This window comes from Enoplosus armatus, chromosome 17 (genome assembly GCF_043641665.1).
Source record: "Enoplosus armatus isolate fEnoArm2 chromosome 17, fEnoArm2.hap1, whole genome shotgun sequence".
Classification (NCBI taxonomy): domain Eukaryota; kingdom Metazoa; phylum Chordata; class Actinopteri; order Centrarchiformes; family Enoplosidae; genus Enoplosus; species Enoplosus armatus.
The window spans coordinates 10,759,825-10,829,050 of record NC_092196.1 but is presented as its reverse complement, the minus strand read 5'-3'; the positions used below and the strand labels follow the sequence as shown (position 1 = coordinate 10,829,050).

The 69,226-nt window shown below is 43.2% G+C and overlaps 7 protein-coding genes across 7 annotated transcripts in view; 4 read left to right on the top strand and 3 right to left on the bottom strand.

The window, feature by feature from the left end:
• Nucleotides 1-4,207: 4,207 nt before the first annotated feature.
• cbx4 (chromobox homolog 4 (Pc class homolog, Drosophila)) lies at nt 4,208-11,726 on the top strand. The gene is made up of 5 exons (XM_070923337.1): nt 4,208-4,429; nt 4,538-4,581; nt 5,218-5,283; nt 7,387-7,453; nt 8,781-11,726. Exons 1-5 carry the CDS (start codon nt 4,361-4,363, stop codon nt 10,182-10,184), a joined length of 1,650 nt encoding a protein of 549 aa, XP_070779438.1. The 5' UTR covers nt 4,208-4,360; the 3' UTR covers nt 10,185-11,726.
• A 5,650-nt stretch (nt 11,727-17,376) lies between these two features.
• On the top strand, nt 17,377-20,425 carry cbx8a (chromobox homolog 8a (Pc class homolog, Drosophila)). Its single transcript, XM_070923339.1, has 5 exons — nt 17,377-17,503; nt 17,632-17,675; nt 18,090-18,155; nt 18,583-18,649; nt 19,039-20,425. Exons 1-5 carry the CDS (start codon nt 17,435-17,437, stop codon nt 19,882-19,884), a joined length of 1,092 nt encoding a protein of 363 aa, XP_070779440.1. The 5' UTR covers nt 17,377-17,434; the 3' UTR covers nt 19,885-20,425.
• Nucleotides 20,426-22,759: 2,334 nt separating this feature from the next.
• LOC139300660 (meteorin-like protein) lies at nt 22,760-25,885 on the top strand. The gene is made up of 4 exons (XM_070923817.1): nt 22,760-22,845; nt 23,185-23,591; nt 24,862-24,921; nt 25,539-25,885. The coding sequence occupies exons 1-4, from the start codon at nt 22,760-22,762 to the stop codon at nt 25,853-25,855; spliced, it is 870 nt and encodes a 289-aa protein (XP_070779918.1). The 3' UTR covers nt 25,856-25,885.
• Nucleotides 25,886-29,311: 3,426 nt separating this feature from the next.
• Nucleotides 29,312-30,999, bottom strand: aqp8b (aquaporin 8b). Its single transcript, XM_070923186.1, has 5 exons — nt 30,725-30,999; nt 30,206-30,332; nt 29,897-30,111; nt 29,424-29,558; nt 29,312-29,354 (listed from the first exon to the last, which is right to left on the bottom strand). The coding sequence occupies exons 1-5, from the start codon at nt 30,982-30,984 to the stop codon at nt 29,312-29,314; spliced, it is 780 nt and encodes a 259-aa protein (XP_070779287.1). The 5' UTR covers nt 30,985-30,999.
• Nucleotides 31,000-33,739: 2,740 nt separating this feature from the next.
• arhgap17b (Rho GTPase activating protein 17b) lies at nt 33,740-55,803 on the top strand. The gene is made up of 20 exons (XM_070923262.1): nt 33,740-34,071; nt 39,749-39,788; nt 44,779-44,883; nt 45,333-45,409; nt 45,693-45,804; nt 46,057-46,133; nt 46,359-46,461; nt 46,767-46,835; nt 47,004-47,085; nt 48,078-48,205; nt 48,737-48,848; nt 48,930-49,011; nt 49,165-49,245; nt 49,657-49,770; nt 49,876-49,967; nt 50,402-50,540; nt 51,345-51,632; nt 52,278-52,399; nt 52,485-52,898; nt 54,441-55,803. Exons 1-20 carry the CDS (start codon nt 34,019-34,021, stop codon nt 54,590-54,592), a joined length of 2,442 nt encoding a protein of 813 aa, XP_070779363.1. The 5' UTR covers nt 33,740-34,018; the 3' UTR covers nt 54,593-55,803.
• Nucleotides 55,804-56,220: 417 nt separating this feature from the next.
• slc5a11 (solute carrier family 5 member 11) lies at nt 56,221-62,160 on the bottom strand. The gene is made up of 15 exons (XM_070923968.1): nt 62,020-62,160; nt 61,026-61,097; nt 60,729-60,833; nt 60,566-60,625; nt 60,367-60,471; nt 60,073-60,178; nt 59,906-59,986; nt 59,615-59,820; nt 58,771-58,906; nt 58,567-58,674; nt 58,327-58,477; nt 57,618-57,786; nt 57,150-57,365; nt 56,566-56,740; nt 56,221-56,453 (listed from the first exon to the last, which is right to left on the bottom strand). The coding sequence occupies exons 1-15, from the start codon at nt 62,158-62,160 to the stop codon at nt 56,221-56,223; spliced, it is 2,064 nt and encodes a 687-aa protein (XP_070780069.1).
• Nucleotides 62,161-65,095: 2,935 nt separating this feature from the next.
• Nucleotides 65,096-69,226, bottom strand: part of grid2ipa (glutamate receptor, ionotropic, delta 2 (Grid2) interacting protein, a) — a 23,896-nt gene continuing 19,765 nt past the window's right edge. Inside the window, exons 16-25 of the mRNA XM_070922901.1 lie at nt 68,695-69,226; nt 68,483-68,570; nt 67,938-68,027; nt 67,582-67,778; nt 67,275-67,430; nt 66,835-66,921; nt 66,598-66,727; nt 66,343-66,461; nt 66,051-66,215; nt 65,096-65,176 (exon numbers count right to left, since the gene is read on the bottom strand). The exon at nt 68,695-69,226 is cut by the window's right edge and continues 371 nt beyond it. Of these exons, the coding sequence (XP_070779002.1) occupies nt 65,096-65,176; nt 66,051-66,215; nt 66,343-66,461; nt 66,598-66,727; nt 66,835-66,921; nt 67,275-67,430; nt 67,582-67,778; nt 67,938-68,027; nt 68,483-68,570; nt 68,695-69,226 (1,645 nt within the window). The remainder of the gene's footprint in view (nt 65,177-66,050; nt 66,216-66,342; nt 66,462-66,597; nt 66,728-66,834; nt 66,922-67,274; nt 67,431-67,581; nt 67,779-67,937; nt 68,028-68,482; nt 68,571-68,694) is intronic.

The following is a 69,226-nucleotide window of genomic DNA, read 5'->3' as shown; positions in this document are numbered from 1 at the left end:
AAGATGAATGGCTTCCTAATAGCTTTCATTTGTTACAATTATCATAATTAAACATATGTCAGGGGCAGACAAAGGGAACGGGAGATTTCTGTGTTAGCACCTGAAGCAGAGGGGGAGGCAGGCGCTGGAGAGAGAGAGATAGCTTTTTGTTACAGCATAATTAGCCTGAATAGACTTGTATATTGGAATCATACAGCATATTTACAGTAGCTAATTAAAGAGCTTCCATTTCAGGAAATCAGTGAGTTTTTTTGTTTTGTTTTCAGCAACAGCGTGAACCTCGTTCTTGTGTCTTCTGGCCATTTGTGTACATGTTTCATCTGGATGTCCTTGCTGTTTGATAGTGGAGCTTAATGACCGCCTGCTGAGCGCCGTGAGAATGGCTGTAGGGCCCTCTTAACATTTTTGTAAACCCCCCCTCCTTCTCCTTCTCCTCTTCTAAACCCTGTCCTTGCATTCTGTCCCTTAAACCAATCAGCTCTTTTCTTCCTCGTCGCTGTGGAGGACTGAATCGGACGCTTGGCTATGGCCCACGCAGTTCTTTCTTTCTGTCTCCTTTTTGTGCATCTCATCCCTCTTTCCACCACACCTTTTTTTCTTTTCCCCTTGCCCTCTGCATCAATCACACTTTCCCAGCTCCCCCTCGTTCCCTCCTCCTTTCCCCTCATCTCTCCATTCCCTCAGTTGGCACTCCTGGCACCGTGGGTGGCGGGTGCCAAGGAGGGGAGGCCTCCTGGCTTCCCCATGAGCCACCATTTTGTGGATCGCTTCTCGGGCGAGCCAGCTGTGTGCATGCAGAGTGTGTGTGAAGGGCAGAAAGAGGGAGAGTGAAGAAAGAAATTGGTGTTGCAATGAGAGAAAAAAAAAGGTCACAAGGCTGAGCTGCCTGTGCTTCCTGCTGAGACCGGACCAGAGATCAGGACTTAACCTGACCCTGGCCCTCCTACATTTACACCCACATAAATATCCTCCACAAACATTCTTTCATGCACTCTCAATAATCCTGTTTCCACACCTTGACTGTGTAGAAATCTCTCTCAAGTCTGTCAGGCAGCCTCCTTTAAACTCACAGAAAAAGTTGCAGTAGTTAAAGTAACTATATTTCCTGCTTTCACGCCTCAAAGAAATATATTTTCTCTCTCCGGTGTGTAATCATATAAAGCACTGGCACACAGGAGAACCGCCTTGTTGTTGTTGAAATGAAATGACGCCATAGGTTGTTTGAGAAGAGTCCCTTCAAACAGGAGATAAAAAACAGACCGGCTGACCCTGAGTTTATCCTCCATGTTTTAGATAACAGCTCATTTGACCTTGACGGGGCGGCAGCAAGGACAAAATAAACGTTGAAAGGTTTCTGCAAAAGCACTCAGCGTTTGAAAAAATAAAGAAGGTCTACAAATTTGAATTCCAGAAAGTGTGAGACAAGGACGGTTCTGAAAGGTTACAGAACTTTTACAAAGTAGGCTGCATGTCAGGCTTTGGTGTTCATTCAGGGGCATTTTCACATCGCAGACAAGTGCATGAAAATGGGAAGAAATGCACCAGGAGCGTCTCTGCGCTGTTAAATGTGGGATCGAGCAGTTTTCACAGCTCTTTCACAACCAAATGACTTGATCTGCACGGCTCCGTTTTGATTAAATACGCGTTAATTTCATTTTTTAATGCGTCTTTTTATTTGCCTGCAGAGTTTCCTTATAGCTGTCGGCAATCGAAACTCTCCGGAGAAAAACCGGCTGATTTGAACCAGCGACTTTTATCAGCATCTTGAATGTAAAAAGTCGCAGGTGTGGGGGGGGGGGGGGGGGGGCATGAACTCACCTGAGCGCATTCCTGAGAGGGCGCGCAGACCACGAGACCAAATGTTCACATTTATAAAGACGAAGATAAGATTGTATAGTGGAGACACATCTCAGCGCCTCAAATGATGTGATAACTTCCAGTGATTGCCGAGGGGCTCCGGCCAGTAATTATCTCACACACCAATTTCAGAGAGACGAAAAATTATATTTTAAAAGAGCGAACGAATGATTTCTAATTCCTCAAACCTTCATACTTGATGTGCAACCTGTTTAATTAAGAAAACTCCCCCCGTCGTTGGTGACGCTGTTTGACTTCAGAGGATCACCACATGATTGAAGCCCACTCTGATGAAGGATGTTGATTTTTTTTGTTTTTGGGAAGTATTACCAAATATATTTGTATCATATCGAGCTGTGATCAGACCACAGGCAGACTGAGTCAGAGCGTTTTTTTCTAAATGGTGATCTCTCGCCTTGACGCAGACTCCAGGCGTCACCCCCGTCACTATACAAACACAAGATGATACATAATTAGTATTTTGGGTACCTGGTGAGTAAACAGAGCTGACAGTGAACACCTCCAACTCTTAAATATGCTCTATGAAGCTCTCACACCTCTGCGCTTTTGAATATGCATTTCGATTCGATAAGATCTATTCAAAGACAAAATAATGTTTGAGGAAACGACAGCTCCTTGGTGCCATTTTTTTTTTATCAAGAGCCCGCTTGTTTGTCACAAACTTAAATTCTCTCTCTCTGTGTGTGTCTCTCCCTCTCTCTCCCTCTCTCTCCCCCTCTCTCTCTCCTTTCATGCTGTTGCTAGGGAAGCAGGGCGTATGCGCTCCCTGGCCGCGGCTGAAGGGCACAGGAAAAAAACAGGAATAGGGCGAAAATAGCAGTTTTAATCGAGCGTGTTGGCGGCAGGCAGAGGCTTGACCCCCTCCTGCACACGGTTCAAGACGAAAACTCGGGAATGAAAGAGTGTAAAATGCGATATTTCGGCGCTTTTTGTCCATTGCCTTATATGGCAGGGCAGAGATATATCGTGCCTGTATTTAATAGGCTGGCCGCTGCCGCTCTGCTTACAGGCTTCATTTTAACCCTTGTGGTGCTGAATTTTTTTTAGAGCACGAAAGGAATCGGGTTTTTAGCTTGTTTAATTCCCCTTTGGCGCTATAAATGCGTCACACTTAAACGAATTGCAGCACTTTGGTGACAATCATGAGCACAAATCCCAACTTACGCACAACAAACAGGTATTTGACGCACCGGAGGCGCGTTTCTCTCATGTTTCCAATTAAGACCCCCATAAATCCGGCGACTTAATGCGGATGACATTTACAGCACAGAGTACATGCTCACTGGTGATGTGGTTTATGCTTTTGGATTTAAATTGTCAGGATGCAGGTAGACAGATAGATGGACTACTACAGCCAATAAACAGGCGGCGATGCTGACTTTAAGGGGAAAACAAGCTGAGCGCTCCGGCAGTGAAGGAGTTCACCATTAGAAAGTTGCCACAGGTAGGCTGAAGGCTGCACAGCAACCCTCTGCTGTGTGTCAAATTAATGGCAGTTCAGCCCAGAGGACATGGCACTGGTTTGACGACCAGAGTGTGTGTGTGTGTGTGTGTGTGTGTGTGTGTGTGTGAGTGACCTATATTTGCAGCGCTGTTAGCAGATCGAACTGCAAGCCTCCGTCTGCACATCCACAACTGTGCTGCTTTAAGGGGCAATGGGAAATAAAAGGGGAACTTGCCTTTCATCAGCGCCTCAGCCTCAGTTTTAGAGTGATGACCGAGCTTTTGGTGACTGTCAAGGCTGGAAGACTTTCCTTGTTGGTGTGTTGTTATACAAGTCTCCTGATAAACCTGATTGATGTGGAGGTATTTGAAGATAGTTGGTCGCTGACAAAACTGGTAGTTTGAGTTCCCTGAGGTTTTGCACTAAGCATTAAAAGCATATTGTTATATTTCTATGTTCAGTTCATTGTATTAGCAGTGTATGCATCTATTGTAAATGCATCTATTAATTAACACCCACACATGATATGTACTTGAATAAAAGTAGTTTCCCCCTCATGAATAGCACATCCGCTGCTGGAGGAGGAGTTCCCACCAGTCTCGCTATCGAAATAAACAATATAACTGCACGAGTGGGTTTTATGCGTATTTGCTGTGACAGTAACGTAGATTTGAATTTCCAGACATCCCTCCCGCAGTCCAGCACTCACGGGACAAACCCCAACCTCTGTGAACGGTCTCCACCCCCCCACCCCCCCTTCCCCTCCTGACGTCATGCACCGAGCAGGAGCTATTGCACGAAAAGAGCTGCTCGCAGCCGCACCGCTGTGTATGCCTCTATGCTCATAGCGAGGGCTGTGCAAAGGAGGGAGAGAGAGAGCGAGAGAGGAGGAGAGGTGGAGGGAATACAGTTTGGATTTGGATACAACTGGAAAACTACCAAGCGCGCACAGCACGCACCGAGCGGAAGACACATCGACGGGTGCGTAGCCAACATTTCACCGACTCCCCCGTCCTCCGCGATCGGATTCAGGCGAGAATGGAGCTCCCTGCCGCCGGAGAGCACGTCTTTGCGGTGGAGGGCATCGAAAAGAAGCGCATCCGCAAGGTAACAGAGAGGGAGCATGTTTGCAAAAGCGCTCCGGACCGTTGAAATATTGCGTTTGACATGAGCCTCACCAAAAAAAAAATGTTTTCTCCTTCTCCACCTTCACAGGGCAAGATAGAGTACCTGGTCAAGTGGCGAGGCTGGTCTCCCAAGTAAGTCTCCATGCAACATTTTCTTAAATGCCTCCAGTCATTTACCACCGCAATGAAAATGTCCACATTTGCAACAGAATCAAGTGTTGTTACTTAAACGTGCATACATCAAGGGCGAGCGCGCACTGTGTGTGTGTGTGTGTGTGTGTGTGAGCTGGGAGAGCGCGCTCGGTATGTGTTTCAGTGTGGTGTTCCGCGGATGCCTTCACTAATTTATGCGAGGGAAGGGGGTAGGCACAGCCATGTAATCCCGTTTTAATTATTTCTGCTCTGCCAGCGAATTTACGAGACAGTGGTGCTAAAATGGCCGACTGTATGTTGGTGCTGGAGGACCGTTTGGAGAGCACATACACACTGTTTATGTTGGACGTGTATACGCTCTGCAGTTGCACGTCTTCATGCTTGATTTGCTGCAGCGGAAATGTGACTAATATATTCTTTTATTCAAAATGTATCTTGAAGTAAAAACAAAATACACAAAAACACATCTCGACATTAAACTGGAGGCCCGCCGTACCTGTCCACTCTACACTGACTGCACTGTACTACTGAAGATGTGGGAATGTGTGTGTGTCAGTTAGAAAAAGGAAGTTTGCACGTGATCGCTCCCTGACAGTTGTCCGCTCCTCTCCGCAGATACAACACATGGGAACCAGAGGAAAACATCCTGGACCCGCGGCTCCTCGTCGCGTTTCAACACAGGTGAGAGAAAGATGTGGACTTCGGACGAGGCCGCGCGCAGCCTCCAGTGCAGCCATGACCATATATGGGCATGGGAGGAGGGGCGCTCCAGTAAACTCACTGATCCCCCCCCCCCCTCCCCCTACAGGACTGTCCCTGGGGGAAAAGGCTGGGGATGTGGTAGTGAGAATTCCTAAATCATGCTAATGGAAACATGCATGGATGTATGTTTTAAGACCTAAACTGTAACAAATCATCTTATTACGTGATTTTGCGTCTGGAATCAGAGGGCTCAACAGCATGCCATGACCCAGTTTCACAAAGAAAACTGAGGCAGCTGCCTTTTTTGTTTTGCCAGAAGGTGCGCGAGGGACCAATGAAAATGGAAAAGCAATGCCCCCCCACATGGATCAAACTACAAATACTTGTTTATAATCATATTGCTTAGCAGTTACAACTGTAAAGCCTTAGCAGGACAGGTGCTGAGTTAGCAGCTGAGCCCCCCAGAGCCTGACTGTTTTTGTTTGGGGCGCAGGACATAAGCACAGCAGCTTGTTGTGGCCTCATGTGAGGAGGCCGAGCTGCTGCCTGATGGGATTCTCAGGCTGAGCTGTGCTTCACTTTTGCAGGCCGGTTTCATGTCGTGAGAGAAAACAACAGCAGCACATGCAGCTGCCGCCTTTATTTTGCTATTATAGTTGTGGAGGGAGAACATCTCACCTTGGATAAATTGACAACCTGATTTCAATCTTGGGTCAAAAGCAGGCTTAATGGAGGCCTGTAAAACCATCAGAAACACATAAATGTCAATCTCAGAGGTTGAGATGTTAATGAATACAAATGCTGCTGTCATTTCAGCCCTGTGGCGCGTGCACAACCACATCTTGTCTGGGTTGATGGACCCATGAGGCCTGAGAGGTATACTCTCTCTGTGGGCCATCAGGCTGCTCATGGGACTGGGTAAAGACGCAATGGCTGGGAAAGGAATTCGCATTTCTGAAAAGGCTAATTGACACGCACTGCTCTCCAGCATTTCCAGTGTACCGCTCTCATATTCCCCCACAGCCTGCCTGCCTGCCTGCCTGCCTGCCTGTGAGTGTGTGTGTGTGTGTGTGTGTGTGCGCGCCTGGCTCTGTGCTGATGGTCATGGAGTGCTGCCTCTACGCTGTGTGTGTGGATTCCTCTCTGCTCCCAGAGGATGGGGGAGGGGATCCGACAAGGGAGGCTGTAATTGCCAAATCTTCTGTGAATAGGGGTCACCCCGTTGGACGCAGTTTGAAATCGCACACATTATAGCATTAAAATGTAGACTGTTTATTGTGGCGATCTTCTGGCAGCTCTGGTAGTTTGAACATCTGTAGCGAGAGGGCCAACAATAGCCTGGGTTTACACATGCCTGGTGAAGCCTGTGTGCAGCCGGCCTTCACCCACCGCTGGTTATTTATGAGCCAATGATGAGTCAAGGTTTATATCAGGGAGCAATATTTCACAGACAGCCCGGTGCTTACTCTAGTCAGTACAACTACAATAACACGTTTGGCTCTCTCCTCCCTCAATAAAAACCAAGAGATGTTTGTTATTAGTCGGATATTTATCGCCCTACATTGTCAGCGTGTAGGCGTTGCATTCCACAATTCATGGTTGTTTTCAACAGCGGCATGTATCCCAGAAGTACTCCACAATGCCGTGTTTATCCCATTTCATCCCTACCTCATGACCCTAATTAGAGATTAAATGTAAGGAGAGGAAGGGCGTGCTGAAGGAGGGAGGATGTTTGAAAGACAAGGAGAGATTCTCCCTGCTGTAGCTTTAATTGAATTTCTCCAGGATAATGAGAATAAGGAATGTGCCGATTACCATGGAGAGCTATGCAAATAAGGACCGTAATGCTTTGCAGGAGGTCACATGTGGGCATTCATTAGTCCTCCAAATCAAAATTCCACTTTTGACCTTGAATAGGTAGAAGAAAATGAACGAATACTCCAAATGTCAAACCTGTAATTTCCTATGTGATATAATTGGATTTTTAATGTGGAAAGGTGAAACACTGTCTGTCAAATGAGATGTTGTGTATAGAAGGTAAATGTGGGCGCAAGAAAATGTAATTATCTTTTGTTTTCACAGAGAGAGGCAGGAGCAGCTGATGGGATATCGCAAACGGGGGCCGAAACCAAAACATCTTCTACTCCAGGTAATCATCATCTTCATCATCGGCGACTCGTCACAGACTTAATAGTTTCTGTGTCGCTCTGTGAGAGGCCAAAAGGGGGGAAAGGGCCTGTCAGGTGTTTTAGAGCTGCCGTCATTATGGTCGTGGTTATTTATAGAGAGATGGAGTGAAAGGCAAAGAGAAGATGAGGGTCCTACAGCTGGATTTCTCTCCACACTCATCATGAAACCGCATTTGTTGCCCGAGGTTACGTAAGCGTCGCTTGAGTGCACTCGTTTTATCTGCATGTTCATTATTACTTTATGCTAAATAGCTTTAAATGCAAAACACAGTTTCCTGCTTTTTCTCTTTTTTTGCTTGTTATTGCCAGGTCTTTTTGCACCAAGTGAATCTGTATCAGGAGAATGTTTTCTTTTATTCATTGCAAATGTTTCCCCAAGACAAGAATAGATGGCTGAAAGTAGCACTCTGTCTATCTTTGCTCAGGCCTTTACTGGACCGTATTCGGAGCCAAATGTGACTATATATTTTGAGAGACTCGGAGCTGATTGCTATGCAGTGTCACTCCTTAAGAGGCATACCACTCTGCCAGAGTCACACGTGGCCAGCAATCAGGGAAAAAGCGTGACATGTCTGGTGGCACTTCTCTGACCCGAGGTCACAGCCAAAGCGTCTTGAGCGTTCCGCTGCAGTGCCCCTCTGACGGCCCGAGGGGTCAGCCTGTACAGGGGGAGGGGGGCAGGATGGTGGGAGGGAGGTCATAAACTGAGCTCTGATTGGATAGTTTATGTCAATTTTTGTAGCTCTGGCATGCTTTTTTAGCGTACAGGTTTGCATGTTTTAGCTGTAGCCCAACTTTACTCATAACAGTCAGTGTACCTGCTCAGCCTGTAAAAACAGTTGCATAATGGTTCCTGCGGCTCTGGAGGAGCTTCGTCAAGTCTGAAAAAATAACCCTGATGAAATGGGGCAAAATGGGGGTATGGCGTTTGAAAGACATTGGCATTTGCCAAGCATGGAGGTTAAAACACATTAATGCAAGTGGTTGCATTGTGGGAAATGAAGGATCTGGTCTTTATAGAGCTTGATATATATACTCGGGAGTCTAAGTCAGGATATCTCAGCCTATGTTGCTTTGATTTTTAACTATTCTTTTCTCTTTATGGATGTGCAATACTAAATCGCCCGAATACCCCTTTAAGACACTCTAGTATGTTGGCCTCATTGTTATTTATATCAAAGGGTTACTTAAAGAGACGTTCTCTTTATTTGGCTTATTATTTTCTTTAGTTGACAGTAAGATTTTAAAACGAAATGTTAAATTTGGTGTCTCGTCTCGTTCTTCTAGGTACCCTCTTTTGCCAGAAGATCCAGTATTCCCGCTGGCTTCGAGGAATTATCTCAGGATGCAGAAGGTAGCCTCAAGTCCGATCCCGTCCAGGTCCAGCGCACCCAGCCTCAACAGTACCAGCTGAACAGCAAGAAGCACCATCAGTACCAGCCCAGCAGCCAGGAGGTCCCTGCAGACCTGCTAACCAACGGCAAAAAGAAGTTCATCTACCAGCTCAACAGCAAGAAGCACCACCACTATGAGCCTGATCCGAATATGTACGACGCACAGGCTTCTAGGCTCAAAGAGGTGGTCAAAGTTCAGGAACCGGCCAGTAAACCAGCAAATCCTGGCTGGAACTTACCACTGGCCCTGCAGCAGAAATGGGTTCGTGACAAAGACACAGGCTGCTTGAGCAAAGTCAAAGAGTTGGCGGTGGAGGTGAGGAAACCGGCTGTTAAAGAGGCTGAGAGTGAACATGCCCTTAAACCCAATCCTAAAGATGCAACCCTGCCGAGCGCTATTAGCAGCAAAATGAAGATAATCAAGAACAAAAACAAGAATGGACGTATTGTTATTGTCATGAGCAAATACATGGACAGCAACAAGGTTCATGGAGCAAAGGGTAAACACGGGGAATCATCAACCGAAGGGAAACCCCAAAACACCAAACCATCAGAGAACAATCCAGCACGCACAACCAAAATGGTGGAGTACCTGGAGAACGGTATCCCCAAAGAGATCTGTAACAGCAGCTCCCTGCCTGCGGCGGAGCATCCCATAAAGTGCTCCCCAAAGGACAGACATTTCTCCAAACCTTCGCCGAGCACAGCAGAGGAATACAACACCGAAGTGGCTCGTGGTCAGGCTGATTTACCGGATGATCTACCCCTCCAGCTGACCGCTAGCTCACCGCTGACGTCCTGGGCTGTTGACACCAACGTCCCGACCCCGACAGCCGTCGACCAGATCCGGATCCCTTCCTTTCCCAACGACCGCAAGCGAAAGCTATCGGATCCCGTGGAGGACAGGAGCATGTCCAAAACCTACCTGACTTCCAGAAGCTTCAGTGTCCCCAACACTGTGGTCACGCCGCCTCAGGACAAACCTATGGACCTCCACTGTAGCGGCCCACGCCACAGCAGCATATGTACATACGAGGTTATGGACTCTGGCAGCCAAGAAGAGCCGATGGACCTCAGCTGCCCAAAGACTAAGAAGCAGGTGGAGCCGGAAATACAGCCGGAGCCAGAGCCTGCTGTCAATAACACAGCTCCTGTGGTAGAAGACACACAGAAGTCCACAGAGAAATCAAAGGAAGCACCTGTTAAAAAACCCTCCCCTTTTATGGGAAATATCATAATCACTGATATCACAACAAACAGTCTCACCGTCACCTTCAAGGAATATGTTTCCTTCTAAGAAACTGCTTCTAAAAGTGACTGATTGGATGATCCTGTTAATATGTGCATATGTAAAAACATCAGAATTTTGTATATGTGGAAATTTATAATTTATCATTCAAATTCAATATGTTTCTTATAATGTTTTATACTGTAACTCCTCTGTGATGTTGTAGCCAAGAAAGTGCCCTCGAGGATTTGAGCGAATGCATTCAGGTGGATGTATTCCACTGCAAAAAAATCTGTTTATTTGTCATATGGAGCTTAATGGGATACTTTTGCTGTTGTTTCATACCTGTACCAAACTTATAACCTGAGATGTATGAAGGTTTATACATATTTTGTATGAATAATATCACTTATTTTGGTCCTGATAGACGGTAGAGAGGAAGCTGTTGAGTATATGGTGATCAAAGATCAAATTGAAAGCACTTAATTACATTTTCATGCGTTGGTTTGTGTCATTATGAGTGGAGAACCAGCTGTCCCCTTTCAATCTTATTTCACTCCAGACAGGTAGCCTCAGACTGAATTGGCATGTTTTGTTACATGTTTTGTTTGTGGCCTGTGTCAGAAAATATGATGACGCACACATTTAAAAAGCAGGTGTGTCTGAAGGTGTGTGTAAACACAGTGGGAACTGTGGAACGTGCTCAGCTGTGTCAACAACCTTTAAGAAATGTCTTTTCTTTTGTCAGCTTTTTGTCTTGCTGTTGAGATGCAACAAAGCCGTCAGTGAATATGCCGTTCTCGATCTGCTACTTTATTGCACATCTCACCTTTAGCAAACAATTATAGAATAACATGCGAAACATACTTTCCATTAACAAAATGATGTCATTCATCAAACGTTTGACTTCCCGTTAAGACGCCTTGATTCTTACCATAATTTGGTTGTGATTTATTACCTTGTTGTTGACCTGACATATTGCTGGAGTTACTTCAAAAATACCTACGCTAGTCTTGTTAGGAGTCTCCTAATGACCCATAGATTAACGATATTCATCTCATTTTGCTATTGAAGCTCATTATATGATCTATGTGCTTTAGAAAAAGCTACCAGGGTCTTTAAAGATGTATGTTACACAGATTAAATGTGAGTTGCGAGGCTGGTTTTGTGTACTGTTACATGCGGTCCAATGAGTGCAAGCTGTTCTGATTATGCTGCTGAAAATTCAAATGTCAAAGCTGTTGGATGTAACCTACATTTGAGTCTAAATTGCCTTCCATGCACATTTAATGCAAAACCAGTAAGAATGCTATAATAATACAAATGAAGAGTGCATATTTATTGACGTTTAATTTGTCGTTCAAAAACAATTGCGAGATGTGAAGCTGCAAGTGATTCCACTGAGCAGCTCGTCCTTTTTAAAATATGTTTTCGGTCCTTTTGCTCGATTTTGTTCTCGGTGTGTCGCTTTGTTTTTGTTCATCCTTTCTTGCACTTGGTTCAAAGTCGAAACGATGGTTATAAAGTATGTTCTACCACAAGTTGGTTGACTTATTGCTGTTGGCACAGCTTGTTGGATGGTATGTTTCACAATAAAGAAAGAGAAGTGAACCTCTGACATGTTTTTGCATTGATATACGGTGGCTGCAAACTGGGCATGTTGAGTGTTGATATACTGACCGTACTTTTTCTTGATTTTATGGGCAAACTTTTCATAGTTTTTAGCTCTCCAGCTCAAGATTTATGTATCATTGTTCATGTCCTGCGGTCGCTCTGAAGCCTTTCTGCTCACAGAGAGAACGAATGGAACATTAAACACTAGAAACACTAACTTGGTTGTGAACCATGAATAGAAAAACAGATCATGTTGCATAATCACAAACGATCCTGCACAAAGGGCCCTCTGTATCGCATAACTGCACCGGCCACTCGTGTTATTAAAACTTTACCCATGCATTATTTTTCTATTGTAGCTCGACCCCAAGCAGGAATGTAAACACACAACACAACTGGAGGAGGGCAGGGACGGCTATTATGTAATTCTCAGATTCTATCAAGAAGAAAGGCTTCATAGAGGCTAAGTATTTAACCACCACATGGCTTCTAAGTGTGTGTGTGTGCAGTCCAGCACAATGTGGCAGGGAAGGGCGTCAATTATATGACATTTAAATATAATGTGTGCAACAGGCTTCATGGCATTTCCAAAACATTGTAAAGTGTTTTCTCCTAAAAGCCGTGTGTCACTGTGACACAGCAATACTCCCAACATTGTTATCATGCAGTAACATTTAGATAGGCAAGTTCAGACCTACAAAGACACAGATACACATGCAAAGCTTCAGATACACATTTCGTGCGTTGGCTTTTATGAATGAACTTGATGCTTGACCTTTCGTGACATTGCCAAACGTTTGTGGGCCTCCTTCGGTCTCCAGGAGGATCATTAAAAAGGCCTGTAGCCGCAGGGCTCTTATCTGAAAATGCAGGCAAGAAATTGATGTGTTGCTGCACTGGAATCTCAAGCTGGTGGAAAGATTAACTCTTGAAATGTTTTGAATGATAGAAAGGCCCTGGAATGTGTGTGTGTGTGTGTGTGTGTGTGTGTGGGGCGTCTTCTTTGGTTTAGTCATGGGAGTTGCCTATCAAAGAATGCTGCAGCAGAAACAGGGGAGCCTTTAAGAGGAAAGAAACAGGACATCTGTGTGTACAAAAGCGTTATATAAATGTTTAAATTATAGAAATTACCAATACCCTTCATATGTCCATTCCAGTTCAATCAGATGGATTGTAGTGAAACGAAGGATGCCATACTTTCCCAGCATTTCCACCTATCTTTTTTAAAAGAATTAACCTTCTCTCTGTTGTTGATTTTGTTGCCAGTTAAGAGACATTTCTCTGTGGTTTCCTGGCTTTAAAGTGCATAAAATCAACATTCAGACCAAAGAAAAATTATTTTCAAATCTTTGAAGGCCAACAACTGGTGGACACACTAAAGGTAACACCACCTGATACCTTTACGAATCTGTCTGGATCTCATGGATCAGGCAATTTGTCTGAATTGGGCTACAATTTCCCCCAACTTGATATTTGGCTCATTCTCGACCTATCGACGCATTTTCACCCATAAAAACAGACATTTTCTCTCCTCTCCTTCTCTGGGATCTTGTGGTGGAAAAGGTCGATTAGAAAAACCCGCTGAAGTGGGAGAATTAAGAGTTAATTAGCTTAAAATTCAAATATCGCTGACAGTGGCCCCTTTATAATCGAAATGAATCTATTAATGAACAAATAAAGAACGTATTTTCGTTGTTGTCTGAGCTGTGAGAGCTACTGATGTCTAATAGGGGCAGAAATATGTAAACTAATCGATTGATCCAAGCAGGCCCATAGGAGACTAACTGCCACCCAAAGACACGCATGACTAAGCACATTTTCTCAATTGCGAAACTAAGTTGATATCAGGTGATCTGAGCGGAATTACACACAGCCATGAACACACACACACACACACACACACACACAGCCCCGCGTGTCTCTCTGTCTGCATGAAGGCTATCTCTATAGGCCCTTCGTGGCTTTGCACCAACTATGTAACTATGTGAGTCAGTAGGAAACTGAAACATCGTAGAGCGGTTTGGGGGGGGGGGCATATTTATAGACCAAGTGTGATGTTTCACATTCCCCCTTTATCATCTTGCTCACCGGCAGCCTGCACAGTGTCGGTTTCATCTCCACGCACAGTGCAGCCTCGCAGGATCGTGTCAGCAGCAGGATCCTGTGGCCCACTTTAAGCCCTGAGTGTGACCCGGTGGAGGCCTGTTGCTCAGGAAACTGAAATTAATATTTAAAAATAAAAAAATGATAGGGGCTTCTATTAATTGTGGAATTGCTTCATTGCTTTCCTGCCCCCCCCCCCCCCCCCCCCCCCCACCCAATACATAAAACAGTGGAAATAACCTCAGTAGAGCTTTCATTTCTTAGAATCCATTTGTTATGTAGAAAGAGTTGTTAATCACAAATAGATTTAACCTAAAACCCCAGAATAGTTAGGCTGTAGCATGAGAGATGGGAGTGGAGCTGCGGTGGGGTATATAAAGGATGCTTTCTAATTCAAAGCATGCGCTGAAATGTGGCACAGCTGCAGGTCAGAGCCGCGCGGCTTCACAGCTTCTCGCTTGAGGTTTTTTCTTTCCGTCTGAGCCACCTTCAGCACAAATATGTCGCCCGGTAAGTAGGACAGCGAGCTGTGTGCAGCAGTTGCCCAGAAACCAGAGAGCCAATAATGTTCTCACAGAGCCAGCACTGTTTATTCATGTGCGCCTGTCGCCATTGCGGCTCCTGCAGACTCACTTTTCATCGACTCGCAGCCAAATATGGAGACCCGCAGCAGCCTGCGTGAAGGGCTGCCTCCCCTCAACACGCACCAGGCGCGCCTCTCTCTGAGCACACACCCGTGCAGGCTAGAGCCATTATAGCACCGACAGGAAATGTCGGTCTACAGGCTATGACTATCAAAATGGTGGTTCATATTTCGACGGCAGCCACAACGCATCTTTTGTCCGCGGCGCGCCCGCCTTTGTCTGCTCCACAGCGGGGAGAATTTAAACAGACAGACAGCAGCAAACACATCAGCACCGAGGACACACTGCCTCCCTGCTCATGTTGCGATGTCATTCTGCACATCTGCAGCGAGCGACCCACACGTCTAATTCACCTCACAAATAATTAAGATTCATTAAAAATCCTGTTTGTCATTTAAAATAAATATCAAGCCAAGACTTCACGGTTTCTACAACACGGTGAAGAGCGCAGATCAAGAGAAATGCATGTGTAGGCGATATTTTTTCAATGATACTGAGAGTTGGTGTTGAATTCATTTCAAATAGGCGAACTGAGGGTGATCACTAAGATGTCTCCTTCCAGCTACAACGTCTTTTAAAATTGCCACAGTGGACACATTTTTGTTTGCTGTCGGTCAACGGAAATGTTCTGTCCCGCAGACAGTTCAGACACAGCATCAACAAAAACACTTTGGTGTAGAACTGATGCGGGGACAGTCGACCTCATTCATTTAACATTAACTCTTACAGGCCTGAACAGGCTGCAACTGTGTGTTTGTGTTCTCATTTTAAATGAGACACTCTGGAAAAGACGAATCGTTAACATCTGAAAATGAAAATAATCTATTTCCAGTATTGTGCCCATGCTCTGCTGTGTTTCGAGCATTTACAAAAAATAATAATTTAATTAATTTTCCAAACTGACATCTGTTTGACCTTCCGGCTCCGCTCAGCTCGGTTAGGAAGGATGCTGTTTGACGGCAGGTGAAGAGACTGCAAGACGAAGATACACAGATGTTTCTCCTGGCAAAATGTAAGATTTGGCCCATATTAATTATCATTTTATTTTATTATAATTTATCATTTAAAATGAAGAGCTGAGGAATGTGGAAAATGGCACCTGAGGCCTGCGGACGTTTTCCTGCGTGTTTATTAATTTGTGTGATCAATATCTTGAATGAATGTTGTCATCAGCACCATAATAGTCGTTCAATATATTCCAGAAAGGACTGACTTCTGGACATAAATAATAATAATAATATTAATAATAATAATGATAATAATAATTTGACGCTGACTGCAAAAATACAAACATTTAATGTTCAATTAAATTATAAATTCTTCGTTTTATTTAAGGTAAAAAAAAAAAAACAGCCATAAACAATAAATAAAAAAACACAATAATAATAATATTAATATTAATGTTTCCAAACTCGATTAATAATATCCCAACAGTTGTAGGTTAAAAATGTATCTCACCACTGCTGACATCTTAGAAACAACAGGCCCTCGTGGTTAAATTTATACAAGAAAGAATGAAGACGAAGTTTGAATTAAATCAAATCTTTATTTTCTTTAGATGCACAACACATTCTTGGAGTGATTACAGAAAGAGAGTTCTCAGTATTTTGTAGATTGTTTCACATAAACCAGAGACAGTTCAGCAGGTTTAAACATGTCATTTAAATTCAGCCAAACTTCAGCTTTGTAGGGTGAAGTTCAGGGCACTAAATGAAGTTCTGCTTTGGCTCAAATCAAAGCTCCTCCTGGACTTAAATGATGTATTTTATCTCCTCAGAATAGAAACTGCTCAGAATAATCTGCTGGTTTCTGAGTGAAGAAGTGTTGTTAAAGCGGTCGTTTTGGACCATATTTGCTTTGCATGTCATTTGGTTCGTCTTATAAAAATCTTTCGCATAACAGTTATCATTAATAATGTCTAAATAAACGGACTTCCCTTTACTGTTTAAGTGTAACAGATTGAGCTCGTGCGGCAATAAATACACATATATATATATATAGACTCTTTAATGATCATTAAAAACAGACCGACTTAAAACATTTTGTTTCGCACTCTGTTATGAACGCCATGTTTGTGCGCCACACGCTGACTTATGTGCGCAGACAGTGAGAGAGCTTGTGCTGACACCGCGTGCGTGAAATATTAATGCGCAAAAGTCCAATTACGCGTGGTGAGACATTACACCGGCCCCTGTTTTCTTTTGATATTCAGCACCCTGAACATGAAACGGCTGATATCGTAAATGAAACTTTGTCGTCGCAGATTATATTAAACTAATTATTTAAAATAATCAATCAGGTAGACTGTGTACTAATCAAACTCAAAGTGTGTCTTCACCTCATGCATCCTCAGTAGGAGATCTGACCATATATGTAACCATTTGATACATTTTTTTTATGCAGCGATTTCTATTTATGATGTTACTTATTTTATTTTACTGTTGAATCATTGGTGATTTTACATTAATAGATAATATTTACAGGTGTTTTGTGTGTAAATGAGCTGTGTGTGAGGATGAAACCTTTTATTAAACCAGTTATTCTCCTCTCTCATTTGGTTGATTTCAGATTATTATTTTTTATTCTAATAAAATGAAACTATTTTTCTTTTGGTTTGGACTCTATGGACCCCCCTCGGGGATCTCAGGGGGTCCGTGGATCCGCTCCGGGAGCCTCTGACTCTGCTTGTCCCTCTGTGCCAGACATTCCTGTACAGCAGCCAGAGCAGCGGGGCTCCTCCCCTCCACTCAGCAATCCGGAGCACGTAGCAACAACTGAGCCAATGTGCTCCGCCGCGATCCGTCCTACCGACTGCGGTGCCTGGCAACAGAAAAAGACGTGATGACGTCCTCCCCAGATTGCGTATTATGGGATGTGCGGAATTAAACAACCCGAAGAGGACACGGGGACGCCAAAAATAATAAAAGAGACAGAAATAAACGAGGTGCATGGTGAATCATGGAGCTCTCGGCTGTTGGTGAGAGCGTCTTCGCAGCCGAGTCCATCATTAAACGGCGGATCAGACGGGTACTCGCTGCCTTTTCACCCACAGGCTGCGCCTCCACACCTATTACGCAACCTATTTGTTTGTGCCGAGCCGACAGGCGAAACCTCTGATAACCTGAATCTATCACGGATCTTGTTTTGCTTTGCAGGGTCGCTGGGAATATCTCGTGAAATGGAAGGGCTGGTCTCAGAAGTGAGTATAATAGCCGAGGCAGTGAAAGACAGCGCTCCATCCTGGCCGCTCGTACAACTGCAGCACCTCAGACTCCTGTCGTTACTCAGCTTGTGGATGTGTTTTGTTTTTGTTGATCATATCATGTTGCTCTGTGTGCTGTGGTGCAGTTTGCCGTGTGTCTGCCTGGTGCTTTGTGTGCACCAGGCAGGGGGTGTACATGCCGGAGCTCCAGCTAGTGGGATGAACACTGTAGCTTTAGCAATGGCTGGGTTCACCATGCGTCACTGCCCGCTACGTAGTCTGTAATTGCAGCTCACGCAGCGAAATTGCCTTGATAAAAGTATAACACCGCGTGTGTGCGCGCGTGTTGGCGTGTGATCCGCTCAGTGTGTGCTAACACCCCCCCCCCCCCCCCCCGCTGTGGTGACACAGGTACAGCACTTGGGAGCCGGAGGAAAACATTCTGGACGCACGTCTCTTCGCTGCCTTCGAGGAGAGGTGAGGCTTTGACGGCGCAGCATGTAGGCCTCTCCGCGCCGCCGGAGACGGCACCGCAACACACGTCCCCGCAAACAAGACGTTTAGTGAACATTTGAATCTTTAAACCTCATTTTGTTTTCGTAAAGGAAGTGCCAACAAGCGCCAGTGGAGCGAGGTGATTCCGTTTCCAGTTCATTTAGTTGCCAGGTGTGATGGCATTTATTCCGATCACAAACACTTAACCTGCTTTGTTCTGGCGCATTTTACATTTTTAGTCAACTTGTTTCAAATAAAAACTGCCCGAAAAACTGTCGGAAATCTCACTCAACTGGCAGAGTTTGGTCCTTACTTTGAAGAGTATATTTTCCGATTTAAATATAGACTAAATAAATAAAATAAATGTAAAAGCATTGTTAAGAATCTTTGGATGATTTTCCTTCATCAGGGAGCGCGAAAGGGAGCTGTTTGGGCCGAAAAAGAGGGGACCCAAACCCGAGACATTTCTCTTGAAGGTGGGTGAATTTCATTTCACCTTCTCGCCTTTCTGATGAGATACAGATGATGAATCATTTCCATGATCCAGCTACGGCCTTATTCATCCTGAAACTGTGTAATGATTCAGACTTACATGCAAACTAGCTGAATGCTGATCGCAACACGAACGAAACTCTTTCATTTACATTGTACATTTTAAGCATCTTTAATATATGATATGTTTTATATATCTGACATGCATTCCTTTAAAAAAAAACAAAGCGGCTTCAGGACGAGGCCTTGAAGGTTCAGTGTAACCAAACAGACCTCCAGCTGCTTCTCTTCAACCTTTACATTCACTCAGGAGACTTCACGTTTCCCTCTCTGGGAAACCTCCACTCGTAAATCTTATTTGCTCTGTCCTCAGGCCAAAGCCAAAGAAAGGACGTGTGACTTTAGACGAGAGGCTCCCAGAGGGATCCAGGTTTCCTATCCCACCCCGGAGCCTGTCATAACACCGAGGGCCCGGGAGGGTCTGCGCGCAGTGGTTCCCACAATCTTCCCGCCGAGCGCGGTCAACAGAGGGGAAAGTGTCCACGTCCGACTACCGGAGCCAGAGAGGAGGCCCAGGCCGACTCCTCCACCTGCTCTGACACTCCAGGAATCCGCCCGGGTCCCCAAAAAGAGAGGGCGCAAACCGAAGCTGCATTTACATTATGATGAAGAATACGGGGGCGGCCCAGCAGAGCCGGACTCCAAACGGAGCAGGCTACTGGAGGAGCCGGTGTCACACGGTTTGTCCAAGATGTCCCGACGCTTGCATCATCACGGAGAGACGTCCGATCACAGCCTCGTCCAGCTCACCAAGAGGTTTCAGGAGAAGACCACGATAACACCCAAATCCAGCAGCGAGCACAGACACGCAGGGATGTCTTACAGCTGCGCGTTCAGTCCAGATGTGCGCGATCAGGGGGGGCACAGGACTAGTTGTGTGGCCGGGATGCCTTTGCCTCAGCACGGCAAGCTGAAGCTCTCCGCGGAACACCGGAGACACCAGGTGAAGGAGTGCTGTCTGCCCCGGGAGCAACCTGCTCTCACCTCCGCACAGTCCGAGTCCATCCACGACTCGCCCACGACGCGACCGGCCTCGTCCTGGACCCCCTGTTTCACCAACGTGGACTCTGTGACCGTGACAGATGTCACCATGAACTTCTTGACAGTCACCGTGCGAGAAAGCAGCACAGACAAAGGCTTTTTCACAGAGAAGAGATGAGTATGCGCTCAGAGGAGGCTGATATATGTTTAACAAGCTACCAACTAACACGCCTGCTGTAATACTATATTTTATATACATACAGATATTTAATACGCTGCGCAGGAAATTAAACATCAACGTGACATTGGGAGTTTGAGGGGTGTTTTGTTGCGGCTTTTCAATATCTCTGCTCTCGTGTTGTTAAGATTATCCATGAAGATTATTTTTGTCTTTTCTTTTCACTAGAAACTGTCTAGAAACATCATGAAGCAGCTCATCGCAGCCTTTGTGGAATAACTCCACGATATTAACTTGCTGAAAATGCATCCAGCTATTGTTTGTGACAGCCAATAAAACAAGATCATGAAGTTACAAACTGACATTTATGCAAGTTTCATGCGAGCTTCATTCACAGTGATTTTGAAGATAATTTCCAGTCATGTCTTTCATATTTTTTAAAAATGTCAAAAAGCAACGTGAGTCTATTAAGGTTCTGAATTGAAGGTTGTTATTTTTTGTTTGTTAAATAATCGAAATAATCAATTACAGTTACTGATATTTGATTACAGAAAAAATAAACTCGAACTTCAACATATTTAGAAAACCTGAAAAAAGTGTTTGTCCTGATTTAAAAATGCCTGATTCGACTATTAGGTTGATTATAATATTAATATTATTAATATGTAAGACTTTACTGTTGTTCTGTGCAGGGCTCGTGAGCTGAAATTAGTTGATAATTCCTGCTGAGAAAGTTTTTGTTTGTATAAATTATTCTAACAACGAACAGAAGTGAAGACCTGCAAGAGACAAAATGTGCTCATTTGGATTCATTTAAAAACATGAATAGGCTGTTGTTCTGCTGCACGTTTGTATAAGAAGCTTTCCTGAGACTGTACTGAACTACACACGAGCTCCTTCAAACAGCGACGTCACGCTGAAGGAATCCTGCCATTCATTTGCTTTTACGTTTATTTGAATTTCTGTCGTTTTGTTTGTAAGTAGCAGTTAAAAAAAAACTATGAGCCACATCTCATGAGAATGGAAATATATCTTAGACCTAAATACCAATTAAAATGTGCACTTGTATTCTTCTTGTTCGGAGAGGCTTCAAACGGCGAGTTAGGCCTTAAAGCAGACGGCGAGTCCACAGGAGCGAGTTTTAATTTAAAGACAGCGTAAATGATTTGAACAGGATTACTGGATGTCTTCAGGATGTCTTCAGGATGTCTTCAGCATGTCTTCAATCTGACGGCTGCGTGGACAGAGCAGAGGCTGCAGGAGGAACCACAGACTGTGACCCCGTGTCCAGTTGAGTCAACGGAGGTGTCACATTTTCTTTTCTTTTTTCCTTTTCAATGCGTTAAACTGACATTTTTAAAGGGCGACTTTTGGTTACGACCTCGCAGAGGCCGTGATTCTTCGCATCAAAGACGGCGTTTGCTGACAGCATCACCTCGGTCCATCAGAGGCCTCCAGTATATGAGGGATCCAGGCTGCACATGCGCCACTAAGAGGCCACTTCTTTCAGGCACAAAGCCTCCATTCATTTGACTTTGCTTTGTCTCTCCGGGACACATGACCCAATCTGACCATCCGGTACTCCTGTGAAGAAACTCCGTCTGCTTTCTGGCTCATCATTTTAAATATGAGACGACTCAAAGCCCCGTGATGTACAGCCTGATGTCTGAATTTGGTGTTTTAGCTTAATGGAAAATATGGATGAAGCACAATTTTATAAAACTGTATTTTGAAGCAAAAACACACCGCAACATGTCTCACATACTCTGTCATATTCTGCACCCATATGAAATGTGGAAGTCGTGGTGACAGATGTGATTAGATCCCAAACTTCAAGATGTAGTGACTCGAGCAGCAAAGGCTTTTTGCTGCAGCTGAGCCAACATCTGGCCAAATCCTCCACATGAGTGTAATTTACTCAACGACAAACCCATCAAACCCCTTTGATGTGATGCAGCCTGAGGGCCCGCGCAAGCTAAACCTTGAGAGGAGCTGCAGCCCTCAGCGGCCCGCCTGCTTCACGCTCCACAGAGTTTTACCTCCACAAGATGTCGCCACCAGCGAGACTTTGAAACGGTGCCAAATTATTATTAAGAGCCTGCGGGTTAAGAAACGAAGTGGAACTGCTCATCCTTGGTGGATTAATCATTGGTGAAAGCTGGTTCCAGTTTGAACTCATCTACAATATTAGCGGCTGTTGAGCTGCAGCCTCCCTCTGCTGTCGGTGTCTCTGGGCCTTGAAAACCTGCAGCAGACTGCAGCTTGTCCTCCAGATGTGAGGGGTTTGTGCGTTGCATCATCCCGCCACTAGATGAAGCTCAAGCACAGAAACACAGACAACATTTTGTCCCCTTTATTTAAAAAAAAAAAAATTCAGTTGGCCTACTTTTGAAATAATCTTGTCATAAAGACGAACTGCTCTCATAACAGTCAGTGAGATGAAGTTGGACTCATGATTTATTCACTTTTAGAGGAGACTGAATTCTATTATTTTTACTCACTTGTTGTTCTTCACTTTTGCTGTCAAGTGTAGGCTATAACTAGTGTAGCTTCACTGAGAAGTTGAGTAAAGTAAAATAACAAACCGCGGACAGCCTCTCGGCGCACTGGTGTTAACAGATGGCTGAAGGCCTTTCAAACCGATGGTCTGTTTAGAGCGCAAAGACAAAGACCTGCAGAGGCCGGCAGCCCCCAACAACTGGATCAGTCCTAATGAGAGAGAGAGAGAGAGAGAGAGAGAGAGAGAGAGAGAGAGAGAGAGACTGGATCGTCTCGGTGCAGCAGAGAGTTTGCACTCTCGGCAACTCACAGACAAACTCTCCAGCCATGCGCCGCCGTCCACTTCTCTCTGGATCTTCATCTTTTTGTGGGTGAGATGTTTCCATATGTGATCATTTTGATGCTGATGGTGGGTCTTCAGTGGCGGCACTGTGCAGCTGATCTCTGCAACTGGACTGGAAGGTGAGGAACTTCTGATTTCTGCAAGATTATTACATTTTAAAGAGGGAAAAAAGAGGGAAATTTAAAATAACAAACTGGCCATTTAAAAGTCAACTCTTCTAATGGCTTTACTAATGTTAATAAATAATGTACTAATGCTTTAACATTTTAACATTTCGCCCACAACTACAGACTTGGTCATTGAAAGCCTTTATTAATGAATTATTAACTGTATTATTACCAAATAGAAAGGACAAACTCAGGCCAGTGCATATATACAATACATTAGTAACCATGTAATCCATGCCTACATAGCAGTAAATTGAATAATTAATTCCTCTGTTTACTCGCTGCATCCAGCGGTTTTGCAGCTGGTGTGGACTCCAGGATTGTGCTCCAGGTGCGGCTGCGCTGTACCGAGGGCTCGGTGAGGTGGATATACCCGGGCCAGGCTCTCCGGGTGGTCCTGGAGCCCAACCTGTCCTCCGCCCGGCGCACCACCGTCTGCATCAAACCGTCTCCCTCCTTTCGCGGAGCCAGCGTGTTCATTGAACGGGCCGGGGAGCTGGAGCTGCTGGTGACGGACGGCGGGAAGCCCGAGCAGGAGGTCTTCTGTTTCCGGGCAGACGGTCCGCACAGGCCCGCCATCTACCTCCAGTCCAGCCCGCAGAGTGAGGGACCCTGGAGCAGACGCACCATGGGCTTCAGATACGAGCTGCTGGGCAACAGGAGTGCTGCACCCAACCAGGGCCACAGCGGGCTTCAGAGTGAGCAGACCCTCTTTCATTCTAATTAATAAGTCCTAAATAGACACATTAATACACTTGGTATCACACCGATAAGGCATCTTAGTATGCGTTGTAACAAATGGCATTATTAATGGTAAATAAAGAATCAACTAAAGCGTTATAGATCAGTTATAAGCCATTAATGAGACCAATGTTTGGGTTAGTATGACCACTTACCTGCTGGAGAAGGGAAACCCATTTATTAATAACTTATTAAGCATTTATTAATGGATTACCAACACGTATAAGAGCCTTATTACCAAACAGAAAGGATAAACATCAACCAAAGGGATTTTTCACAACCTGGAAACCCAAAATGTGCTCTTATGAATGGTTTATAACTGATTCAGAAAGCATTAGTGCACGCTAATAAGCCATTAGTTACAACTTATAAACGCTGCCTTATTATAAAGTGGCACCAACAATTCTAATACAACTTTAAAGCCATAGGAGAGGGACTGACCAGTCCTAACTCCTACAAAGACTACTGGTTGTTTAATTACAGGCCAATCACGGTGGCTGGAGCGTGCAGCTGCTGGTCAGTCCTGTGTTTTGTCTGGCTGTCTGGTTTCCATCGGGGGACAAAGCAGCAGGACAGAGCAGACCACAGGGCGGCTGAAGGGCACCGGGCCAAGGGGCCTGAATCAAGACTGCAAATACTTTGCAGATTCCACAAATGCCTGTTCATTGTGCATGTCTGTTTATTAGCATTTATCCATGTGTGCGGGCCTGTCCCAATGTGGTGATGTCATCCTGTGTCCATAATAGACAGCTGCTGGTTTTATGTTCTCTGCGTTGCCAGTCTGGGAGAAGTGTTTGACTCCTGCAGTCTCCTGCGTTGGCACGGGGGTCATTCAATTAGGCAGACACAATCGGAGTCAAACACCGGGTCAAGACTAGTGAGGGTTTTTTGATCTGGAGGACGGCGTGGTGGGCAGAGCAGCATTCCTTCATCTAACCCCTGGCTTCTTCACTCTAAGATGTGAGGAGGGAGATGAATGGAGCCGGTATGTGTGTCAGATTTTAGGTCAGTGTAGTGTTAGGGAGGAGAGGTGGCACCCATCTATCAGTCAGTGTCAGTCACAGAGGGTGGGGTCATGCATGGTTTGGGAGAGGGGGATCATGATTGTCAGAGAAAAGTGGGAAAATGAGACAATTATACCTGATGCAGGTTTTCATCGTCTAAAATGTCACTACAGCAAAAAAGCTACTTCTTCATTTTCTGTCCTGATTTTCTTCCTACCTACAGCTTCATGCCGACCCTGCAATGATACCGAACTCCTCATGGCCATCTGCAACAGTGACTTTGGTGGGTACATTTAATCCAACTCTACAGACCCGAGATCTGTTTAAACACTTTGACAGAGCACCATTACATTACTACAAAGATATATCGGAGCTATAAGCTATGTAATGTAAGGTAGAAGCCAAAATAAAATGTGAAAACCTGGAGAATATGAATGAGATTTGGCACCCACTGAGATAAATGGTGGGTGTAAAAGGGGTAAAAGGACTTCAATGTTTCCAAATGAGAGTGAAGCAATAATTGCATATAAAAAAAATCAATAAATCTTAGTTGTTTAAAGTATTTTAGTACATTAATTCAAGTATTATAGGTACTATAAAAATCCATGCAATCCGTATTTTACTGTTTTACTGCAGAATGAGTGAGACCTGTGCTTTAGAGCAGAAGCAATAGGTCCACTGGGCTTAATTTCTGCCATGTTTATTAAAAGATAGGAAAAAGCAGTTGAGCAGCTAAGGTGTTGATGATGACTAAAGGAGAAAAACAAGTCAGAAAAGAGAGAACAGAAAATTTGGAGGGAATTTCTAAAGGCGATTAATCATAATCTGGTTTTTCACCAACTTTCAGATTCTCTTAATGCATGCAGTGTATTGACATGGTTCTGCTCTTTGTTCTTTCAGTGGTCCGAGGCTCCATCAAGAAGGTCTCCCACGACTCCGAGCGTCAGACGTCGTTGGTGGAGGTGTCAGCAGCGAGGGTGTACTGGCAGCGCAGTGGAGTGTTTGAGCAACAAGCCTCTGGGTCGCCTCGACACGGACGCATCCACACACTCCTGCAGTGCCACGTGAAGCCTGGGGACGGAGAGTTTCTCTTCACAGGGTCAGAACACTTCGGGGAAGCTTGGTTAGGGTGTGCCCCGCGATACAAAGACTTCCTGTCCGTCTACCAGGCCGCCTGGGCGGCACGTCGGAATTCCTGCGACTTCCCTTTAGACTGAGGAAGTGTGTTGTTTTAGCACCACTGAGCCCCACCAGTCTTTATCCACAGGCGTCCTCACCCCTGCACTGGCACTGTGGGATCCCTGTAATGTCGTCATGTGCCAGCAAAGTGGCATCCAGCATCACCAGCGGGGATGAAGCTGTTGAAGTGCTGGTAAAAAGACACATTTGGGGGAGCAGAGCAGGGGCAAACAGCAGGGCCTCCTGCACTGAGGCAGGAGAGGGCCGGCCTTTGTCTCTCTCCCATCACTGCCCTCGGTCCTGGGAGACTGAGAAGGGGTTGGGTTGCTGCTCTCTCTTTGTGCTTCTCTCCACATCAACCGTCGCTCACTTTGCTGGCTCTGTCTGACAATCGCCCTCTGAACTGAGGTGTGGGGGGGGGGGGTTGGAGCACGGCCATTTGTAATAGACAGTTTGTCCCAGTGAATAGGCTTGTCCATACATTATTGACTCATCTGTGCTAAAGTTTCAAATCCTCTTTGTCTATTTATATGTGTTGTACTCTACACATGACCTTTGAATTAAATGTTTTTGCATCAGGATTGTTGTGTTTACAATGCAAAATAAATCCTCTAAAGACTCCCACTGCACTAGTGATCACATCTTTTGGCATTTATTCAAAGGATGATTTGCTACATCGTTCAATTCAGGTAAGAAATGCACATTTCTTTGGTTTTAAAATGAGGAAAATTATTTTCCCTTACGTCTGTTTTCATTTAACATTTTCCAATTTCCATGAAATCTTCTAGTGATTGAGACTAAAAGCTTATCTTTTGTCAGTAAGACTGTATATTTATTTTAACATAAAATGTTAACATCAAATCAAACAGATCCCCATTTTGATTTACCCATTTATCTTGACCGTTGGCTGTTTGAATGTGTTTTTAATCATAATAAACTATACAATATACTATACTATATAATATATACTATACTAATAAACATTTGATATGCGTCTTACAACATGGTGATCACTAGAATTTGGTTTTATTAATAGATACAAATCTACTGAATAAATGCCAAAAATGTCATTGTAATTTGCAAATTTCTTTTTTTAACAGAGTGGTCAGTTCATACAGCTGTGGGTCTGATGAAGTGAACAGAGCTCATAAAAATCTAAATTTCATGAGGTCCTCCAGTTCGCAAGGATTCTCTGGCCCCTTAAGACTCTGTGCTGTTTTTGATAGGTGGCTCGGTAAAGCCTTCAATGAACTTGCACCCTCATTTCCCATCATATGCTGCATAATCTCTGGTTTTTGAGGAGAATGGGATTTAATGCTGAAGTGTCCTACAAGCTTATTTCGGGCCTTTTCCTTCTGCATCCCATCTTTTCCCCTGTAACCAGATTCTTATGATAATAGCACGGCCCTACCATAAAATGAAATACAAAATCTCCTTCGATGGCCAAAGCTCTGGGCAGACTGAATTGCACGTTTCTTTTGAGTTGTGTGGCCCCTGCATCACGGCCAGAGAAGACAAATGGACAGATGTGAGGCCCCAAAGCCTGGGGATCCTCCCCCTCGGCCCCTCCCAGGAGAAGGGAACAATTAATTGACTTTTAAAGCAACTGCTTTCTTAGCCTATTCCACACTTCTCCTTGGCTGAGCAAGGCTCACAAATTGGTGTGTTGAACTTTTTATGAGGACTAAATAGCTGCCAATGAAAGTGTAAATGACTGTGTAGTGAATGGGGCCCACACAATGGCCCTGCAGCGACAAGGCCTCTGGCAGACATAATGACCATTGTCACGGCTGCTGTCATCTAGAAACCATCAGGGCTCATGAATCCAAGAAGCTGGAGGAGGAGGAGGAGGAAGAGGAGGGGGGGGGGGGGTATATTCTTGTTATCTTTCATATTTCTCTCTTTTGCTCCTCTTTGCGTTCATGTCTTTTGTTTTAGTTTCAGTTAAAACTTGATTTTACACATTAAAGATATCTGAACTACTAAACACTACTTTTGGACTTTTTAATGTTGTTTTTGAGCATTTTAAGCCTAATTTACATAACAATAAACTTTATCTATATAACTCTCTTCTTAACAAGGTTACAAAGTGTTTTACAGAAACAAATAAAACAGCAGATAAAAGCAAAAACAAATAAAAACAACACAGGGATCATAAGAGTGGGGTGATAAAACCCAGCAACATAATACATATTCCCAAACGCTTTCCTTTCAAAGAAAGTTTTAATAAGGGATTTAAAAGACGCTAATCTGATCTCAATAGGCAGAGATAGATGAATTATAGATACATTATAAATTAGACAAATTATATTTCCGGCACAAAAAGCTTTGGATCAATTCTAAAAATCACTGGTAATATGAAAAATCATTTTGTGTGTGTACCCGGAGGTGTCTATGTAAGACATAGTTTAAGGTAGCCAAAAGAGCTTCTTTTGATAAATGTTGCCCAGAAATCAAGCTTTCCACAAGCTTTTTTCTTCCTACAGAAGCCCAGTTTGAAGTCTCCTCCCTCAGTATTGTCCCAGGGGGCCACCATGTCAAATTTCCAAGCAAAATATAGCCTCTCTGCAGGCTTTTGAGACCACACAATTCTCATCTCTGGGAATTCCAGCAGGCTCTCATGGGGAACGAGCCCAGGAGGGCTCGGCCCGGAGCTGCTGCATGGTGTGCCGGCAGGAGTCCGCCCAGACTGGGGGGTAATTGGTTTATCCCGCCGCCTGGCCTGCTTTCCCATGTGGGCCACTGCTGTGGGGAGGCCCAGGGGTACAATATGGAAACAGCACGACACCCTCCAGTGCCGAACAGGCTTTCACTGCTCCGGCTATAGAGAGCAGGGACAGGGCAGCCGAAACACAAAGCTGAGGCAGAGATGTCTCTCGGCTTTGAAAAGGTTGCCATTTGGTCTCCTTTTAACAGTGGGCAGCATTTGCGGTTGAAAATCTGAAGTAATTGAATTTTGGCTGAAGCTTTTTTTTACATCAATGTTCTTCTCACTTCAAAAGTAAATGAGTTAGAGAGTTTTTCTAAAGCTCTACATATAATTGTTGTCACTCATGCACCTGGCTGATTTTCCTAATGTCCTTGTTGCCTTAAATAACACACAGAGGCATTACATTACAAAACCTGAATTTATTTCTCTGAAGTAGAGACACGTTTACTAATCATCTACAACTCTGTTTAACTTTACCAGTAGTAGTGTAGCAGGACCAGTATAATATTAAATCAACCAGTTAGATGAGCATAATTTTACATCCTGTACAAGCTTGTTTTATAATCATGAAACTGCAACTCTTTGAGAAACATTTAACGTGGCCATAAAAAACAAACACAAGTACCTTTCATTATGTAAAAAAAGTCACATTTTATTGTATAGCAAAGAAAGTATAATCATACACCAACATCTCAGTGGAACAAAAGAAGGGGGTTATAATGTAACTGTAGATGATAAAGCAATCTCATGATTTATCCCACGTGAACTTCATGTACACAGGACCTCATTTCAGAATGAGCCGAATCTTCCTGTCTCCAAGCAGGAGTCTGCAAAGACAGGAAAACATTAGGATCCTTTAAAATATAAAGTGTATATGACGTCCTATATGCACCTACCGAACCAGTGCAGCTGCCACTAGGCCTCCTGCGATGGGTCCCACCCAGTAGACCCAGTGATAGAGCCAGTAGTTGCTCACTATGGCTGGACCGAAGGCTCTGGCTGGGTTCAGACAGGTGCCAGATACGTCTCCACTGATAAAACAAACAGGCACAAGATAATCACATGAGTTTCCCATCATTTGTGAAGGCAAAGATATTTATTGTATATTTCTGTCCTGTTTGCATCACTGCTACAGTATAAACATGAGGTCCTACAGTCCTATGTGAGATATAGCTTTAAAAATGCAAATTTGATGTGATATTTTAAAATCTTTTACTTGGACAAACCTAACCGTGACAATAACATGAAGGCATCTCTACATTATATTAAGTCGTACACATAAAGATTTTTACTGCAAAATGTCCCTCATTGTCTTCCAAAACAGACTTTACTGTAGAAATGAACTCGTCGTAATTTAATTTTTACTCACCCGGCCAAGACATTGATAATAACAGTGCAGCCCACCATGAATGGCGCCAGGGGGCTCCTGGTCTTGGTGTTGACAGCCCCCAGCAGCACCACCATGGTGACCAGGCAGGTCATGGCGACCTCTCCAAACACAGCGCCTCCTATTTCACTGTCTGAATGCAGCAGAGCAAACGCAGCCCCGTGGGCTTTGGCGTAGTTCTCTCTCGAGGTCATCACCTGTTGGCATCAATTAGGCACAATTTCATAATTATGTACATAAGAGATAGTCTGAGATGGATATTTTAATGACACAAAAATGAGACAGGTTCACCTTTGCCATAGCAGCTCCAAGCACCCCTCCAACCAGCTGACATGCAAGGTATGGGGCCACCATACTCAGCTCCATCCCTCCACAGAGATAGATGGCCAGGGTGAATGGAGGGTTGAAGTGGGAACCACTGCAGAGGCAAAAATAGAGAGAACGTCTGAGTTTTAGTCTTATATAAGATGAAATAGTTTAACACAGATTACATGAAAAAGGGGGTTGCGAAGACTGATTTATTGAGATTGCTCTTTTCTAAATATGACTCCCTAACCATCAAAAAATGTTATGTGATGTACATAAGCACCTGAAAGAATAATGAATTTTCAGTAGTACAGATGAGTGAAGTCACTCATTGGACTTATTTTTAAACAATTAAATATTAAGATACATTTGCACTCAAAGCCACCATAAATGGAGAAAGTGTGAAAATCCTGTTTCTGGAAATACGAAATGCAGATGCTATTAATTGTTGTCCATCCATCACACAGGAGACACAATAAACTACGCATTGAAGCTGATCCTTACCTGATGTTATCCATGCAGGCCACCATGACGGCCACAGCCAGACCGTGCACCAGAGCTGGCTGAAGCCTCCCGGCAGACTCCACATTCTCTATGACCGACACACACCCGATGAACACAAAGAACGTAGTTCCCACCAGCTCGCCCAGACAGGGCTGAAATAAGCTCTCAAATTTGTTAGGACGTCTGGCTGGTGGCGGCTTTGACTCCGAAGACACAAGGGACGCCCCAACTTCACCCATCTCCATCTTCTCGTCGGCCATGAGTCTTCAGTGAGGTCTGGACACTGAATGCGCTGCCCCGAGGTGTGCATACAAATATCTCTCTGCCTGCTAATCACACGGACTTTGGTGTGTGAGGTTAGAGTCTGGTGGAGTTGCTCCACTGCCCTGCCGTGAACTCACTGACTCTTTTTCTTATTAATCCAGGATAGTTTGTTCATCTCATGCCCTCTCATTACAAGAGTAAATATGTCATGCATTTGCTGACAAGCTTGTGAACCCTGCTGTTTAAAAATCAGCTAGCTGTTTGTCAATGATTGGATGATAATAATTTACTCAACGGGTCAACGCAGGACAAGGAAGAGTCTATGGAAACAAAGACTTCTTATTAATTATGCAGTAAACTGAGTAAAATATATTGTCTGAGAATGGAAAGTTAAGATTTCTTATTTCTGCTCGGTCGATAAGTTCCCTCGTATTTTGATGTAGATACAGTAGGACTTTGGGACTGTTAAAGTCATGTCTTAAATCCTAATAATGATAAAACTGTGACAAAAACATTAAGGTTGCAGGTCAGAGCGCTTGCAAAATGTTTACCCGAGAGCGAAGTCTGGGACTTGTTTTTAATTGACTTAAGTTAAAGTTGTGTAATTTCATGATACAGCAGATTCCACTTACTAATTAATCATTTCCCACAACATGATCACACATTAAACAAAGCTAAAAACACATTACAGAGCACACACAGCGCACACGGCCAGCCAGACATCTTTCTTTGGTAGCTGTCTTCGAAACACAAAAGCAAACTGATTTTGATGGTTTGTTTATATCTATGCAGGATAACAGAAAGAACTGCTTATGGGCTCACAAGGATAATTTTCCACAGTGGTTGTGTGAAGTTGAGATCCTCCAGTAGGTGGAGTTATCAAACAAAATATATTCATGATCACTGAATCTTTAGGTTGGCCTGATATTTCCCAGTTTATAGTGAGGATGTGATTTTATGGAATCAGCTGGACAACATCCAGATGTTACAGAGCCATCGCAGCAAAATCAAACAGTCACGTTGAATTATCAGAGCTTTTGATTGCAGCAGATACACAGCAGGCCCTGACAAGTACTGGGTTATATACGATACCTAGTAAAAACTGACAGGAGCTGGTGAGAATACAAACTTGTGTATGTTTCATAGATAAATTGCACACTGACAGAAAAAGTACAAGATGCAAAAAGAATTAATTCATTCTAAGTGCAATTTTAATATGAAATGGGACTGTTGAGTTAGGAAACATGCACCTGACGCTATTTTTTGAAAGAGTACAAACATGAAGCTGCTTTTAGTGTCGAGTCTATTATACTTAGTACACGTCTTTGCAGGGCTGCTTTCAAAGTGACAGAAAAGTTTGATAGTTAAACGCAGAGTAAATATGCAGGAAAACAGGGACAAATTCAGCCTAATTTTACTGCTACAGAAGAGAGTTTGATCTCTCTCAAAGCTGTTTTATGCGGCTGTGAGTTCTCACCTGACATCATTTGCAGCTTGTAAATCACAGACGAGAAACTATGCCACTAGTTGTTCTTTAACGTCAACAAACTGGGGTTAAAGTACCTTGAGTTTCAAGAGTTCTCCTCTCGATGCACATAGGAATGAACTGACGGCGAATGTTTCCCTCCATTTATTGGGATCATATATCAGCATCAGTCCCATGACAAACAGGGTGCATAGGTCCCTTGGCATTGCTGCTGCTCAGATAGCAATGCCTTTGCAATCTATACATTATTGACCCTCATAAGGAAGGCCACATACGGCAGATAAGGCAGAGGAGTGCCCTTTGTCTGAAAAGACATGGTGGATTATTATGAGCCTGAATATCATGAACTCTAACACAACAACAACTCTTTTACTGCAATGATGGAAAGCTGATTTGAGCTCGATGAGAACAAATTAACTCTCCTCCGCTGTATTTGGATGGCAGCACAAAATCTCAGAGGTGGATTATGACGAAACCTCAGCAGACAAAACCAAAATGATCCGTTTGTTCAGATACTACTGGGGCTAATTGATGGATAAGTTATTATTTTGTGTGTTTTATTCTGATTTATTATAGTGTCATTCTGGTCAAATAAGACAGAAATGATCCACAGACTGATTTTCAGAGGGGGCCATGTAATGACGCGGCAGCAGCCAGAAGATGGCAGCAGATCACTCTGAACAGCAGAGTGCTGCTCCAGCGTTTAAAACACATTAACTGGAGGCTTTCAGCTAACCCTGAAGTGGCCAAGACTGACCCTGGATCAGTAGAGTAAATGCAATTAAAAGCCTCTCAGCTTTTTGCAGCTGTTGATGGGTGCTTATTGGTTCAGGTAATCATTATAACAATATTTTTTTCTTTTTTTTTTGGTAAAGTGTATAACAATCTGTATAATTTTAGTTTTTGTCATGTTTCTCCAATTGGCCCAATTAGTTCAGCAATTTATTGACTTTTGCAGTTTTTGTTTTCCCTTAGTATGTTATTTGTGACTGTTAAGCACCAAAATACCAAAGCAAATTATTTCTATGTGAAAACCTGTTTCTGCCTCTGATAATTTAACACTATAATCTGATTTTCTATATTCTACTAAAACGTATGTGACTTTGCCATGACCATGGCAGGCCAATAGCTGAGTCAATGCTTTTTTCTTCCTTTCTTTTTTCTTTTTTTCTTGCTAAGGTATCACATGTCACCAGTGGGCCGTGCAGCATACAGTAGGGAAGTAAAGGCACTTCCTTCTTCCTACCACACTGGTTGCACAGAAACCAGTCAGTTTAATCGGAAGTCTGATATTCGTGGCGATGAGGACCCAGAAGCTCGTCAGAGGCTGTTTCAACTGACTTTTTTCTTTCTGGCGTTTAGCAGCGACGGCCAATGTCACCGAGTTTGATCAGGGGAAAAACCAGTGAGTTGTAGTGTGTTGTAGCGCTTTCTGTCTGCCACAATGGCTGCGACGTAGCGCAACTTGTTGGATCCGCAGTGGATGAACGACGCTCCGAGGTGCCACTAAAACTTTTACAGAGTCGCAGAGGAGGAAAAACAACATGAAGAAACAGTTCAACCGTATGAGGCAACTGGCCAACCAGACTGTCGGGAGGTGAGTGTTTATTTGAACAACATGCAGCGCTGCAAGTGGATGTCATATATGTATATTCTGGCAGGCCGACGCTGCTGTTGCTCTGTTGCTTTTCGTGATATGACAATATTCAGTGTTGTCCTCTCCCACTGTCATCTGTCGGAAGGGCTGGGCTGCGTTTCTGCCTAATAAATACCTGACTAGTTGAGGAAGTTTTAGGAAAGTAAAGCATCCGTTTGCAGTCACGTGTACTTTGATTTTTAATGATTTTTACAACAATACAGGAAGTTTTGGATAACGCAAATGGGTTTCCAGATGTTGTATAATCAACAATGAGGCTTTCTTTGTGAAAAAGCACTTTAATGTTTTCCTACTATCTATGTATGTATGTAATAAGCCAGTGACTTCATTGGGTTTAGGGCTGCAGCTAACAACTATTTTTATCACTGATTAATCTGTAAATTATATTTTGATTCACCAATTAATCTTTACCTCTATGAAAAAAGTTTCAAAATGCCGGTGACAAGTTCTGCAACATCTTCAAATGTCTCATTTTGTCTGACCAAAAGTCTAAAACCCAAATATATTCATTTTAAAATGATATAAAACTGAGAAAACAGCAAATTCTCTCAATTTTAGCTGCTAGAACCAGCGGATATTTGGCATTGTTGCTTAATGGAATAACTAAAACGATTATTTGATTATGAAAATAGTCATTTTCCACCAGTTGACTGATTAAACAATCAACTAATTGTTACCCAAGCTCTAATTCTCTCTGTGTACTTGAAGGCAGCACTCCTGGGCTTGCAGAACCCCCTTTACTGTTACTGTTATTTCTGCAGTTGTAGGCTAGGATGTGCACACAAAAACATATGTCCTGATGTGTGGTGATATGGGCGGTCAGTTTACACACACACACACACACACACACACACACAATCTATACCATCTCCTCCCTTCATCTCTGTCCCCACAGGGGTTTCCAGCCCTGTTCTCTGTCAGCAGCCACCGCTGAGATGATGTCTCCAGCTATTACTGTGTTAATGGTGTCTCTCATAATGTTTCTTCAATATGACTTAATAGACTTCAGCCTGTAGTCTCTGCATTCCTCACATACATTCCTCCCATATGTTATGTAAGAGCAATAAAACTCAATTGAGCAGAGTGACAGCTCGCTTAGGGGCAGAAGTGTTTGCAAGCACACGCCCACTGTGGATTACTGCTGGATGGGCTTTAACATGCCAGGAAATCCTTTGGTGCCATTCATAGCACTGCATGACCAAAGCAAAGTGGGAGTTGTGATGTTATATGAATAAATGGTTGAGATTGGCAGCTTCGTGTTTAATGAAAAGGTGGCCTAAATGAAACTATGCAGTCAGTGAAAACTACAAGGTCAAGTCAGTGTGTCAAATGTCGAGTTTTACGTTTTCACCAAACTTAAGTCAAAACATCAGTTTAGGGCTGCTACTAATGATTATTTTCATTATCAATTAATCTGCCGATAATTTTTCCGACAAATCGATTAATTCCAGAGTCCCAGAGGACGTCTTCAAACGTCTTGTTTTGTCTGACCAAAAGTCCAAAACCCCTAGTTTACTCTTTAAAGTGAGGCAGCAAATCCTCACATGAGAAACTGGAGCGTTTTTTTCCACTGTTTTTGCTTGATAAACGACTGAATCGATTATCCAAATAGTTGCTGATAAAAGGTATAAAGTTACATCGTCATACAGCTGAAATTGATTAATTGCCTAAACTGGGTTTAGAGGAGTCTATTCTCTGCCACATCCTTCCACACACACAAGCCAAATTAAATGATAATGAACATGGACTTTAACATGATTGCACTGGGATGACTTTTTATCTATTTCACAAACCAGTGGATTTGTCTCCCCCCATGACAGTTTGTGATGATGTGGTTCTCTGTTTGGCTCAGGAAGGGCCAGGCACGGAGGGTTTTTGTGGAGTAAGCATTTCCACGGTTGTTGACGGGGACAGTAGTGGAGGGGCTGGGGACGTCACGCAGCCAGAGAGGGGTGTTTTTATAAAACGGGAAGTCCGTTTGATTTGCGTGCGATTAATACGGAGGAAGCAGTTTGATTTAGTGCAGCGTGGTACGAGCCTGCAGGGCAGCAGCGTTTATGAATCTTTGCATAACGCTGCAGCACTTTGGAGAGATAAGCTCACACAGAACCATTTTTAACAAAACTTTGATTCGGGATGAAAACGTTGGCAGTAAGACGTCAGATAGCACATGAATACAGTATTTATATCGTGTGTTTCATTCGTTTTCTCACTGGCTCAATAACCAAAAATCCATCTACATAACACAGAGTTACTCTGCTCAAGCTTTCTGGGTTGTTTTGCTCCAAGTTTTCTTTCAGGGTCTGGCCTCCAGTATTGTGGGAGTCTATTCTTAGAACAATAGCTGCTGCCCAGAGTCGAGTTGTACTCCATTCAAATCAATGCTAATTCAATATTGATAGGGATCTAAAGATTGCTTGTGTAGCTTTCTCCTTCAGAGGCGAGCCATCAAAGCCTAATGTGTAACACGATCATGTGGATCAGTGTGCAGGTATTCTGGCTGCAGATCGCATCTCATGCCATCACATCTCAACCTTTGTTGAACTGCTAACGAGCTGTGACATTTAAATACATGTCTTATTTGCCATCTGCATTAGTACTATATGAAAATAATTTATTTGTACTCATTTTATAGACTCTCTGTTTTAAACATCAGTTAGGAAAAAATCCTCTGTTGCTCAGGACATGATGCTGTGTATGTTAAAGAAATTAGCAAGAAAAGCAGAATATCAAGACAGACAATTCAAGAAGCCACAGTATATACAGAGTAAGGTTTTGTCAGTACAGTTTATCCTCAGAACAGAAAGAAGACATTTTAAATGCTTTGTCTTAATGAAGTAGTCTAACATTGGCTTCTGGATCTGGATTGGATTCTGATCAAAGAATAAGTGAACAAGGTTGTGAATCTGACCAGACATTTGATGCCAACCAGGGCTGCAACCTTTTCATTATTGGTTTAATATATGGATCGTTTGGTCTGTAGCATGTCAGCAAAGAGCGAAAATGTCTGTCAAAAGAAAGTGACGTCCTAAAAATGTCTTGTTTTGTCTGACATCCAAATATAATCTATCAACTATCACAGCAGACCATGAAAAACCAGACAATATTCACACTTGAGAGTGTCAAAAGACTATTTTTAAACTTTCCCCCCTCGCATTTCCCCGTGGTAATGTTATTATTGTTGCGCCGCTGTCGCCAAGACAACCGATCCAGTTTATCTCAGAGGCCAGCAACTACCAACAACACAACACACACTGCATGTGTTTCCAAATGTCCGTGAAGGAACGACCAACGCCGCTTTGGAAATAAGAGATAAGAAAGAAGCGTGTTCACTGAAGAGGTAAAGTGAAGTTGTCATAATTTTATATTGAGTAATAACATAGTTTGAGTATTGCGTCGGCGCCAACAAGCTAGCTAGCAGCCTGGCTAATGTCCAAAGCAAGAAACAACCGTATCCCAATTTGAACCAGAAACCCTGATCTCAGTGCTGTGATAAAGGCAGAGTTAAACACCCGGCAGTATTAATAAGTAGACAGGTTTTGTTACTTACTGGTCTAGTTAGTAGAAAGATGCCAGCTGAATGTCGGTTTGAAACCCTGTCAAGTCCCGGTGTTTCGGTGTGACCATTTCAGCGACTTTCAGCTGAATGCCTCAGTTGTTGAAAACAGCAAGAGGACACATAACGTTAGCTATCTCCATCCAGTGAGTGTCCGTCAGAGGTTCACTCTTGTTTTAACTCGGTTTTTATCTCTCTCCCTCTTCGCCTTCTTTGCGTCTTTTGTCAACGGGGCTCTGTTTCTTTTGCCGGGTAGAGTTTCCACAGTTACTCCAGTTGTTCCAAAGTCCGCAATCTGTCTTTTTTAAGAACTTTATTGAAACAATTATATAACAACTTTACAACACCTTATGGAAAAGCCATGGATGTATAAAGAGAAGGGTAAAAGCGCTATCCTCTTTGTGTTTTGGTTGCACATGAACAGATGCACTTCCTCTGTGCCGTAAATCGAGCCTTAAATTTCCCGCGAGATCGTATCTGCAAGTGGCCTCGATAAAAAAAAAAACACGCCCACAGGCCAGGTGTTTTTGAACAATTGCACAGTGAAGGCCAGGTTTATAGGGAACCAACCTAAACAGATGGTGTCATTATTCTATAGCCATCACATTGTGCACTGGACGTTTACTTAAGCGAACGCAAAACCAGTACATTTTTGCCTAAAAAAACTACTACTAAACGATTACCAAAATAGTACTCTGTGTCCTTATACTGAGTATCCTCTTCACAGTATATCTGGCCTTTATTTATACTGAGCGCCAAACAGCAAATCATTGACGTAGCGAAAAATTGTCGAGCTGGAGAAAGCAGGGGGCAGCCAAAGGCGTTTTCGATTAGCACGATCAGTGAGGATATTTCAGGCATTAGGGAGGTAAAGCCTGTCTGTAGGGTGTAACTTACAACAGCATTAGGTAATAACTCTTGTGTGGGAGAGGGTTAATTGATCCCTGCGAGATTTGAATCTATAGTGTGGGCCTGTTCTGGTAGAGGGAGGGAAAATGTCTTCAGGGATTTGTGTGTGTGGATGTGATATGTGTTCGCGTTGGTGCATTTGCTGGATATTGACAGGGTGAGTGATGAGCTCGTTTGCTGGTCTCACTAGCTCAGCAAGATTCAAACCAAGAAGCAGAGAGCAATGATTTAGTCTCTGACTCTGAAATGGGTAGAAATCTGCTATGAGAGTTTGAGGTCACATATAAAGACGCAAATCTTATTCCAGATGTTAGGGAGGTGATGTTTGGGGTCATTTTAGCAATATTTCCTAGAAGTTTCGGAGTGATGTCACTCTCCTATTATCCACAGACTCTGCTAAACTGTGCAGTGTGTTTCAGACATCAACAAGCCACTTGGTAACTCCCACCCTCCTCCACTCCACACAGATACACACACCTCCTCCCCCTGTTGCCATAACAAACAAGGTGGAGATGACACAACAGGAAGTGTGTGTTCGGACAGAGTGGAGGAATCCGACAGGCCCATCATGGAAAACAGCCACGGGCTCGAGCAGTGATGGATATTCGTTTGTGCTTTCATGTTGAGTGTGTGTGCACAAATGGTACCCAGTAATTCACATATGCTTCCTGACAAATTTCACATAGTTAACAAGCTTATCATGTGACAACATTTTGTTGTGGATTTAGGCAGATTATGCACTGTGTAACTTTGCTGCAGGCACAAACTGCAGACAGGTTGGGCTGGATAGACTCTTCTGCTTTAGGTTGATGGTCTCATTTGCTGTGTGCTGATCAGTTTAACAGCAAGTTAGCTCTTGTTTAGTTGAAACACAACTTGTGATCCATAAGAAAACAGAGAACATCACAGTATGTCGCTGTGCTGCATCTTTTCTGCCAATACAGAAGAGTGAGACATGTCCAAATACTCCATGTTATTTAGGCATTTAATTCAAATTAGGTGCTTAAGGTGTGAACTCATATCATTGGATTGCATTATATTGTGTGTTATCTCTGTATGTTGAAGGTGTGTTTTTCCATGTCTGTGTTTTTATTTCTCAATTTGTTGTCAGTATTTGACCTTTTGGCTTCATATCTGTTTTTCCCACAACAGGGCTGAGAAAACAGAGGTGCTGAGTGATGACCTCCTACAGGTGAATATGACATTCTTCTTCTTCTCTGTCTCTGTTCATATACATCAGCTGTCAGGGGGCTTCAGACAATGGTCATCTGCTACCTGAAGTTTAAAGATACATCCTAGCACAATATTTCACGCCGCAGAAACATTTACTTTTTATCTTAATGAGGACGTTCTCATTTAGACATTTAGTTGATTAATCGAATAACAGAATATTAATCTGTTACTAGTTTTGATACATTCAAACACTCACTGGTTCCAGCTTCTCAGATATGAACATTTGATGCTTTTCTTTGTCATGTAAGACAGCAAACTGAATGTATTTGGGTTTGGGATTGTTTAATTGAACAAAACAAGCAGTTTGAATCCATTGTAATGGGCATGTTTAACCATTTTCTCAAGAAAGAGCAGATTTCTCCATAATGAAAGTAATCCTACATAAACCTACATTTTACACATTTCTTTTAACAAGAATATTTTTTATGTAAATTATTGTATTTGAAATTTGAACCGAAAGATATAAGGAAATTTATTATACAAATACCAAGAAAGGTGTAAGTTGAAAACACTGTTTCCATCTTTTATGCCTAAAGAGGAAGAATTAAGGATTTCTGTTATGCCACACTGTAATTTGGTTTTATGTTGTCAGTGCATCAAACTGTGAAACCTGTATCATACTGAACCAGGAGCTGACTGTGTTGTGGCTTCCCTAGCAGCTACAGTTGTGCCCGCAAGAACTGGCACAAAGTGTTTACAGGTTACTGTAACTGTGATGCAGCATCTGTCACCCATGAAGGGTGTTATGTCCCGTTCACGGCCTAACCCATTTCATTTTAATCTGCTGTATCTTGGTGTAAAAACTACTCTTTTAGAAGTTGTTTTCTGAGTAAAATACAGAAGTTATCGAAGGACTTACAAGTTCTCCTCGAAGGCTCTGTTAAAGCCATCATGCCCGAGCAGCCTGTTGATGCCAAGTCTCTCTGCAGTCTTGGAGTACAACTGCTGGCATTAAAACATCAGCAGGGAGTCTTTCATTCAGTAATGCCTCGCCAGCTCAGGGGTTTGGCACCGCAGGAAAAAGTGCCTCATGGTTTTCCGCTCAAGGCGAACCCTGGCAATGTTCTGTTATCTTGAACGCACACTGGATGTACACTGTGCATCGCATGTGTTGGGGGATGGGAGCACTCCGGCCTCTGGCTAGTGAAACTGTGAGATCACTGCTAGGAAAAGAGTGTGAAGAAATACAAGAGAGACTGAAAAAAGGCCGAGCATGTTTTCAGAAGAAAGGAGCTTTTGTGGAAGGAAAATTAAAAGTGAAGTCTCTCTTATTCAGTCATAGAAGTTTTATGATATGCAGCAGTGAACTATGAACCCCATGTGTAACACAATCACTTGGTGGTGAGCAAAATTATTTCTTATTGAACAGGAAAGAGAACATTGTTTTGCTATTAAGACAAACAGTGGAGGCTTGTGTTTTTTGCTTTAGCAGTGGTAATAGTTAGATTTATATATATTCCATTGTCCCAAAAGCACAGCGCTCAAACCGACCCAACCCTTCCAGAGAATGCTCTCTCTCGTCTTTGGTCCTCGTCCTGAACGACAGGAGCTTTGTGCTGCGTTAGACATTCCTCCAGCTCCAGCTCTCAGCGAAGAATGTGATTGTCAGGTGGTCAGCATAGTGGAAGTGGCTTGGGTGTCTTTTGGCTTACTTGAGCTCCGAGTTGCCGTCAGAATCTGTGGTTTAGTATCAGGACACATGCTGCTCACAGTCACTTTTCAGATATGCGACCAGATAACAGTCACAGTTTACTGATTCATGGAGCAGTGAATCAGTAGGCATTTTAATTTAATTGCACTATCCAGGAAAGTTTTTCCCCTCTTTCCAAACATGAGCAGAGAAAGAGTAATTTTTCCTGTGCCCCTCCCCACACGCTCCCACACCCCCTTCTCTGAACCGTCCAACTTGAAATTTGACACTGTGATTTCCATGGTGTCGTAGTAGTCTTTTTCTTTTCCATTTTTCCACAGTCCTTTTGCATTGGCTGAGGCATTTGTCTTGTTTGGACACGTCCTGCCTCGGTGGGAGAGTTGAGGAGGCTCTCAGACCTGCCTGGCCTCATACAGGAGAGAGAGTCAGGCTGCAACTAGTCTCATATCTCAGTATTTGAATACAACTTGGGACACACAATGGACTGTTGTTATTATTATGGATATTGGAGCATATTCATATCTGATACTGTGGGCAGGTATCTGTCAGCTAACCATCTAGTGAGCTAAACAGACAACTCCAGCGTTAGTTTTCGCTTTCTCGCCGAAAAAGTAAGATGAGAAGATCGATACCACTCTCATGTCTGTACGCTAAATATGTAGCAAAAGCCAGCAATTGGTTAGCTTAGCTTAGCACAACGACTGGAAACAGAGGGAAACACCCAGCCCTGCTCTATCTGACTAATGAACTAATGAAGACAGTATATCTTGTTTGTTCAATCCGTACATAAACCAAAGTGTAAAATTAACATGTTGTGGTTCTACCGGGGGGGTTATGTGCTGGACTTATTCTTGGCCGGTCGCAGTAACTTCCTGGACTCTTGTCATCACAGTGTGGTTACCAGGCAAGGCAAGGCAAACTGCAGGAAGTCACTGGTCCCTGCGAGGAAATAGTTCAGCCCCCCTAAAATGGCTAATTGTGTTTTTTTGTACAGATTAAGGAAATGACATATAATGTGCTAATTAGTGAGCTTTAGAGGTGCTGGTAAGCAGATTTAATTCCACACTAGCTGCTTCCCCCTGTCTCCAGTCTTTATGCTAAGCTAAGCTAACCATTTGAACATAAGAGCGGAATCAATCTTCTCATCTAACTCTAGACTAGATTTCCCAAAAATGTTGAACTATTCCTTTGAGCAAACATGACTATTGTTGCGTTTGAATCCTGTTCCTGCTCAGTCATCAGCTAACCAGACAGTTAGCCATCCTGCCAACAAGGTCAGCCAGTCGGCCAAAGCAGCTCCAAGCCAGAAAACAATACCGTATCCACCCGCCTGGGTTCCTCTGTGACTCACTAAACGTTCCATATTTTTTTGCTTGTGGCAGGTCAGAGGTCGTCAGCTCGCTCTGTTCACTGTTTTCATTGCTGTTTGGGAAAAAAAGATGGCAGTAACTAACTGGCCCGTAAACCTTTGTACAGCTCCATAACTGCAGAGGCAGGCGGGAGGGATCGTCTCCATTCTGTTATTCGTCCAAGTGTGTGTGCTTGTCTTTACCTGTGATCAGGGAGTTTTCCTGCTTTTTTTTCCTCTCTTCAACTCTATGACTTCATTTTTTCAGGGTTTTTCTGTGTGCGCGCAAGAGTCTGTTTCCAAAACGGAGTTTCTCTCCCCGAAGCCAGATCTCTTGTTGTGAGCGCAGTAAAGCCTGCTGCATGAGGCGTAAGACTAATTGAAGGTTACGATCGTCAGACATCTTTTGTAATGGGTTATTATGTTAAAAGGAGGTTATAGGAGTATTTCTCTTTTTTTTGTTGGTTGTGTGTCCCGAGGGTCTTTTGGTGTACACTCAAGGAAAACACATTTCCATTGATGGAGACAATGCGATCTCCCAGTGTGTCTAGTCTGCCCACGCTGCAGTCGCTCTGGCCTCTTTCTTTCCTTCTTGGCAACGAGTTTTCGGCGGTCTGGATCCAGTCTAGCAGTCACCAAATAGAGCTAGACTTCCATGCATTAATCAGTGCTGCAGATCAGCTGAATGGTGAGCGAATCGATTGGATCCAGGCGAGGAAGCCAAGTCCAGCTGTGGTCTGGCATGAAGCAACAGCTGCAGGAAAGAGGGAGGAGAGAGTGAAGGGAGAGGGAGGAGGAAAGTTGTGTGCGAGTGAGAGAGAGACATGCCCTTAAAGAGGACAGCAAATTAGTGAAGATAAAAGTAAAGGAAGAAGAACGAGAGCAAGATGGGGATCAGACAGCAAATGAATGCCACATAGTGACACAGCGGGATGTTTACACTGAAACAGAAGAGGAAGTGAAGACTGAAGTGACAGACAGCTAGTTGAGTGCAGAATCAGCGTGACTAAATTTATGCTTACATGGTTTGTCATAAATGTTTCACCTCATACAAAACCTCACTGTTCTTTTGATTACTGCAGACAATTTTCCCAGTAACAGATATTGAACAGTGAATTAAATTTGCTACAGTTTGTTTTAAAGACAGTTATTGGCTGGCAGAGACTTGAAACTTGTACGAGTTACGTTATTGTCACGTGGTCATGAAGTTGCAAGCGGGGACTTAAAACTCTTACTGGTGGTGCATTCAACTCTGGCCTGTCTGCTCTTCTCCAAGTGATTGGTAGGCGGGGGCCATCCACTTGGGCTGACTGGGAGCACCTGGGCCCAGTTCTCCCAGTCACCATAAAAGCTGCCTCCTTTAGTCCATTTTTTCCCACCAACATCCGCGCTGCATATTTCCCATAATGAACACCACAGACTTTACTGCCATCCACATCTCATCTCTTTTTGCAATTTAATTTAATCGCCCCAGCATGCAAAACCACCATATGATGCTTTAAATAACTGCTCGTGAAGTATAACCAGTAGATCAGGCCATCTCGGGCCTGCAGTCAGAATGATTCATCTGTTCTTGATAATATATCAGCGTGGAGGCTTTCCGTGTTCTCAGTAAAGACCGCGATCCATCAGCCCGTGTTACTTATCTGCCACGAGTCCTTCCATCTGGCTGTCAGTGCTGCCTGTTGTAACACGGCAGAGCTTGGAACAACAGCGTTCACATCCTCCATTATCTTTAAATAACATGAGCAGGATGGAAAGTTTAGAGATGGATGTGCGCTAGTGCAGCTTCTGTGTTTTTGATTTGTAGCTCTCACCTGGGTCCATTGAACAGGAAAATGTGTGTGTCTGTGCTGAGAAGATGAAACAGTCATTGCACAGGGAGACAGGAACCTAACTCATTGTTTATTCTGATGTTATAACATTTTGTGTCTCATGTGCAACACACAGATCGAGAGGCGGTTGGAGTTGGTGCGGTTGGTGTCGCACAACACGCACAAGAGGCTGGTGTCCTGTCTGCAGGGTCAACTGGGCACAGACACAGAGAAGAGACATGTAAGAATCACCCCTCTGCCTTTACTCTTCTTTCACTCAGCAGCTGCACTTTGTAAACACTTTAAACCGGCCTGTCACAACCTCGTCTTATTATCTCAGCATGTCAGCAACGTGCTACAAAGTCGGGATCTCTGTAAAAAACGTACAGAAATTTAAATAAGGGTGAATCACTGTGACTCTGTTGTCAGTATTAGGAACCTGCTATCCCCTCTTATGTAACACATTGAAACGAGAGAGACTCAGGAGGAAAATATTCAGCGCTGGCCTCCTGCCAGCTGCTCTATCACTGCATGACAGACCCACCTCGGTCATACACGCACAATAAAACTGACTAAACTACTTACTTTGTCTTTTACATGCCTGCAGCTAATCATGAGGTTATCTTTGGGCTGTTTGTTCGCAGCACATTTTTAAGTCGGCTAAACTTTATTTGCTTTATCCGCTTACAGAAAAAGTTGCCCCTGACGACGCTGTCCCAGGCCATGCAGGAGGGAGGCAGTCAGCTGGGAGATGAAAGTCTAATTGGGTGAGATTTGAAAGTTAACCACAAGATTTTATTACGTGCAAGACCAGTTTCAGCAGTATTTAAGAGTGTACCACGTCTGACTGTCTCAAAAATAAATTCCATCGAACCAAAATGTGACATTAAAAGTGAGTATTTGAGTGAAAGGAATGTGGCTGGTCTAACAAGGGGCCTCCTGTGTGTCTGTGTGCATTTGTTTTCTTTCACATTAACATTTTTCTCACTGTGAGATGAGTGATAACAATCATATTTGTATACATTCCTGTTTCTGTGTGTGTGTGAGCAGCAAGATGATGGATGTGTGTGGGGAGGCAGAGAGCAGGTTAGCGACTGAGCTGATGCAGCATGAAGTCCAGATTGAGAGAGACATCCTGGATCCTCTCAACCAGCTGGCAGAGGTAAAACACTGCAGCTGGCTTCATACTGTAGCGATCACTTATGACCTGATTGTATCTGTATGCTGTAAATGTTTCTATGTATAAAATCACTTTTGACTGAAGCATTCATTCTGTGTAGTGTGTTTAATCTCATGATTGTGCCAAATTCAACATGGCCTTTGGCATCTTTTTATGTTATATTGCCATTTTGCATGATTCATATTGACAAAAAGAGATAAAAAGTGTGTGTGTACTTATCTGTTTCTCTCACAGATAGAGATTCCCAATATACTAAAACAGAGAAAACAACTGGCCAAGCTGGTTCTGGACTATGACTCGGCCAAGACGAGGTACACTTGAGTCTGAATTTAGCGCTCGAGCCAGTCCTTTATTTAGTCCCATTGTTTTCAGAAGTTTATTTAATTGCACACTTGTTCTTTTTTGCATGTTAAGGATTTTGAAAATGAGTGTGACTGTTGTCGTAGGTCTTAGAAAGAAAGGAAACGTTTTAAATCAAATACTCTCTTTCTTACTGTAGACATGCACAAGTGTCTAAATGATTTCTCGGCCTGCAGGTGGTACCAGGCAACAAAATCCAACAACCAGGCTATGGCAGCTAAAGCGGATTCTCTCAAAGACGAGATGGACGAGGCTCTCAACAAAGTAGAAATATGCAAGGTAGATTTTGCTTCAAGTCTTTTGCTTTACATGTGTGCTGTATATACAGTATTTAATCGAGACACATTCCAGCCAAGGCCTCTTCATCAGGTTGGGATCATATCTTATGAACTGACTGAACAAAGGAAGCCTTGTAACAGGAGTGGACCAGGGAACAAACATGCTATGCACATTATTAGGAGCATGTAATTGAAGGTCATTGCTTTGTCATCTGGAGTTCATTTGTGTCTTAATGAAAAGTTTCTGTGTAAAGTAGAAGGTCTAAAGTTGCCATGTATGGAAATATATATGTTTTCATCCTACAGGACCAGCTCTCTGCAGACTTGTACAACTTTGCTTCTAAAGAGGGAGATTACGCACGCTATTATGTCATGGTGGGTGCACCTCAGTTTAGTGTAAATCACCTGGAAATGAAATGGAAATGTGATGCAAATGTAGTCCATTTCACTATAACTGTATTATTTGGCGATGCAGTATGAATGCCTGCTTCACTATATGCCAAAGGTTTGTATATATGACTTGTGTTTATGTTTGTGCACCAGTTATTAGAGGCCCAGGCAGACTACCACAGGAGGTCTCTGGCAGCTCTGGAGGCAGCTATACCGACTATCCAAATACAGCAAGGTGAACAGCAAGACGTAAAACAGACATTCATTAAATCTGCAAACAATATAAAAAACATAAACTTTGCATCTCACCTTTTAGTTCCTCATTAAACCCCACTATAGTTTTAGAGCTGGCAGCCATGGTTGTTAATATATTGTACAACACACAAACCGCTCTGCTGCTGAGAAATGTAGACCGGCTTGTCGTGGCTTGTTGAGTTGACAATGCAAAGAAAGTAAGTCATAACAGAGCCAGCTCAGTGGAAGCGAAGCATTTCACACTGCGTGTGTATTTTTTCAGCGCAACTGAGCACAATCACAGTACTATCACAAGTCAATACACATAATTGGCACATTTTCCAAGTTTTGTACCTTTCTCTCTACCAGTGAGAGAGGAAATTGCATATTTCAGCCTCAAACTCTTAAATGTGTCTAAGATGAGAAGCTTTTATGTCCTTCATGAGGGCCAGCAGCACAGTGCTCCATTTCTTTCTCCACGAAATTGGGACTCCATTGTGTCAGACGTATCTGATGCCACATCTGCTTTTTCTCTTTACTTACAGTTTAGAGGAAGACATACAGCAGACTGATGGCAATGAAAAAAACTAAATCGCATCTCATCATCAGTTTCTGTCCTAAGTTGTCTTTCCTTGGCACTTAAGTAACTAGCTCACAATCAGCTTTCTGTGCTAAGAAGAAATTCTGTATTTGGGGATGAAATAATTTGCTAGATTTCTCCTGAAGAAAGCAGTTTGTTTTTTTGGCCATGTATACACGTAATCAGGTTTCTAATCTGAGACTTCAGACAGGGAATGTATCACAGCGACAGCAAAGCAGTGAGATGAAAGGAGAGATCACGACACCAGCAAGACATTTTTGTTCAAAATAATCCATCCAAGTTCAACTAAAACTCACACTAAACTATAGAAGGATAGCTGACAGACACAGAACAGAAATGCTGTAAAACCCTCAGATAAGTGTAAAGACACTGATGACGCCCTTCTCTCCTAGACTCCTGGATGGAGAAGCCGGCGTTCGGCACGGCTCTGGAGGAGCACCTGAAGAGGAGTAACCGCGAGATCGCTCTGCCCATCGAGGCCTGTGTCATGATGCTGCTGGAGACCGGCATGAAGGAGGAGGTATGGGTGGCAGAAGAGAAGGAGAAACTTTTGTAAAGTGGGGCAAAGTTGAAGGGTTAATTAACCAGAATTCACTGCTCCACTCTTGCCGGAGCTGGAAGGAGATGTGGGTCATGTGGACTGCTCTCTAGAAATGATGGCACGTCTGGAAACATCTGTAGCCAACTTGTGGTCAGTTAGCCTTGAGGCTGCGGGAATAAGCACTGTGTGTGTGTGTGTGTGTGTGTGTGTGCGTGCGTGCGTGTGTGCAGTCATCTGTTATCCATTAGCATGTTCACCATTACACTCTTTAAATGTTACGGTATCACAAGACTCCCCAAGGAGGACAATTTTAAGACATTTTTATTAACGGAAACAAAACTCTTGCTGTACTTCTGTCTGCTACTCAGCCTGAAAGAACCACATCTCCAGTACTTTACTTCTTCATTCCTGATACCGACCCAGGTTAATTTTAGGATTGAAACCAGTCTCCTGTACCTGTCGAGACAAAAAAGCACCATTCAGTCATTTCCCTCTACCTTTTCCTTGCAGGGTCTCTTCAGAATAGCTGCCGGAGCTTCAAAACTGAAGAAGCTAAAAGCAGCGCTGGACTGCTCCACCTCACAGCTGGAGGAGTTCTACTCTGATCCCCACGCCGTCGCTGGTACAACCTCTTCTACAAATCCACAACAAGTAAAACCATCTGCTCCAGCTCATTTTCTCATAGCTTTTTTTTCACACACAGGAGCCCTGAAGTCTTACCTCAGGGAACTTCCTGAACCTCTAATGACTTTTGGCCTGTACGACGAGTGGACGCAGGCCTCCAAGTAAGAAAACAGAAAACAGAAAACAGACGCGACTCTTTTAATATCCTGTAAAACACACTCACTCTGGGCTAATGGGCATGAAACACACACCTGAAGCATATAGATATTCTGGTACTTACATAATGAGCAAATATTTTGTGTGTGTGGTTTCAGTGTGTCTGACCCTGACAAGAGGCTGCAGGCCTTGTGGGTGACATGTGACCGTTTGCCAAAGACTCACAAGGCAAACCTCAGGTAAGAGCATCCACAGCTACACACACCGTGTTAGTTTCGAAAGGTACATCAGTGCAGAACTGAATGTATGGAGTTCATTTCTGTTCCTTTTTTCACTTTCATGATTGATACAGCAGATTTTAAATAGTCGAAACATAGAAGCCTGTTTGCTAGAAGTCGTTTTGATGCCTTAGTAGACAGCCCACTAGAGCACTCACTTCTGCATAGGCTTTCCAACCTGGGGGTTGTGACCGCACAAGAGGTTGTGAAATATTGGACACTTATACCACATCAGGCCTCTAAAAATAATCTTGAGAAGGGAAAAGCTCTGTGGTTGAACTGCTCACAACTCATGTCCACTCTAAGACCATCACTTTGCTGTAAGGGGGTCACAGGAACCACAGGGGTTTTTAAAGTGACTCTCTGTCGCAGGTATCTGGTGAAGTTTCTGGCTAAGCTGGCTCAGGACAGTGAGGTTAATAAGATGACTCCCAGCAACATCGCCATAGTCCTGGGACCCAACCTGCTCTGGGCAAAGACTGAGGGGTAAGAACTCTGTGCTCCGTTACCTCGTATTCATGTTAACTTTCTGAGGGCAAAGTGAATAATAAAGCTTCCTCTCTGTCCTCGTCTGTCTGCGTTTGTATTCAGGACGCTGGCAGAGATGGCAGCAGCTACGTCTGTCCATGTGGTCGCCATCATTGAGCCCATCATCCAGCATGCTGATTGGTTCTTCCCTGAAGGTAAAACCTCTCAAATTAAGACTATGTGGTGTTTTATCTGAATATATTGAATGAATATGTTTATTAGCAGAAAATGTTTCAATTTTGGAAATCACTAAATGAAGTGAAAGAAACTGAGCCCACCAAACAATTAAATTGCAGCTGAAAATAAACTAACAAGACTAAGAGTCTACAGCCGTGCTAGCACCTCTGTGAGGCTGTGCAGTGGTCAGCATGCTAACATTTGCGAATTAGCATAAAACACAAACACACAAAATAATTACACATCATCCTGAGGAGACATGAATGTGTGTATTAAATGACAGCTAGTGTGGCTAAAAAATAACTAGCAATTGAATTATCGATCGTCCCACACTCTTGATATATTACAAACATTAGAAGATCATCTTTACCATCATCTCTTCTCCATTTGCTTCCCACCTTCTTCCCTCCAGAGGTGGACTTCAACGTGTCGGGCATGTTCGCCATGCCCACCCACCCAGCCACCCCGGACCCCGAACCCGGCCTGGAAAGGAAACGCCCTGGCAGCCTGGTGGGGCAGGACGGGGACAGTCACACCCCCCGTAAAGACAGGTACCTGTCTCGCCCCAACCTCAGCCTCAGCCTGCCCCTCACCCTCCCGTCCCGTCCCAAGACACTGAGCAGGCAGGAGTCGCGGGGCCCAGTCGTGTCGGCCCTCTATGTAGTGGCCAGCGAGTCCATCACAGTCACTGAAACACCCACTGAAGATCTGCCCAGTCCAGACTTCAAAGCCGTGCCGTAGTCCAATGTAGCTCCCATGAATCCAGTCACTGATAAGTAAAAGAAGGGAATGATGTTCTGTGTGATTTCTGCACCACATTTCTGTTATGTTTAGGTGATTTCAGTACAAGCTAATCAGTTATGTTTTCCTCCACGTTCGTACTGAACATGATGAAAAGGCAGTTCCTTTTTTAATGAAACATTTTTCAGTATCGTTGGGATGCCATTTTGTCTAGAGCTATAATTCTTGTGTGTTACTCTTGTGTACTCTTGTGTTATCTCCTTTGTTTCCAATTAAAGCTTAGGTCACACTGTAGGTTGCTGGTTTTATGTTTTGTGTGGGCTTCCTCTGTTGCATTTTGTTTGTATGGTGTGGCATCTGTCTCTTCTGTCCCTGCAGAGATGTCGCAGTTCAAAGTTGTTCTATTTAAAAAAAAAGGTCACTGTCATGTGGTTTTATGTCCTTTTTGGGTTCTTCTTTCTGAGCTGGTTTCATTGAAGTCAGGAAGCGGCGTCTCTGTCTCTCTGTCTCTGTTCTCTCAGTTTTTCTGTCTCTCTCGGTCTCTTGCTCTTTCATTCTGTCTGATGGCGTGTGGTTTGCCTTCCTGAACTCTCTCCCCTCTCCCCCCTCCCTAGCACTGTTAACAAACAGCCGGAGCCTGCTCCACGTAGAGCCGCCACTGTAAATAGAAAGCAGCCACAGCTAACCTCACCCACCTTCCAACCCCCTCTGCCTCCTCTGGAAGCCTGGGGTCCTGCCCAGCCTGAGCCCCAGCCCCAGGCTCCGTCCCCAGCTACAGAGGCTGAGCAGCCTGGCCTGAGTGGTGCTGGTAGTGGTGGTGGTGTTGGTGGTCTGGGTGGTGGGGTCCAGGTAGCCACAGTGCAACCTCAGATTGTAACCCAGCTCAGCGCAGAGGAGAGCAGGTAAGGAGAAGCGAGCTGAGGTAGCAACAATACTCCACCGCCTGCTCGCAGCCAATCAGCCAATCCTGGAGCTCACCTACCCTTTTTATGTTTGTCATGTGTTTGATTGGTCTTTGAGTTTTCAGCTCCCGTATATGAAGTCATAAATTGGAAAAATCACGAGAATAACAATGTCTATTACAGCTTTTAATGTGGCTTCATTTTAACAAATTATGAATGTAATGCAGCAAAAATCATGTGATGCTTTTTTTTTACAGGCAACTTTTATCCTCCCTCCTGCTTGTTGTGATGATTGACCAAACTCTAATTTTAAAAATATACTCCCCGCCCTCCTTGCCTGCCTGTCAGCGTCTGGCTGAGTGACTACTTTTGTCTCTGATATTTGCATGCAACACATCACCGAACAAACTTATTTTCTGATCTTGCATCCTCTTCTCCACACTTGTCTTTATGTTGTTGTTTTTTTAGTTATTCTTCATGTGATAACCTTCATCTTATGTAATTAGCCTTTGAATGGAAATATGCTCAGTTTGTTTTATATGTTACATGCATGAGTCCTTGCACCGATGCAGCACTTCCTTGTTAAATGTAAAGCACAGATGACATGTTGATGGATTAACATTTGGATTCCTTGTATTTCCACAGCCCAGCCCGTGAGCTCATGTCCACCCCCCCTCCCCAGAGGAATGGGTCACTCCATCTTACAGTAGGAACCCCCCACTCTCAGGGTGGATCCAGGGGGCCTAGTCCACATATGGTTCGCAGAGGTGTGAGAATATATATTTCTATTCTGATGATTTAGTACCATTAAAATGAATTCATATCTTGTAGTAATTCTGTTTTCCTCTGAAGGCACCAAGAAGCAGGCCCCAGCCCCGCCCAAACAGGCCAGCCCTTTTGCCTCCCATCCCAGTAACACCCAGACGCCCGGCTCCCCTCATCACCCACCCATCACCCCCAGACGCCACCCCGGCAAAGACAGCCCAATCCATGCCCCGAGCCACCCGCCCCCGCAGCCTCCTGCAGCCCACCATGCCCAGGGGGAGTCAGAGCCCTCTCCCCCCAGCACCCCCACCCCTCCTGACACTCCGCCTCACGATGGGTTGCACGCCAACCCGTTGTCTTTTTACCACTCTGGGTCTCTCCCTCGGCCCTCCAGGCCGGCCCCCAAGCCGCGGCCCCGACCCAGCATGCCGCCGCCCCAAAAGCCTGCAGCAAATGACAACGGTAATGACATCTGCAGCTCCGCCTCCAAGATCATAACAGGTAAACAGTCGGTTCCCTGTGCCTCACAGATCCCGTCTTTCAATATATTTATAGTAATACATTATATAAAACATGGTGTGCTGTATCATGATATGTAAAACGTGCAAAAAAAGCAAACTGTAGTTAAGAATCAGATTTCAAAACACAAAAGCACACCAGACAGCAGAAATCAAGAAACATTTGAGTGTATTTATACTGTAACAAAAGTATTGGCAGAAGAGGCATTACTCTGTGTGTATGTGTGTGTGTGTTTGTGTGCACAACATATCCACTGTATGATTAAGTTTTTCTGATGGAAACTGTCGTCTAGCTCCAAATAGAGCAGTGATCTTGGATCTGGCCACTTCTGTAGCGCTGCGGTGCACAGATCAAAGACAGTCAGTGGCGGAAGAAGTTTTCAGATCATTTACTTAACTTAAAAGTAGCAATACCAAAATTCAAACTATTGACGATATCTTAACCTATAATAGTACATTTATTTGTTGATTATATTTTGTATTAATCTGAATCTGCAAAGTAACTTAAGTTGTCAAATAATTGTATAAAATAGCAGAAAATGGAAATACTCAAGTACAAGTACATCGTGCTGTGTTTTAATTCCAGATATAATGAAGCACAGTGCATGAAACATCTTCAGTGGTGTTTAACGTTGTTAAACATGATTTCTTTGTGTAGGCGTTGCCTCGACTGAAACCACTTGCTGGCTGATACTGTTTTCAGTATCGAGTGATTTCAGCTACCTCTCAGGGCATTTCTGTATGTAGTTTTCTGGCTTTTGGTTTCACCGTGTCGTAGTGCCTCGCACACTGAATGTAACTGTGGTGATCTGACGCATGACAGGAAATGTGTAAATATTGCAGATGTCTGAGCGGCTGGCCTGCCTGTAAGATGAGCTTTGCAAGGCAGGTAATGGTAAGGATCTGATTGGCTGATGCCTTGGCCTTGCTTCTGTGTCCACTGCATGTGTGTGTTTGTGTGTTTGGGTGCCGAAACAAAGAATGCAGGCTTTTCTCCTTTTTAGTGTTTAATTGCTGGCTGTACACGTACTGTATACATATATTTATGTATATTAGTATGCATTTGTTCTGCTCTTTAACCCCGCTGTCCAACAGAACTAACATGCTTGTGATCCTGAGGTTGGATGTCCTTTGCTTGCTAACAGTTTTCTGTGATAACTAACATATTAAACAGACTTTAAACTGACAGTGTGCTGATATTCTGTATGTGCACTCTTTGAACACATCTATGTTAAAAAATGTGTCGCATTTAAAGATTAACACACCAAGGATACTCTTCAATAACCGCCTCCACCTCTAAAAATGTTACTCAGCTGCAACTATATTTACAATATTGACTAGATTTAAAAGAAGGATCGATCCTTGGTGTCTTACTGAGTGTGTAAAGGTGGCGTGTGCGCTGCCCAGTTTGAAACCGTGTGTGTGTGTGGCGCTGTTAGAAGTTTGGTTCGTTGCTTGAGCTCAAGTTCAAGTCGTGTCTCAACTGATTTATTTGCTGACGCGTCCCCCTAACTGTCCTGTACAGACGGAGGCCTGGTCCTAAAGGGGATTGGACGAGCCTTCATCCCTGAGGTGATTGTGGACCAACAAGGGGAGAGCTCTGCTGGTCAAGAGCCCGCCGCCACCCCAGCCCCGCCCCTAGACCCTCAGTTCCAGACAGAGAGCACCATTCTGTGAAAAAAAAAGAGGGATCATTGAAATCCTCCTCCGCTCAGCTGGTCCACGTCACAGATTCAAGTGTTTAGAAATATCAGACAGGTAACTTCATCGGTTCACTCCACCTCTTGATACCAGACTGCCTTTTCTTCTGTTTTGCTGAGACTCAAACCAGAAACCTCATCTTACAGTGGCGGTATAAACCACAAAAGTCCAGTCCAGCTTTTAGACTTCATATCAAACTCCCTTTGTTCTATATACTGCTGGGTATTTTAAGATTGGACTGCAGAGCCTTGCTAGACTCGAGGCTAACGAGACTTAAGTATAAAACCTGAACGCACAGCAGCTGAACTCAAAGAGTGCTAAGCTTTCACGTCTCCTGCTTCTTTTTAAAATGTTGCTATCGATACTATAAGTTCAGTGCTATGAATGTTTTTGGAGGCAGAAATCTGTGAATCTGGTTTTCAGACCTGATGACTAGTATTGTTTTTCATTCAGCAGCACAGTTGTGTGGAGATATTTGAGTGTTAGCCAGCCACTGATGATCTATTTATCATGACACACAATCACATTTTCTTATTTCTTATTATTTTCAGTTTCAACTGGCTAAATGTGATTTTCAGCTAAGAAGGGCTTTCCAATAATTGTCCCACACCGATCTATACACACTAATGTAAAGGACCAAAGAAACGGATATGGGCCAAAGGAAATTTAATTAAAATTTAGAGCTGCTCACCTTCTATTAGGGTGGCTAATGACCAAATATTTTGTGCAATATAAAATGCAGTTGTCTTCCTGCACATGCTGTGTCATTTTTGGTATTTCCTTCCGGTAATCCAGTGGGGTAGAATTTTTTATTTTGTTTTCTGAATCTGAATTTTATTTGATTTCACCTGACCTGATTTACCAAACTCAAAGATTAGCCTTTATCATTAAAAGGGAATTTTCTAACAAATTTATTGTGATAAATGTATTTTCAATACATAGCTTGTAACTGATCACTCCCACTCAAGCTCAAAGCGATGACCAAATACAGCCAAATAATGAAACTCTTCTTTTTGTATCATTTTTACTGCGGCTGACAATCTTTACCTTGTTGGGGTGTTTTCAGCTCTTTGATTCTGTTTTTTTTTTTAATTTCTTCTCAGCATTTTTATGTTGGCTTTTCTGCACATAATGCATCATACAGTGCATCATTACTCTAAATAATTAAAGATTGTTCAACATTTGAACTGTTGTCAGCCTTTTCATCAGTCGTTTTGAAAAAATCCTCAAACAAAGGTGGATACAAAGTGGGAAAAAGACTAAACCAGCAATCATAGTCAGTTTGTATGTTTTTCAGCTGTAATTCAGTGTAAATGGAGCTTTTATCAAAATATTTGACATAAGCATTCTTCGCATGTATGTCGCCAAGATTACAAAAGACCTCATTTCAGGCCTCATAGTTGTAAAATTGTACTACATTCATTTATACAAGTAAAAAATGGCAAGAAACTGTGTGTTTTGAAGGAAATAGTTTCATTGCATGAATATTTTACTCAGTTTTAGAAGTGAAACAAGAAGAAAGTGAGGGAAAGAAAGACATTAAAATCTGTACACAACTTTTTACCCACCCCATACACCACATGTCCATTGTCATGACCTGCCTGTCAGCCCCAGTAGCCAATGATAAAGGCAGTTACAGAGAGGCAAATGATGAGGTTGGCGTTGACGACGAGTCGTAGACGTGGCTTTTCTTCCAGGGAACAGACAGCCTGTTCAGGTGCAGGAGGCGTCACAGGATCATTATCTCCCTCCTTCCTTCTCTCCATCCCACACAGCCAGTAGAGGGCAGACTTCAGCCTGGACTGGCTCTGGACGCTGGACAAGGACGACGAAGAGTCTGGAGAGTTCAGGAGGGAGAGAGAGAAAACACTGAATCATGGAGACAGTGTGTTCACTGGCGAGTCTGACAATTGTTCAAATGGAAAAGTGTAATCAGGACAGAGACCCACCTTTCCTGTGATGACTTGCTTTTCCATTGCTGCCCTCCTGCTCTCTTCCTGTGACTCCCATCTCATTCATCTGACTAGTCATCTCCTCTGAGGTCTCAGTGCTGCGCTCCACTGAGAAGACCTGCTCTTTGGGCTCCACTGGGTCAAACTTTGTGAACCAGGTGAGGCGGCTGATCTGTTGAAAAAAAAAAAAAAGACTTGACGTACTGTGCAAAAAGTTGACTTTCAAAGATCTACGAAAAGGGTAGAAGAGGGTACCAGTATGCTGTAAATGACACCTAGTGGTGATGTTATAATGAGCAGATCCCTGTATTCTTTGCATCTTGAGTAGTGGCATTAATGGATCAGAGCAATGCCACAGTAAAAGAGAAGAAGACTGCAAACATAAAAGCAATGCATGTTTCAAAAGTTTGTTTTAGGTGAAAAGAACTGAATCTAAAATTGGTTTCTTACAATGAAAACTCGAAAGGTTAAATTGAATTTCTACATCTGGATCAGTGGCCCAAGAGGAGGCCTTTTTGTACCCTGTCAGACAATACAATAAAATAACCCCACAACTTCAATTGCGTTTGAAGTGGCTTCACCTGTTTCGGTTCAGGCTCCTCTGTAGCCAGGCTGACGACAACCACCACAACCAAGGTGATGAAGGACAGCACGATGGAGAAGTACAGGTAATGGACGTATTTCAACACCCCAGGTCTGTCATCCACCTCATAGCACAGGGGCGCCGGATAAATGAAGTCCAACAACATGCGGATGCAGCCCACCAGCAGGCCGATAACCAGGCCCCAGAATGCACCCTGAGGGAGGGAGAGTCGATGATTGCATTTAGTTACGGTTGTTTCAGCTTTCATCATCCAATCACATCAGGACTCAAAAAGTGACACAAAACAGAGATTCCTCACATTGCTATGAAATTAGGTTCATATCATGATCTGGATTCTATGCAGTCTTGTTGTATCACATCACAGTGCACACAAATCATATGAAGAGAAAAGAGTAATAAATGCAACCAGTTTGATCCAACATGACGTTAGGCTACGCCACCATACCTTTTCATTAGTCCTCTTCCAGAAGCAGCCCATGAGGAAGATGATGGAGACTGGGGGCTGGAGGTAGGTGCTGATGGACTGGATGTAGATAAAAAGCTGCCCGCCCTGACTGGCCTGGACAACAGGAATCCACAGCACAGACACCACCACCAGCACGAGCACAAACACCCTGCAGAGCACAGGAAACATAAGAGTTGTGTTTTTAATGCCAAATAATGCAGTTCAGTTCTGCACACACGCAGGGAATGGAAAACTGTATATCTGAACAGCACTGTACATTCGGTTATGAGGATGTGTGTGTGTGTGTGTGTGTGTGTGTGTGTGTTGCCTAGAAAAGACAATCTGGTAAAGTCATTACTTAGGAATATGTGGAAAGAGGGGTTATGGTTTGGGTGAGCATGACAGAAAAATGTAATAATTTAACATGCAGTTTGGTGGCTGATTTCATCCAAAGTACATTATAATGCCATGCATGGTTACTTTTTAAATGTAGCTGGTCCCAGTGGGGATAAAATATGTTACATGATGTATAAGCCTTTAACCTTTAACTTAAGACCTCAGTGGAAAAGCAATCAGCAGGGTGGCCCTCTGTAGAGATTTGAACTTTCTTGACGTGTTTAAAAAATGTCTAAATTGTTATTTCTTATATATGCTGCAACCAGGAGCATATTTTGGTTTCATGTCTGCTTGTCCAGAGGTGGTCACATACCTGCCCACAATCATAAGTTCCCACTCGGATGCACGGGATCTGAAACTCTTCCATAGGTCCATGGTGAAAATGGTGCTGGCGCTGTTGAAGATGGAGGTCAGAGAGGACATGAGGGCAGCAATCATCACCGCCATCATCAAACCTCGCAGCCCTGGGAGTTGATCAGCATAAAAAGAGACTGTATGAATACATAGAGGAAAAAAGCTGGACAGGAGGTGAAAGGGGGGGGGGGTCTCTCACCTGCAGGCAGCAGCTCCATGACCAGTCTGGCGTAGGCGGTATCTGAACAACCCACTGGGTTGCCACAAATCTGTTTGCACAGCTCAGGGTCTGCACACGCCACATCATCTACACAACATCGTTGAAACACACAATCACAAATATCCACAACCATATCCATAACCTGAATGCAACCAGTGTCCATTAGTGAGTACTTTGTCACACCTGTGTAAAGTATCCTGCTGATCATGCCGGGCAGCATGATGGCAAAGAAAGGCAGGATCTTCAGATAAGCAGCCAGCAGTGAGCCACCTTTTGCATGGCTCAGGGTTTTGGCAGCCAGGGATCGTTGCACGATCACCTGCAGAGAATCAGGGCCACAGCTGACTGTCTGATAACTCCCGTTGGTTAAGTGAGTGATTAAGATTATGCAGCAGGATGTAAGTACATTTTAATAAGGGCCTATTATATATATATATATAATATGGATCAGAATCAACAAGGAGATCACATATCTGTTATGACACAAATTGTGCTGAACAGAGAAGACAGGAAATGCTCCTTAAAACTGCTCGCTGGTTGGCAAACTGATATTGTATAAAAGGATTTTTTAATCTCTCTGAAGAGCAAAACATGCCAAACTCTCAAGATGGGGATTTTCAGATGAAGACTCTCTCACACGTAACTTCAGAAGAATTTGTAAAAGCATAAACAAGATGGAAAAACATTAAATTACACTTTAATCTTTTATAGATGAGCGACCTCTCGACATTTTGAGTAAAATAAATTAAGATAAAACTTTTTATATCCATGTTGGCAACTCAGGGCCCCTATATGCTCTTGACTGGCTTCCCTGAGGAGATCAGGATTGCCAGCACATGATCTAGTTTAAATTCACAGATTAAAGCATCATTAAATGAGAAGGCTTTTTATGTTTTCTGATTTGTGATAACTGATTTTATTGATTTCTTGAGTACTATTTGGACATTTTAGTAATTATTCTCTTTTCTTCCATTTTGTATTTGTTAGGAAAAGTGCTCAACAAATAATGTTATTGTTATTATAGTACCTGGTCAGAACACCAGTACCACATGGAGGGGATGGACATGCCGATGATGACCCCAGGCCAAGGCAGGTCAGAGTTCACTGGGTCCCTGAATATGTGGAAGGCATCATCTCGAGGGATGCCACAGGTTGAGTTTGGCACACGGATCGAAGGGATGGCGTCGGCATATCCTTCCATCAGAGCATCCCAGCCTCCGACCTCCGCAAAGCCTCAACGGAGGGGGGGGGGGGGGTTAGGATCAGACAAACTGGAACTTATAAAGTGCTGCCAATGTGAGGGTCAGATTTGACTTACTGAAGCCCATGAGGGTGAGAGATCCTGCCAGCATGATAGCAGTTTGAGCAGCGTCTGTGTAGATAACTGCAGCCAGACCACCTGGGACACAACAGCCAGTGACATACAGAACGAGCAGTAAAGAGCACTCTTACAATCTCTATGCGGGAGGGAAGGTGAAAGGTCACCTGCTACAGTGTAGAGAGCAGTGACTGACAGCAGCAGCACTACAGCCAGGTAGATGTTCCATTGTAAGGCAAGCTGAATGAACAAAGCACCTGCGTACATGTCCACCTGGACACAAACAGACACACACAATGTGGCGACAGACACATGTGGTGTAGACACAAGACAGAAAATACAAACACAAATGCTTTTGACACATGCAGGTGGGATTTGTTCTGTAAAAACTACAGGAGAGTCAAGACAAGCAGGCAAAACATGCACAAACATACTGGATGGATTGTGGATTTGCTTCGTACCGATATCTTTGTGAAGATGTAGATGAACAAGGACAGGACAGCTATAAATATCTGAGTTCTTTTACCACCAAACCGCCTCTGCAAGTATTCTGGCATGGTCGTCACCTGGAGAAGAAAAGAGTTTAAACATTATTATAAAGGAAGGAATGAACAAAATCATGGGTGTGTGTGTGTGATATTTCATGTGTGGACGTGTCACCCCAGAGGCCATATAAATGGGCAGGAAGAGCCATCCCAGCAGCAGCACCATCAGCATGCCCTGTCGATGACCAAATATCAACTTCGAACACTTTAGACAACTATGTTCAACATATCAAACTTGTTTTTCACGTTAGCTTAAGAGCACATATACATTCTCTTACATTCCACTCATATGCAATAGCCCCAATTCCTGCTGCAGCCCCTGACCCTGCCAGGCCGATGAAATGTCCACTGCCAATGTTACTGGCAAACAGCGAGGCGCCCACCTCAAATATAGATAAGAGAGTCAGAATCAGGATCAATCAGTATATCACTTTGAACTGCAGAACATTTTGCCTCCATCTGACTTTTAAAGTTTTGACTTTTTAGAAATAGAGACAACAGTTTGTCTGCAGTGGTTAAAACATTCTTCAATTTAAGCCACTAGGACACAGAAATCTGTTTGGTGTTTGACTCACCGGCCACCAGGTCATGTTCTTCCCAGCCAGAAAGTATCCATCCACCGTGCTGCGCTTCGTCCTCCACATCGACTGGCCGAAAAATGAGAAACCTCTTTAAGAATACGATCGCAGAAGAACATTTTATTTCATTCAGCTAGAGCCTTAAATGGTTGCTGATGTCGACCATTCAAGGTCAAAAACCAGCACAGCTAACTGGGTTGAAGGAAGATTTGAATGGATCCGTGCAACTAGGACCCAGATCAAAGAAGGGCTGCAGGACCTGTTAGAGTTAAAATGTTTGTAAAGCACTTCTTTCCTTCATCTGTCGCTGAAACTCTACATTCCCTGTATCTTCTACCCATTTAAATGACCAGATGTGTCTGACAGCTGTTGGGTTTGCTCGTATTCATCGTGATCTGCCACCAGAGAACATCCAGTTTCTTTTTCTACCTTTGCAAATGTGTCTTATGCCAGGTACATACAGCCACACACTTCACAGATGTTGTGGAAATGTAGAGCAGAAACCTTTGCAGACTCCAGCTGTTGAGACCACAAAAAAACAAAAGGCTGTGTTTGTCATCATGGATCAAACCCTTTTTGTAAGAAAATGGTGAGACGATGATGTTCAATCACAAGCAAAAAGATCCGTGTGATTCAGGTGGATTTGAAGTTTGTAAAGTACTATTGATGTCTCATGATTTATAATATTTAAACCGTCTCTATTCAACATGTTTCTTTAAAAGTTCTTCTTGAGAAGTTGCATGACAGAAAGTGACAGAGGTTTTTGTAGAGAGTAGAGAGACAGCAGAAGAAAAAGTGGAGTGTCACCTCTGACAAAGTTAGTGTGATATGGACTAATTCTGTTCTTGTTGAAGGACATTAGTAGCTTGATAGCAAAGAGGCAACAAAACAAAGAGGCAGTGTTTTTCTGTACGATACATTTCCATTGAAAGCCTTTACTTCTCAATTCACAACAACCGCTTTTAGTTTGTCTGTTTTGCCGTGTACTCACCCACAGGCCAACAGCCAGAACCAGTAGAAAGTAGATTACCAGTACCACTATATCCACAGTAACCAGGGTACTCCTGCCCCCTGGAGGGGGGGATAGGGAAGGGGGCATGCTGGTCCCTTGGTGGCCTTCTGTAAGGTCCATTGTGTCTCCTGCTGTGATCGTGAGTACAGCAATCAAATGTTTTGATTCTTGAATAGTTTCCAAAGTCATGATAAAAGTATTACTGTGTAGTAACAAAAAAGTACATGTACTCAAGTATAACTTTGAGTTACTTTTGTATACTACTTTCTATGTCCCCACAACATTTATTTGACAGATAAAATTACTTTTCATGTACAGATTTGATTTTATTAAATATTATATCTTGTTAAAAATGAAACTGCCCTGCAGTGAAAATGTAGGCAGACAAACAGAGTTAAAATCAGCTCCACCTTGACATTAACAAGCTGCTTACGTGTTAATGCATTTGTAAATAATAATTAAATAATCATCAGTATACCACAAGGGCCATTCTGCAAACTCAGAAGTTTTACTTTCAGATACTTAAAGAATACGTTCACATTTTTGGCACTTTGCACTTAAAAGACTTTTCAAGATACTCACTTGATTGGTCTTCCTCAGTTCGCTGAAGTCTCATATTAACTCCAGATAAACTGTATTTGTGCACAGAATGAGGACTGTTTATTTTGTCCTCCGTCCCTTTAATTTGGACAGAATCTCTTGATGGCCAGTATGAACATGAGGAATGATCTCATCAAGAAAAAACTGTTTCACAGTCCCCTGACTGGTGTTTTAAGACTTCAAAATAATATTTTTGTACAAGTAGAATATTGAATACAAGACTTTTCTGAATACTTCCTCCATTGCTGGCCAGTTGAGACACACAGTATCATTATCGAGCCTCAAAGCAGGAATTTGTCACTTTGTGACACTTAATAAACTTTACTTACGTCCCTCTTTAATTACAACTGATATCAGTAAAAGCAACAACTCTTCCTGTGTATCGAATCGTATTACTTGGTAAATAAACTCACCTTTCAGTTAGTTGTCACACCGTGAATCGTTCCAGCCAGACTGCCTTGAGCTGAGTTGTCCGGCCCAAACAACACAGTATGTTACAAATGACATGAATCCGAGGAATCTCATGTTTGCCTAGAAGCTTCCTCCACTCGCCAAAAGATCAAACTCCACCTCATGCACTACTTAGTTAACATGTAAGGGATTTATTGCTCTCAACAGAGAAGTGTTTGCACAGCACACAGATTGCTGATTGATTTGTAATTTCGTTTTAGAGATATCATTAAATTAAAGATAAGGGGAATGTGTGTGTGTCCGGGACAGACACATGAAGGCTTATCTCATAAAAATCTGATAGTTAATCTGATATTTTACTGCAGCAGATAAACAGATTGCAGCAATAGCAGGTGTGTCAGCAGCAATTGCAAAGACATGATGTCAGGAAATGTAGAAACAAGTGTGTGTGATTCCATTTGTACTGCCAATAATACACTAGTTTCCATGAGTATATCAGCAACCATCGCAGACAAAAACACAGACATCCAGGCAAAAGTAGATTTCATACCACTCTTTATAGTTTGTCAGCATTGTTAGGATACAATACAAAATACAGACTTAACACTTTATAGGCCTTAAATGGACATCAATGCTTTAGAGGTTTACATTCTGTAATTTAAGCAGAAAGAAAAAACAACTTAGACCATTAGAAAACAAAAGCTTTTACTAGCTGCACGCATTACTCTTATCGTGATAATTTGCCTTACCATTTAAAAATGCCACTTGAAGACTAAGCTTTAGGTTTCACAGAGCACTGGCACATCTGAGAAGCTGGTATGCTCTATTATCAGTCGTTTGAAAATTATGTAAAATGCTGCATCTGCTACGCTAAACTTAATGACACCGCCGTCCTCTCAGTGGTATGACTTTACGGTCCAGTCCATATGACACAACCCATGAATAAATATCATACAGTATTAATGTAGCAACTGTATCTGTTTTCTTTATACCCACTCCCATTCTGTACAACACAATATCTCTCTGTTATAGTTTAAAGAGCATAATATCTTACGGTGGAACACAGCTAAACACATTGCACACTGCCCGCTGTTGGCTCCACATTATCCCACTTCTACTTCCTGTAATTACTGTTTGTGACTTTAGACGGATTTAAAATGATCCTTGGAACAGTTAAAACTGTCTTTTATAAAGTGCCATCTTCCCACTGACATTGTCTCATATATACAAGTTAATAGCATTATAAGTTAAGTATTTTACAAGAACGATACCATTTAGAAAAAAGGAAATTATATAGGCTATAATGACACAGTAGGTATTTGGAAAATACATACAATGCAGTAAGTGATACGTCATCTGGACAGCTGATTTCAGTGAGTATTTACTGGAGAAAATAAGCGACACTTAGTCAGTAAAGAACTTGTGTTACATTCAGAGTGGTGGGCAGCTTACAAAAATACAGGACATGTAAACTAACAACTTTTCGTTTTTTTTCTTCCAAACCACCAAGTGAACGTGTTTTTTCATTAAATATCTATTTCAAGATCAAATGTGTTTTTGTACGTCTATGTCTTATTCATGGATATATAACAAAGATTTGACTGTAGAGCTGTAATACCACACTTACAGAGGTGACCTGAAGTAACCTTAAACTACAGGATGTTACTGAATAACTATCCTTCAAATAGTAGAGACACCTCGATGGCCACACAAGGCTGTTTTCTATGTAGTAGTCTTAGCCATTTAAGTTTTAGACTTCAACAGAAACTCTCATTTTGAAAGGATATACAGTATATACTATACCACTGGTATAAAGCTAACTGGTCCATGTTTGATGCAAAAGGTTCTCCCTTCCTCAATTTTACCAAAAACACAAATATACATAAAATCTTGTTTTTTGCTCAAAATTGTGCTTAGAGTGGTGCGTGTGTGTGTGTGTGTGTGTGTGTGTGTGTGCATTGACATACAGTATATGCATACAGTATGTCTGTGGGTGTGTCTATACGGTATGAACTATGCAGTCGTCTCCGTGTGTGTGTGTGTGTTACCAGGCCAGTGGGGAGGCCATACGTGGACTTCTGGGGCTCTTCAGGTTTTCTGCAGCTTGCCGATCACTGAGCGCTCTCTGCGGAAAAGAAACAACAGGGTGTGTAAGCGAACATGAATGTTATTATTACTGTGGTTTTCAGTAGCTTTGTACTGTTATGCTGCATATATATCTATTTATTCTCTTTTAATCTTTGGATAATATGGATTTGAGCCCTGAAATTTCCATAATTTTATCAATTAATAAATATGATCTTGGTCTTGGTGCCCTTTAAATTTCAGTCCATTAAGGCTGAATAGAAAGCAACTTGTGCTGTGAGTGTGAATTGCATAAGTCTGAATGTTGTGCTCATATTGAGTTTTTTTTAATGACTTGGTTTGTTTTTGAAAATCCTGCTTTCTTTATTCAGATCTGGCTTCCAGAGAAATATATTCAGACACAAGGGCCTGCCAGGCTGCAACACACAGCTGAATACACTGTTAGCACTATAGCCTAGCAGACTCTCTCTCTCTCCGTCTTTGATGAAATGCAGGCTGTGTTCATTACTAAACACACTGCACGGGCCTTTCTAAAGACAAAATACTGGAGTAGAACATCTAGGAAGTAATGAGGCAATCAACAGACACAGTGTTTATCTGCAACCATTTAAAGGCAGAATGAGTAGGATTCTCAATATACAGACTCATACAAAAATAAACCCTCTCAATCATCACGTATGACCTACTAGAAGTGTGTGGTGGTGTCTGTACCTGCAGAGGCCTTCCCTCTGCTAAATCCCACTCATTCTGCCTTTAAGTTTTGCCTCACGAGCTGTTGAAGAAAAAATGTTTTTCAAACCATTATGTTAAATAGTTTGGGGGATGGCTGTGGAAGAGTAGCATGCATATATACATATAGTTTTCACACTGTAGATGTGACTGATTATTTCAATACATAAATCTTTCTTGCTCACCTCAAACTTATTCATGAACTCAGAAAAGATACCAAAGAAGGCCTCAGTGTTGGTGGATTTGCCGTCTTCTCCAAAGTAGGAGGCAGTTTTGCTGAATTCTTCCATAGCTCTCTGTTGCAGGGACTCTAGCGACTGGATTGCTGGATGACTGTTCTCCAGGAAGTTCTACACATACTGGAGTCAAGGGACACAAGCGTTTCATCGTCTGTTCTACTACATTGGTTTTTTTCTCCTCTCTTCATTAGCCTACATATCTCTCTGTGCCTCTCTCTGGCAGTTTTGAGAAGGATACACTCATGACGGCAGCAAAGCGGTCCTCAGCGGTCGCAGGCATCTTCTGACAGGCTGAGCGGATGTCCTGGATGGTTGTGTGAAGGTCGTTCAGATCTGATGTGATAGTCCTCTGGTTTACTATAGACAGATGGGTGTGTGACGAAGCAGGAAAATAGAAGGAGAGGGAAAGTACACTTAAAATCAGTGACAAACATCAGTATATTTCAAAATGTTCCCAAGCGATGGAGTGGAGGTTAAAGGAAAGCATATCTACCTTTGGCTGCAAGAGGAACCATGGTTAAATCTTTGGCAAAATCCAACACATCAGGAAAGTGTTGACATAACGACTTGACCAGAATATGTAGAAATGTCGACTTCCCATCCACTGTTTTAGTTGTGCTCAACTGCAGAGTACACAATGAAGTCATTAACTGTACAAACGCAATACGATGAGAAAGAAAACAAAGACTGCTTTGAAAAACAAAAACATTTGGTCACAAATATGATGTACCTCTGTAAGGAAGTTGATCTTAAAGCCTGTAGTCTTGTTGGTTTTAGGCTGGCTGTTATTCAAGTAGTTCCCCATCGCCAACACAAACTAAAGAAAGATAGAAGGCAGCAAGCTGAACTGCGAATCTGTCAAACAACTAATTTATCAACAAATCTTTATTCTTTCATCTCTCATGTAACCGTGGAAGTCAAAACTCCTTAAAAATGAAGGTGTACTGTACATCTAGTTCCAATTCAAGGAAAAAACATAATTTTGAACGTACTTTATTGTCCTTCACGTCTGATAAGAAACCATCACCCACAGTGCAGGTAGGAGAATCAGAATCACACATTGGTGAAAGCAGCATCACAACAGCAGGTTTTTTTTTTAAAAAACTTTAACAACAACGTATTATTATTATTATTTCATTTTGAATGTACTTGTGCTGAACAGTAGGCCACCTCTAGTATCTTAGCCAGCTTCTTGCTTGTCTTCAGCTCCAAGGAAGCCTTGTAGAGACAGTCGTACGCTCCCCTCAACTCCTCCGTCTTCTCCTGCAGAGAACACTTGAAGAGGAGGCTCTGCAGGCGAGTCTTGTACTCAGGTACTGATAACATCTGATGGAGAACACATGCAGCAAGCAAATAAGTGACAAACACAAACACAGCACATGGACAGTGACACAGACTCAGGTAATCCACACAACCACTTGTATAAAACGCGGCAACCAACAAAAACCAACGCGTCCACTCCCGGCCAGAACTGTACCTGCAACACAAACTGGTCTGGCTCACTGAGTTTGCTGGGGTCCTGTCTGTACTCTTCATACTTTTTGACCTCCTCTGCATCGGGGGCATACAGCAGCAGCTGTTTGATGTGGGCTGGCTCCAGCCTATCAGTAGCCATGTTCATCAGCACCTGACGCAGCTCCCCAGGAGACAGCTTCAGGTGGGCTATCAGGATGGCTAGAGGTTAACAGAAAGAGAAACAGGGATTATAAATGAACCTGAACCATAAATGAGCCCATAAATCTGGGTTAATAAGAAAAAATAAAATAGCTTAACACTTGAAATGAAAACACATATGGAAATAAATAATAGAATAATATGGCCTTTTATACTTACAGGCATTGTAAGCCTTCTTATGAGACAAAATTTCAATCACATCTTTCTTCTTGAAGGTTTCTGGCTGGAGGGATGGCTCTGGAGCAAGCACTAAAAATGGGACCAGTGTTAGTAAAATGCCCAGATGTTATGGAGCATAGTAGACAGTAGAGAGATGAGCAAATAACAAGGAGTGCAACTGCAGAATAAACGGTTTACAGTCCAAAATGGGAAATGCAAGGAAAAGAAAATCATGTTTTTTTTTTTAGATAAGGTGAACATAGAATTCAGGGGTAAAATTATGTAGATTCAATGACTAAATAATCACACTCCAATGATCCAAGAACCTGGATAATGATGTTCTAAGAAATAATGATGCATGTGTGTCATTCTGTCAAATTAACCTGTGATTAAAATATTTGCCATATCCTGTGCACATGAATGGGGGCTTACTGATTCATCCAGATGAATTGATTGAACATGATTAGTTCATGATTTTTAGCTGTTTCGGTGTTAGCTCTTCCACTTAAAGCACTGCAGATATGCATACAGCTGCTTGTACTCACTGGAGCTCTTCTGTGTCCCAAAGTGCAGCTCCAGATCCAGATACTTCACCATGTCATGCAGTTTTTCATAGTCAGAATTTGCTCCCAACTACCAAAGACATGCAAAAATAGTGCTATGTCAAATACAAATTCATGACTGTTAGATTATTTTCAATTCTAAATATTACTTTAAGAGGCCTTAGATCCCCATGACCCAACCCCACAAAGCTCACCTGTCCCCAGATAGTCCCCTCTGAGTTTTCCACCTGCTCCCAGCGTAACCGCTTCACGCTCATGTGGTTGGAGTCCATCCTGGAGAGTGAAGGCCTGGGCAAAGGTGGAGGGGAGCAGGGTGGGGGCAAGGGTGGAGGTGGAGGGGGCTCCAGGTGCTCTGAGGGGTCAGATAGAGAGTGGGGGAGGGACTGGGGCTGGCTATGGGATTGCTTATGGTGGGACTGAGTTTGGGGCTGGTGTGGCGACTGCAGCAGGTGATGTGAGGGCTGGGACTGCGGACGGGTGGCCTGGGTGGAGGGCTGGACTTGGTGGTGTTGGGGCAGAGGCTGGAAAGTGGAGAGGGTGGGCTGGTGTGGCTGGAGCGGCTGAAAGGTGGAGAGAAGGGGCTGAGGCCTGTGGGGCTGCTGGGGAGGGTGAATGACATGAATCTGGTGTTGATAGTCCTGTGGAGGGGGCTGTGGGGTAATATGGTGGATGTGGTGGATCTGAGGTGTGCTGGAGTGGTGGTGGGTCTGCTGGATAGAGTGGGGT

Bases quoted from the DNA above. Each gene is read 5' to 3' on its own strand.
- LOC139300660 (XM_070923817.1), top strand. From the start codon at position 22,760: ATGTTTCCATATGTGATCATTTTGATGCTGATGGTGGGTCTTCAGTGG. The intron at 23,592-24,861 runs GTGAGCAGACCC...TCCTACCTACAG, and splicing joins GGGCCACAGCGGGCTTCAGA to CTTCATGCCGACCCTGCAAT. The intron at 24,922-25,538 runs GTGGGTACATTT...TTGTTCTTTCAG, and splicing joins CATCTGCAACAGTGACTTTG to TGGTCCGAGGCTCCATCAAG.
- cbx4 (XM_070923337.1), top strand. From the start codon at position 4,361: ATGGAGCTCCCTGCCGCCGGAGAGCACGTCTTTGCGGTGGAGGGCATC. The intron at 4,582-5,217 runs GTAAGTCTCCAT...TCCTCTCCGCAG, and splicing joins TGGCGAGGCTGGTCTCCCAA to ATACAACACATGGGAACCAG. The intron at 7,454-8,780 runs GTAATCATCATC...TCGTTCTTCTAG, and splicing joins CAAAACATCTTCTACTCCAG to GTACCCTCTTTTGCCAGAAG.
- aqp8b (XM_070923186.1), bottom strand. From the start codon at position 30,984: ATGGCCGACGAGAAGATGGAGATGGGTGAAGTTGGGGCGTCCCTTGTG. The intron at 30,333-30,724 runs GTAAGGATCAGC...TTGCCTCTGCAG, and splicing joins GCCTGCATGGATAACATCAG to TGGTTCCCACTTCAACCCTC. The intron at 29,355-29,423 runs GTAGGTGCATAT...CTGTCTTTGCAG, and splicing joins GTGGCAGCTGCACTGGTTCG to ACTCCTGCTTGGAGACAGGA.
- slc5a11 (XM_070923968.1), bottom strand. From the start codon at position 62,160: ATGGACCTTACAGAAGGCCACCAAGGGACCAGCATGCCCCCTTCCCTA. The intron at 59,821-59,905 runs GTAAGTCAAATC...CCCTCCGTTGAG, and splicing joins TCTCACCCTCATGGGCTTCA to GCTTTGCGGAGGTCGGAGGC. The intron at 58,675-58,770 runs GTGTGACAAAGT...GATGTTGTGTAG, and splicing joins CAGCAGGATACTTTACACAG to ATGATGTGGCGTGTGCAGAC.
- arhgap17b (XM_070923262.1), top strand. From the start codon at position 34,019: ATGAAGAAACAGTTCAACCGTATGAGGCAACTGGCCAACCAGACTGTC. The intron at 39,789-44,778 runs GTGAATATGACA...TGCAACACACAG, and splicing joins TGAGTGATGACCTCCTACAG to ATCGAGAGGCGGTTGGAGTT. The intron at 49,968-50,401 runs GTAAAACCTCTC...TCTTCCCTCCAG, and splicing joins TGATTGGTTCTTCCCTGAAG to AGGTGGACTTCAACGTGTCG.
- cbx8a (XM_070923339.1), top strand. From the start codon at position 17,435: ATGGAGCTCTCGGCTGTTGGTGAGAGCGTCTTCGCAGCCGAGTCCATC. The intron at 17,676-18,089 runs GTGAGTATAATA...GTGGTGACACAG, and splicing joins TGGAAGGGCTGGTCTCAGAA to GTACAGCACTTGGGAGCCGG. The intron at 18,650-19,038 runs GTGGGTGAATTT...CTCTGTCCTCAG, and splicing joins CCGAGACATTTCTCTTGAAG to GCCAAAGCCAAAGAAAGGAC.